At 42.5% G+C, this 71,529-nt stretch overlaps 4 protein-coding genes and 1 non-coding gene across 5 annotated transcripts; 2 read left to right on the forward strand and 3 right to left on the reverse strand.

Annotated features, from left to right (window-relative positions):
* Positions 1-9,672: 9,672 nt before the first annotated feature.
* On the forward strand, positions 9,673-9,828 carry LOC122044539. The gene has a single exon (XR_006129578.1). It is a non-coding gene; the product is annotated as a U4 spliceosomal RNA (small nuclear RNA).
* A 2,598-nt stretch (positions 9,829-12,426) lies between these two features.
* On the forward strand, positions 12,427-14,288 carry LOC122042120 (heat stress transcription factor B-4c-like). Its single transcript, XM_042602072.1, has 2 exons — positions 12,427-13,325; positions 13,401-14,288. Exons 1-2 carry the CDS (start codon positions 13,038-13,040, stop codon positions 14,103-14,105), a joined length of 993 nt encoding a protein of 330 aa, XP_042458006.1. The 5' UTR covers positions 12,427-13,037; the 3' UTR covers positions 14,106-14,288.
* A 457-nt stretch (positions 14,289-14,745) lies between these two features.
* LOC122042119 (aminoacylase-1-like) lies at positions 14,746-34,009 on the reverse strand. The gene is made up of 4 exons (XM_042602071.1): positions 32,729-34,009; positions 15,892-16,029; positions 15,065-15,304; positions 14,746-14,985 (listed from the first exon to the last, which is right to left on the reverse strand). Exons 1-4 carry the CDS (start codon positions 33,851-33,853, stop codon positions 14,896-14,898), a joined length of 1,593 nt encoding a protein of 530 aa, XP_042458005.1. The 5' UTR covers positions 33,854-34,009; the 3' UTR covers positions 14,746-14,895.
* A 2,010-nt stretch (positions 34,010-36,019) lies between these two features.
* LOC122042121 (probable auxin efflux carrier component 1c) lies at positions 36,020-38,499 on the reverse strand. Its single transcript, XM_042602073.1, has 6 exons — positions 37,280-38,499; positions 36,926-37,199; positions 36,736-36,821; positions 36,478-36,635; positions 36,288-36,364; positions 36,020-36,210 (listed from the first exon to the last, which is right to left on the reverse strand). Exons 1-6 carry the CDS (start codon positions 38,418-38,420, stop codon positions 36,144-36,146), a joined length of 1,803 nt encoding a protein of 600 aa, XP_042458007.1. The 5' UTR covers positions 38,421-38,499; the 3' UTR covers positions 36,020-36,143.
* Positions 38,500-46,214: 7,715 nt separating this feature from the next.
* LOC122043944 lies at positions 46,215-47,609 on the reverse strand. Its single transcript, XM_042604501.1, has one exon. It carries the CDS (start codon positions 47,607-47,609, stop codon positions 46,215-46,217), a length of 1,395 nt encoding a protein of 464 aa, XP_042460435.1.
* Positions 47,610-71,529: the final 23,920 nt, after the last annotated feature.

Raw genomic sequence — 71,529 nt, forward strand, 5'->3', positions numbered from 1 at the left:
TATGCCAATTATTAGGTCCTTAGACCTAACTGGGCTTCAGCCTAGTGTTAAGTCCTCTAGACCTGTCAATTCTTGCACACTTGGTAATAAGGTTAAACAATACAACATCTATCTTTAATCCATTTGTCATTCATCAAAACCTAAGTTTGACCATTAGTGCTAACTACACCAACAATCTCCCTCTTTTTGATGTAATGACAACTTGGGTTAAAGTAAAAAAAATTACAAGAATAAAAACAATGCTAGCATGTGTGAAAAAAAATAATTTCAATTATTATTTTATTCCCTTAATATTGTTTTTGGGTTATGATTTTTCTTATCTTAACTCATACTCTCCCCTTTGGTATTCATCAAAAGTAGACGTGCAACCAAGTGATACCAAAAGTATAAGATAAGTAAGTAAATCAAGTGAGCTTGTAAAAAAAATAAAAGTTTCCAAGTCTATTTCAGGGAGAGTCTCAGATATTATAGTACTTAATATAATATGCCAAAATATTTTTAAAGTATTTTTCAAAAAAAAATTCGAGTAGTTTTCAAAAGTTTTCAAGTATTTTCAAAGTAATTTTCAAAATAATTTTTAAAGTATTTTTAAAAAGAAATAAGAAGTTTTCAAAATAGATTTAAAACAATTTTTAAAGTAATGTTCAAGATATTTTTTAAAATATTTTTCAAATAATTTTCAAGGAGTTTTACAAAACTAATTTTTGAAAGGATTTTCAATTTTTCAAAATAGATCCTCCTCCTTAACCTGATATTACTTTTAAAATAATTATCTAAAAATTTATCCTTAAACGTCTAACTTTTAGTTACTAACTAACTATCAAAAGATAGTAGCATTTACTAGGTTAGTCAAGTTAAACAAAAATAATCCAGCTAATTGTTTATTAAGAAGGATTATTTAACTTGATCAATGTGTTATGGTATTTTTCTCCCAAACTTATATTGATGTACATATATAAGCATTTGAAGTCCAAACAAGACCCTATGCATTTCACACATTTCTATGTTTTTGAAGACACAAGTATGATAATCCTAATATTTTTTTTGAGATGTTGGCTTCCTACAACTATAGGTTCATGCTTTATAGGGAGAATACCTACGCTAAGTCCATAACTAATTTTTAAACACTAGGAAAATGAGAATTTTTGGAAAATATAAGTAACAAAGTAGCCTAGAATTTGAAAGTTATTCCGCAATTCTGGGAGGTCAAAGGTTGAGTTAGAAGCGGAGAAGATGCAAAAATATCGAGAAATGTGAACTCTGACATCTCCTCCTTTGCGGCCTCAACTGCCTCTGCTGCCTCGTTGACCTCGGTGGGTGCGACTAGCTAGGGTTTGGATACCTCCTCTCCAAGCTATAGACTTCCTTGAGTAGTGACCTTTATATGAGCTAAGGCTAACTGACAATGAGCCAAAACATCATACTCACTCAGAGGAGTGAGTATGCCCTAGGTGATATCAACCCATATGGCCAAAAAGATAGCAATCAAGACATGGCAATAGGGCATGTGGATACATCTCCGGGTGATTATGCTAGATGCATGTATGATATTATAAAAATATACAGTGAAATATCTAAGTCCAGACACTAACATAATGCGTAAAGAAAGAAAGAATGGGATAGACTCTTCATGGCAACTTCACTAGGTGTGACTAGAAGGATGCAGGTGGTAAGAACTCGATATAAGGCATAGTCCTGCACCTTCAGAGATAAGGACCTAAAGTCAGTGACAGTGGGGACTCTGTCCTCCTCAAAAAAATACAAATGGATGGTATCTAAGGTAATGTGAGAATAGGATGCCACAATGGTGGCTCCCTACTTGGGTAACATAAAAATGGGCATGTAAACTATCGTATCCCTAAGCAGTCAAACAACAGAGTAGGGGAAAAGTTGATATCCCTATCAGCTACCCTGGTAGAGTATGTCAAATCATCTATCTTAACCAAGTTGTTATAGAACTGAGCAAATAGGTCTAGGTCAATCGCTTGGTTACAATAAACTAGGCGGTGTAGGTTATATAGGTAATTATTTCAACTATATTTGGGTAGTGACTTGTAAAAAATGTCCTATTCAGATATCTAGTCTTAAGTGTTATATATGTATGATCTCAGAAATGCAACCTAAGTTGTTCAATAGAAATCTAGGATCAGTAGAAGGGGTAGCAACAGACAGATTAATAGCCCACTTTTTCCTAGAAATAATAAATATACACACAAATTCAAGCAAATATAGTAAATGTGGAAAAATTAGATTGAAAGATTTGACTTAAGGGTTACCTAGGAGACATATCTATAGTTTAGGACTTGAAAAGGGGAGTAAAGGTGGAAATCAGCAGCTGGAGGGAACCTAGAGCACGAACAGAAATGGCAAAAGTCTACTTCTATTCGTTGTTAAAATATCAATTAGAGGCGCCTTCAAAGTGGTTAAAAGTGTTGGTGCAATTTTTCTAGGCCAATGTTAACCAGGTTGACTAAGCTCGAGTTAGCCTGAGCTTAGGTTTCAATGTTTGACAATATGAGAGGAAGTAATCAAATAGGTCAAGGCTGATCGGATATTTGACGATCTGTGTTTTCGGAGATTGTTGGTGTAATTACCCATTTAGAGAAATTGTTGGTGTAATTCTCCTCTTGTTAAGAGTTGACCAGTTTGATGTGTAGAAGAGTCAAGTAGGTGAAGATTGACCGAATACTTGACTGAGAAGTCCTAACTAAAGATTAGGCATGGGCAAGACCAACGGGGAAGTTGACAGAAGAAGAAAATCTAAGTGGATTAGTATTGATCGGACACTTGCTGTGCGAAAGTCTTGGTGAGTGAAGTCAGACAATTGAAAAGTCCTAGTGAGTGAAGTTAGGAAATGGAAAAAGTCCTGGTGAGTGAAGTCAAGTGAAAGGTCCTAGTGAATGAAGCTAGGCAGATGAAAATTCTGGTGAGTCAAGTTAAGTGAAAAAATCCTAGTGAGTGAAGCTTGGTAAATGGAAAGTTATGGTGAGTGAAGTCATGCATGTGGAAGTTCAAGTTGATCAAAAGATTGATCGGATACTTGGTGGAGAAGTCACAGTAAGTCATAGTTGGTCGAATGCTAGGCAATGAAGAGTCCTAATAGGTCATGATTGACCGGATGTTGGGCAAGGAATCCTAGGACTCGAGTTAAGGAGCTAAGGTTTCCAAATCGATTAAGATAATCGATTTGGCAGAACTTAAGCGATCAGGGTGATTGCTTAAGTGTTGGAGCAATCTATGTGCTCTAGGTTTTGATGTTTAGGCAAAGGTTTAAGTTAGATTTAGGTTTTGATGTTGTATTTGATATGCATTGTGGGTGTGCAAGATACAAGTACAACAACGTAAGTCCAAGTACGACTTCGCAATGGATAAAGTCCCGGAGGCGCGACCTCTTGGCAAAAGAAAACCTGACAATAATGACAAGGTCGTTGGAAGCTCCAGAAGACAAGGTGTAAAGGATAGGGAGACATCTGAGGGATGCGAGGCTGATGGAGAAGGCGAGAAGGCTAGGTCTAGGTTGTGCGGACAAGGACGAGTGCATGAAAGACTGTATTCAGGGTAAAATTTCAGTGTTACTGTAGCATTACTATAGTGTTACTATAGCTTACTGTAGCAGTCGACTGGTGTTTTCATCAGTCGACTAGTAGCCGATCGTTGGCTTGTAACGGTCGAATTTCACTTAGGACCAGTCGACTGGTGGTTGTACCAATCGACTGGTGGTGGGAAAATAGCTTGGTATTTTCCTCCCGAACTCTATTTAATAGAGCTCGGGGTACTTGGGCATGATTGATGAAATATATGTGGTTAACCCCTATTAGTAGTCTTCCTAGCTCTTGTGTGTGATCCGTGTGTATGTGATCAAGGTTGTGGTGAGATTTCTCCACCCACAAGGAAATCATGCTAGTCGGAGGTTTTCTGAGGATTGATCCACCGACGGATTGAGGTTTCGTCCACCTTATGAGCATGTCGTGGAGTATGAGCACGTTATCTCCGAACCACGTAACCAAACGTGTTATAGTTTGATTTGTTTTCTTCTTGCTTAGTGCTTAAGGTTTAGCTTTCTATTGTTAGTATTGTTTTTGTATTTCTGCTGCGTATTAACGAGTGTAGGAAGCGACGTTTTGGGTGAGACGCTATTCACTCCCCTCTAGCGGACGTCAAGGTCCTAACATTAAGAACCTTTCTGTGAGGAAACAAAAAGGTTGGTAAGTGATTAAGGAAGGTTACTTAATCACTTACGAGCCTTTAGTGATTGAACAAAGAGGACCGTAATCAATTAGGGTAATCGATTACGGAATTCTTAAGCGATTAGGGTAATCACTTAAGCTCTGTAAGTGATCAAGTTAATCGCTTAAGAGTTGTTCTTCACGAAGCATAATGAGTTGCTGAATCAATCTGGATAATTGTTTTAGCATGACTTAAGTGATTGGGGTAATCGCTTAAGGTTTGAAAACTAGTTGTTTCTGAATCAATCTGGACTTCCTGCCAGATATCATGTCACTCCTTGATCTATCTGGACATCGTGCCAGTTATCAAGTCCTCCAACCTAACTGGGCTTCAGCCTAGTGTTAGGTCCTTTAGACCCATCAATTTCTGCACACTTGATAACAATGTTAGACAACATAACGTTCAACTTTAATTCATTTGTCATTCATCAAAACCTAAGTTTGACCATTAGTGTTAATTGCATCAACATAAGGCATCAAAAAGATATTTGACCTAATTTAGCTCGATTGACCACATCAAAATTAACATGGGATACTTATAGTGGGTGCAACACATGAACATGGTGAACCTCTATGGCTACTGCACCCATGGCGACGACAAGCTCCTCGTCTACGAGTATATCCCTAACGAGAGCCTTGACAAGCTCCTTTTATCCCGTAAGCTCCACCACCATTAATGCCCTTTCTTCCTCACCCTCTTCCCTTAGGATTCCTCTTCCTTTTGTTATTCTTACTTCATCAAATTGAGACTTGGTTATCAAAGATGCAACCCTTCTTCGATCAACAACTCTAAATTGAAGTGTTTTTGTTGTTGATAGAATTGAGCAGGAGGAGAATAGGGAGTCAATCGGAGGAAGAGGAAGGTAGAGCTGGACTGGGTGTAGGTACGTCACTACAAGAAAAATGATTTTTAAGGACACACATAAATGTCCTTATAGTATATTTTTGTGACACTTAAGTATTAATAACATTATTGAAAAACACCCTATATAGTGATATCGTCTTAAACCCTCCTTATATTCATGACATTTTATGATGTTATTATACAATATCAATGCTAACTTCAAAAGCATCACAATAATAGGTATAGACCGATAGTCTAAAATGCCAAAAAAAAAATATATTTTAAGGATGTTTATAAATGTCACATAAACTCATTTATTTTGACATGTATAAGTATCTTATATACTAATTTATAAGTTCATTTAAAAATGTCATCTTAACTTAAGATATATATTATGATATTAATAAATGCCACTATAATAATTTATAAAATCAATGTTACTAATATTTATTTAAAATATATAATCTAAATTTAATATTTATATATCATCATAATTCATCCAACAGTTAGAAAAAAAATATAAAATATAATTTACAGTGCTAGATATTTTTATTCATTTAACAATAATTTGAGTTAAATTTACAAATACAATACTAATGGTAAGTCAAATTTACATCCAAAACTAAATACATACTATACGCAAAATATTAAATTTTAGAACTAGCAAAGTTTTATAAAATAAAAACTCAATTAGATGGACCATCTTCAATCATCATATGGATTCACAAAGTACTTGTCACATACAAATACAATACATATATTTATGTAAGTGAAATAAAACAATTAAAATACAAAGTTAACATGAATAAGAAAAATTACTAATTTGTGTTAGCACCGGTTATCTTATGGACAGTCTGTCAAGATAAGTTTCACGATTCACAAGGAACCACTTAGGGAACTAATCCAGTATCTAAGAAATAGCAAATCATATGTCACATATTACAGATAATAACCACAAAGCATATGCATTACGGATAAGATTTTTGATTCGATAATGAGAACTATAAACCATATCGTAGAAGATGAAATATATATATATCTAGAAAGAGGCTAACGAGCTTCTTCATTTTTGCATTTCAAAATAATAAGAATTTACTGTTAAAATGAGAACTATATAACAAAAGTCATAAGAAAGAGAGAGAACATCTTTGAAGGATTAAAACATTCAAATGGGAAATTTGAAATTCTACATAACTGTCAGCCATGAATGAAATGAAAAGTATCCATTTAGCTTATAAAAAAAATAACAGAGTTAAATTATCCAACTTCAGAGATAAAGATACCCGGTTCTTTCATTTCCAAAGAGCTAGAGACTAATTTCTATAAATGAAGATGATGGAAGGATGAGATAAAAAAAATAGCTCATCTATAGGACTAGAGACTACCATCAAGAGGTCAAAAGAAAAATGCCTTTTAAATTGATTGTAGTTAAACGAATTAAAATATCAAAGAATATAGAAGCTAACTATTTCACCAATGAACAGGGTTATATACAAACTTTAGAGAGGTAAAACGGCCTCACAACTCCAAGTTATCTTGATTATCTAAAAAACTAAACAACCCCCATGGAGAACAATGTTCTGTAAATAAGAAGCTTATCAGGCATAAAAGAGTGCCCTGCTCAAACTAGAACATAGCAAAGTAGTTCCACATGAGGAAAGAAGAAATAGTTCTACAGTTTCATTGCTAAACCTTCCAGTATCATTGGTTAAAAAATATGAAGTAGAACTGCCCATTGAAAGAAAATCAAATAACATACAAGGAATAATGCAGATAAAAATGTAAAGTTATGCATACTTGTTCATAATGGTTGCAAAGAGTGATAATACATCAGATTCCTTAGCATCTGGCAAGTTTCTAGCATAGTCACTAAGGACAAGATCTATCATAGATGGCACAAACTGTTTGCCAATGTGTGGATGATCTTCAGCTTTGTCTATAAATGTCTCAATCAGATTGAGTGTCTCCCGTTTTATATATTGACAGTACATACTCGAAAATGAAGACTATTCTTCGGAATTTGAATGATTAGGAAATCTAACCCAACGAGACAAGCAAACTATTGGCCCATATCATATCATCAAATCTTAACAAAAGATATTTTTGAAGCAAAAGGACCACCTAGCAATACTGTTAAATATTATTTCATTGTACATTCTGTGGAGAAGAGTTAGATATGAACATATTAGTATAGTTTAAGAAGAAAAATGATTATAATACTCATCCCTGTATGGTAAAACACAAAAGACCTCAAAAAATAGAAAAGTGAAAACACTAAAATGCACATGTATATGAGGAAAATTTGTGGGAAGAAATGTGTTCCAAGAGAACTAGCAGCACTAGTATTTGTCTGCTAAGCACCAACAAAAAATAGGATTAGTTTCCATGTGATATGAACATCAATTGTGCAATAACAAAATTTAAAGAGCATCATGAAATTATATATGAATAATTTGTATGCAACTAAAATAGTCATTTTCTACATGTAAAATGCATAAGTACAGTTCTATTATAATACCCAATAGAAAAATACATGTTACTATCAAATAAAATGTCAAGAAATAAGGATTGCCCAAAAAGTTTCTTTATATAGAAAGATCACAAATTTAATGGATATTTAATAGTGGATATCAATGTTGGAATCAAACAGCAATTACTTCTGGCTTGAATTATATGAAAATTGCAAGGTTATACATCATGCAGTACTAGGGATAATTAAAGAAATGCGAACTATGATTGTGTACCTACAAAATGTTAAGAACGGTCCTTATGACATCTTCCTCGTCAAGCGAGAAATGATTTTGTTGCGGAGAGGGAAGGAGCCACAGAGGATATAGGGCAACCGGAGAAGTTAGGAATATTTAGGTTAAACAAATTAAATAACTTTGGTTAATTTATATATATAATGTCATTTATAAAATATGCCATTAAAAGGGGTCTAATTGAATATTTTATTTTTAAAATTAATCAATTGTAATAAGTATTATTATAAAGTTTTTATAAGTACGTTTTTTTTTAATAAGTGTCATAAATAAAATATCGTATAGGTCTTTCTTCTTGTACCGGTGGCGCAAAGACTACTCTATCTTCACGAGTCAGTGCACACCACCATCATCCACCGCGACATCAAGGCTAGCAACATCCTGCTCGACGGCCGACGGACGTCTAAGATCGCTGACTTCGACATTGCGTGTATGTTCTCGGAGGACCAAACCAACATCCACACCCGCATCATCGGCATCAATCGCTACATGGCCCTAAGCACGCCATGCATATTGTCCTCGATATTTTAAACTTTCGCTGCTCCTCCTCTAGTTCATCGTCGGCCGCAAGAACTCTGCCTTCGCCTCCCTCCCCAACCAAGAAGTGAGCGAGCGAGCAAGTTGGGCATTGAAAATGATGGGCACTAAAAATGATCACATGTATCTCACGTGAGAAATTTTATTAGAGAAAACAGAAGAGTTAACGGACATAGATTTGAGATATTTTGTAAAACATGAGGGATATAATTGGCTCCGCAAAAACTTTAGAGATATAATCGAGACTCAATTGAAATATTAGGGATATTTTAATAAATTATCTCCCTCCCTTCATATAAGTTGGAATGGATTGTGAAGAATGCTTAAGCACCTGCAATTAGAAGTTTCTCTTGTAACTACTGATTAAGCAATTAGAGTAATCGATTTCTTCATCCAAAGTTTCTTTTTATAGAAATAGCTACAGTGCATTAGAAGGGTGTCAAGTTTATACCCATACATCCACAATTCGATCTTTAGCTAAGGCACATTAATAAAAAATTTTCTTCAAAATGAAGCCCGTAACTACATGATGCTAGACTTTTAGACTGTCAGTTGTGAACTCTTTTTGATTTATCTTAACGATGAATGAAAAACTTCTGTCGATCCAAATCGATCGCGACAGGTTCATTGTTATCTGATTTGATTTTTTTTTCACGTATCTATCTAGGGATGAATTATAAAAAACGTCCAGACCACAAGCGTCATCACCAGGTGCTAGAAAAGATTAATCGAAACTAGAAAAAACAGAGTGATTTGTTTTTCAATTGTTAAGTCATGCAATTGGTTGAGAGGGAGAAAACCATTGTTGATGCTCGAGTTATCCGAGCCCGTCCTGCTTCTCACTGTGCTCTCGGGCCCATGTTGTTTCGTCTGTTAGTTGGCTCCTCAGAAGCTTCGTCTCTACCTTTTCTCAGATCTCCATTACCATTTTCTTTGGAGTTCTCCGGGAGGTAATCGTGCCCGACGATCAGCAGCGGGTTGTAGAAGAGGCAGCGGAGGAGGGTCAAGGGGAGGACGCTGCAGAAATACAAGACGGTAGCCCATCCTCCAGATCTCGGCGGGGACGAGGAGGGAGTTTCTGGCGGTCTTAGTGAAGTCGATGGGAAAGGTGGATGTCTCCGCCACTGGGGCAGAGATCGAGGTAGGATGCGGTTCGGAGCTTCTTTATGGCCGTCTCCCGCGCCTCCGTCCATCTTGGCCGCCGCGGTCTCTTCTTGGTTGAAGTTTAGTCCCACATCGACAGAATTAGAGTGGGCACGAAACATTGCGTATATAAAATGAAAGCAGCTTGATTATATTAAACATCTTTGCGCTTGGGGCAATGTCGCAGCTAGTGAGGTTATAACCGAGGCGCGACAATTGCTGGTTGAAAACTATTTCCAAACCCCCTCTTTGGCCTGGGTTTGGCCCAGCGCCATTGAGAATTTCTGGAAGGGTTCCCTTTAACAAAAGGAAAGCCCTACAATTTAAATAATAAATATTTTTTAAAGTTAATTTAACGGTAAATTAGAGAATTTCAATGTTAATTTTGTATGTAATTTTTATGTTTAAAAAATTTTATTTTCATTTGTTTCAATTTTTTCATAAATTATTTTTAAAATTGAATATAAAAAGTATAAAATCGAGTATAATTTTTTTTTAAAGTCTGAATTTTATATTAAAAATTGAGTATATTTTTTATTAAAATTATTCTTTTTATTTTTTAGGTATAAAAATATTAAAAATAAGTATAATTCTGCTTAAATTTAACACTTTACATTATAATCTAGTATTCTATATTATGATCTAGTATATTTTCTATCGAAATTAATTCTCATATTTTTCGGTACAATAGTCTAAAAAAATATAATTCCTATTAAATTCAACACATTAAATTAAAATTGAGTATATTTTGAGGTGAAAAAAAAACGTACTCAATTTGATAGAAAATATATTAGATTCTAATTTAATATACTGAATTTAAGAGGATTTATACTGATTTTTGGATTTTTTACTTAAAAATATCATGGATAATTAGGTAAATATGTTTGACTGGGGAGTGAAAATAAATATTTTCATGGATGAACACTACATGTAAAGATTTATTTACCAATGGAGACTGCATACAAATTTTCCCATAATTTAATGCTTAGCAGGTCATTTAAATTATCTTACGTATAAGGTATTTTCTTAATGATTGTAAATTATACCAAGTTCTGCGCTGGAGAGAAGAAACGGCGTTGGAGGGTAGAGGCAGAAACACGAAGAGTGTCTGGCGGTCTTCATTATTGTAAGCATTATAATAAATTTGTTAGCGTTAGAAATATTTTTAAGGCTTGTTCTTCATGGGAAACAGGCGGAATTCATGGTCAGTATCTTAAAAAAAAACTGTAATGGGTCAGTCCCATACAATCCATAAAGAGTTAGATTGAAAAATTGTAATGCGTCAGAGGAGGCTTGTTCTTGTGTATCATAATATCAGTAAAGAATAATTTATAATTTATTAACAAACAGTTATTTGAAAATTTTACAGTAATTGATTAGAGTTGACTTTGTTTAAAATTTATTAACAAATTCGCATTAATACGTACTTTTCTAGATATTTCGATTGACTTTGAGTAAAAATTTTATAGTAGTTTATTAGAGTTGACGTTGCTTAAAAATTTTACAGTAATTGATTAGAGTTGACTTTGTTTAAAAATTTTAGAGCATGCGCTTCTTTTCTAAATATTGTTCTTACTTTGCTTGAGACATACGTAAAGATATAAATTTTTTAAAGATGCATCTAACTTTAGATCTCTTTTGCCAATATTTTAAATCCGATTATTGATCGATTGTAGAAAAATTTATATATTGGAAATATTTTCCCTGCAAATTTGTTTCAACTCAAGAAAAAATAGTCACCAAATGCATATTACAACAATGGGCCATTTTGACCCGCAACAAATTGAATTGGGCCAGGTCTGATCCTAAACGTCTTAATTAATGGCCCAAGTTTAGTGGCCACCAATCTAGGTCAGGTTTGATTTGGGGTTTAGAATTGGGTTTAGGGTTGGTGTTGGTCGCCAGGATTTGCCATGTATGATGGTCAACACCCTGTACACCTGCACTGTTGTCTCCAGTGCAGATGCGTGGCAGAATAAAATAAATGACGGGGAAGCGGAAATAGGAAGAAGGTGATGAACATGTGATGGCAACAGCCTTTGCCCCTCTTCTCGGCTACCGAGCCATGCACACTCCCATCTTTATCACTGCCCTCTCACGTGATAGTAATTCTCCCAGGTAACTTGCTTCAGTGCACTACAATTTTACACATAAATATAATTTAAAAATATATATTATCATGATTATATAATTTAATAAAATTTAAAAATGAGAGCGCGGGAAAAAGAGATGATGTTGGATTTCTAGAATTTAGAATCAAATCTTCTTCTCGCCTCACGTGGACGACAACGCTACGGACGCCGGCTCTGGGAACATGCTGCCCGTGGGGCCCTTCTTCCTGCTCTTTCTTTGCCACTGCTGCGTTCGTCTTCTACGCACTGGAGACAAGGCGAAATTATTCACTCCGTCCGCATACTGCCAATTGCACCATCCATCGTCCTGCTACCTGCCATCCTACACGAGATTCCTTCTTAGGAATTCAACTTCCATGCCCTTTGATCATGAACGTGAATGCTGCATGTCTGTGGAATTAATATCTGGGAGGAGAAAAAGATCAAAAGATTTTTTTTATATCCGTTCATCATATGATTCTGGTTAGTCAAATACTGAACAGGGATGTCAGATTCTTAAATGCGCGAGCTCTGCTTCTGCCACTGTCACAATGGAGGAGGAGGAGGACGAAGCTGAACGGAAGAAGGAAAAAAGTAGGCCTTGGAAAAGCAACTCTTCTTTATATACGTATATCTCTCTCTCAAATCTTCAGAATATAAACAAACATCTCATCGATTGGGTACTGAAAAGGAATCAATAGCAAGCATCCCTCGGGACCTGGAGTCCTATTACATGCTCTGCGACCATCTCGCTCGTTAATTTCTTAATCAACTTCCATTCGCTAGCTACCATCCAGAGAGGTTTAAGAAATTGAAACCGGCGTTAAAATGGCATGCAGAGGCAGAGCTCCATCAAAATCCGTGCTGCTTTTTGCTGGCCATGGTGGCCATGGATGCAGCAAAAGGTTCGTGGGATTAGAGCTCCATTTCAAAGGTCAAGACTCAAGAGCCCTTCTCGGGGAAAAAGGTTGCTTTGCAGGGTCGACATAATACATACACACTGCGCTGCAGGTACGGGAGAAAATACGAAAGGAGATGGGGGAATTAGGTCAGCACATTAGATTCTATGGCTGACGTGTCTCTGCCTCATCGCAGCCTTTAAGCATGCAGTGAATCTAAAGACCAATCATAATTGGGGTACAAATTTATGAGCTTCGGTAAGCAGTACAGAGCAGAGGTCGAGCTATTTTGTGTGTTTGTGTGGAAAGGAAAGCAGGAAGGGAAGCGCACGTCACGGGATCATCTCGAAAGCTGAAGCTAAAACCTCCATGAAAACCCCGCCCCTTTCCTCAACTTTCCCCTTCTCCACTTTCCTTGAGGCCGACCGACACATATTCCTCCCGTCTTCTTCTTTCCTCGTCTCGAACTTCGAGGCGCCTCGAAGCCGCGTTATTAATAATTAGACGGCGGAGCTATGGCGCACTACTCTGTTGTGTCCGCCAAAGTCATGGAGAGGAGTTGGGAACGTGGTTGTGAGTCGGGAGGGGAAGTGGCGGAGGCGCACAAGCCTGTGCCGGCCCCGTTCCTGACGAAGACGTATCAGCTGGTGGACGACTCGGAGACGGATCACATCGTTTCGTGGGGCGACGACAGGGTTTCTACTTTCGTGGTGTGGCGGCCGCCGGAGTTCGCTCGCGATGTTCTTCCGAACTATTTCAAGCACAATAACTTTTCCAGCTTCGTCCGCCAGCTCAATACTTACGTATGTGATCGCATTGCTCGGCTGATGTTAAATTTTATGCGTGTTTGATCGGGGGTGGGATTGTTTATATGGCAGGGATTTCGTAAGGTGGTGCCGGAGAGATGGGAGTTTGCGAATGAGTTCTTTAGGAAGGGGGAGAAGCACTTGCTCTGTGAAATCCACCGCCGCAAGTCCTCCGCTTCGCCTTCTCTGTTTCCTCCGCTCTACGGCCACCATTTCGATGACTACAGCCTCGCCGGCTCATCGGTGTGGCAGCAGGACGCCGCCGTCGCCGCTCCGCCGTCGCGTGTCCTCCTCCTAGGAGGCAACGACTTCGGCGCCGGCGCCGGCGCCGGCGGCGGGCAGCAGGCTGCGGTCGTGTTGGCGGAGGAGAACGAGAGATTACGGCGGAGCAACGTGACGCTGCTGTCGGAGCTAGCGCACATGCAGAAGCTCTACAACGACATCATCTACTTCCTGCAGAACCACGTGCGGCCCGTCGCGCCCAGCTTCGCCCGACGGCCGATGGCAGCCCCTCTCCACGGCTGCGGCAGCCCCACGTCGAGCAGCTCCCTCACGATCGCGGAGGAGCTCTCTCCTCCTCCCCCGCCGCCGCCACCGTTCCAACTCGACGAACACTGCGCCGGGGAGCCCAAGCTCTTCGGAGTCAAGCTCGGTGGACCATATTCTACTAATAAGAGAATGTTCCATCTCCATGATCCACCGCCGCCAACTTCGCCCTCCACAAGACCGCGATTGGTCGACTTAAGCCTCAACCTGACGTCGACATCTTCTCGTTGAACACCACGACCATTAATCTCCGATCCCGTAGGAGATTTTCTTGCATTGATCTCAATCTCAAGCTCGGTTCTGTTCTTGTTATGTCTTCAGTTTTCCCCTCTATCATTTGCTTTTTAGAACTGATGTAAATTAAATACTCCAACCTAGTCGATCTCCGATCCTAATAAATGGTCGCTTCCCTGATCTCGAACTCGCCGGAACGTGATAGTTCTCAGAGATTTCTCCGTGCTGCTGCCTCTCTGCTCGCGCTGGTCCACATGACATGAGATGACAAGAAACGACAGCCAGCTACAGGCTCTCCTCTGCGCTGCATGTGTTGCAGCAGGGAGAACCATATTTGTTGCCGCTGCGTGGGAGAACAATCAGCGTAACAGCCATTAATCCGAGGACAGATATGGCTATAGCTCTCGTTCCCTTTCTTTCTTCCCCTACTTTAAGTCGAAAGCTCTTTCCTTTCCTCTGCGATGTAAATGCACTGCTCGTTGCGTGCATGAACGTGGCTTCTGATGACGGCAAAGATCCCCGGTGGAAGGCTGCTGCGTTGCATTGCATGCGTGCCTTTCTGAAGCGTGAGTTCAGGTATTGGAAGTTATGATGGAGCTGTAAAAGAGAAAGAAAGTGTAATGATTAGCGTAATCTATAAAAAAAACGCAGGATCCATCTTAATTAGAGTTGACCAAATCTTTTCAGATATCTACTCATGAGAATGGTCAAAGTGGTCGTCTTTAAATACATAACCATTCATTATCTGAACAATCCTTTTCATGATATTTGAACATAACCGACTAGCTCATACTGAAGTTTCTGGTAAGGAGCTCAAAGCACTGATGACTTGCTCGTACACCTTGATCCCGTTGAGAAACACAGAATCCATCAAAAACTGTATGTAAAGTCGATGAATCATCAGAAGGGACAACAAAATGAGCAGGGAAATTGAAAATGGACAATGAAATCTGGACCTCGTTGTGATCATGAAGTAATATTGGAGTATTCTTCATCGGCGAAAATCCCAGGGTGGGAATTCCCATCTGTCTCATGAATCTAGCATCAGTCGTCGAAGACAAAATTTCTGGTCTAGCAAGTTTCCCTCCCGACGCCAAAATAGCTTGTTTGAATGCAGACCACCATGGGTTGGACTCGTCGGTTGGTGTTGCTAGGGGCCGCCCTTTATTATCCCTTATCGGTCCTTTTTGTATCAGCTATAACAATATGGAAGACAAAAACACATCTGATCATTTTCAAATGTAGTCGAACATGTATATTACATGAAGTTCTTGAAAAAAAGCTGCCCAAAGTTATATGGTTTGTCATCCTGGAGGTATTGTTAAGTCAGAAAAGGTGATAAAACTTTCATTTGAATTAGAGATCAATGACGATCTTACATATATACATCTACCCCCTTGGCTGAAGGAAAGACGATTCCAGATATATATATAAAAAAAAAGCAATACAGGTTTTGGAAAGTAAGGTTGGCTGTCCTTATTCTATCACAACAAAAATCGTGTTCTAAAACATGAAGCATTGCATCAACATTACTGCTACTACAGCAAATTATCTATCTCAATTGTTTAGGGTTAGTTGCAAATTGGCCATGAGTTTTCGATAGACCTTGTTGCAAATATAAACTGTATCTATGATCATTGAATAGCCTAACTAGTCATTCATAGGCACCTCTAACCTCAGACAAAGCATTGCACCAAAACTATAGTTCATTAGGCAAACAAAATACTCAATTAGATTGAATTTGCACCAAATGACTTCTCAAATAGTCGAGCATTTTTCTAACCTTGTATGTCAAATTCTTTATAGAGGGTGCCCATTCCTCCTCGATCCTTTTCTTTAGAAGATCTATATCGGCTGTTGGCGGCAAACGAAGATCAAAGCCCACCTCTGCTTCTGAAGGCTGCATATTCATTACAAAACCCTGCAGCAAGTATTTTCTATATGTTACACTACATGATGCATGATTACGTAAGAAGTATATTCTCGTATTAAATTCAAAGTGCGAACAGTTTGATGAATAAATCAACAAGATGAGAAACATATGTATAGTTTACACATGTGCCACCCTTAGATAGGAGACTTCCAAGGTAGAATACAAGAAACAGAAAAGGAAACTTACAAAATTGTTTTCGGTGAATAGTTACTCAAACCACGTTAAGAAATATGCAAAAACTCGTGAAATTTCAACACTCCAAGTCAGTGTAAAGCACATGAACTTTCAACGTTGAAACTGATTGTTCACATATAAAAGATTTGGTAACATCTGTGTTACAGATTCATATCGGTGTCAAATACTCTACCTGAGTCCACAAATCATAACCATAAAGCAAAACAATAACGTCCCTACAAGTACAGTTATTAACAAAAGCATCACGAGTAGAGAAAACTGTATGTATATGTGTGTGTATTCTCAAACCGCAACATTTTCAAATTTTGTCGACTTGAATTGCATCAAAATTAACAAAGCTGATTATTCACATTTATGTCTACAGAACCATAGTTTCTGGTGTCAATCAACCGCAAACTGATATTGGTATTTGTTCTGGCCAAATACCGAGGCTTCTGCCACATCAATATCGATGACAAAGGAAAATAAGCCACTCGTGCCAACAAAGTTTTGGTGGCACCGACCAAGATATGGTTTGTCTTGGTTGGTATCATTAGGAAGCGCCCAAGACAAGAATTTTATCTTCCTGTAAGAGAAGAGGAGAAGAGAGGAAGTACCAAGTGAAGCAGCAAATTATAATACAGAGAGTAATGTCAGAGTTGAATACACCAAGATATGCCCATATTTTATTTTTGTACCAATTCCTGATGCCTATTCTAATCTTTGTTGTGCCAATTCAAATCCAAATTCTAGGGACTATTCGTGTATATTTATTGGTGCGTGGAGAAATCAATTCTAACACTCTTGAGAAACTGTAATTTAATTTAGATGTTGAAAAATCATTAGGTTCATTCTACTAAAATGCAAAAGAACTAATGTTCTCATGTAATGCATGACATTCACAAAAAATTATCAATCAAGATGCTTATTATATATTTATAACTTATTGTCTTAAAATTTTAATTTAATTACCTTTTTAATTGTTATAAACTTTATTAATCGGTAAATTGGAGAAAAATTCCCAAACACAACTAAAACTTTACCCTAAGTCCTCGTGCCAGAAAATATTTATTCTCATTCCCTAACCAAACATAATGGATATCAACTTACCTAATTGCCCTCATTTTCTATAGGTTCAAAAAGTCTAAAAGAAGGTATAGTTTTTCCTAAATTTAGCAACATTTAAAGAAAATATAATATATTTTCTATCCAATTGAGCACAACTCTTTTTTCGCCTGACAAATCGATTCAGCCTAAGTCAATCGATTGATATGAGCTCTCAAACGATTGGTCAGGCGAAAAAAAATCATGCTTAATTTGATAGAAAATATACTAGATTTTAGTTTAAATATGCTGAATTTAAGAAAAATTATACCTCCTTTTGGATTTTTTTGTACCTATAAAAAAATGAAGGGTAATTAGGTAAATCAGTATGGATTAGGGAGTTGCATGCAAGAAAAGTTTACATCCAGGGAGTGGGAGCAAACTTTTTCTGACGTAGGGACTAAGAAGGAAGAATAATTTTTTTTTTTTTTTTTTTTTTTTTTTTTTTTTTTTATAAGGAAGAATAATTTGTTAGTAAAGAGTTTTGAGCAATTTCCCCTAATTAATTTCTATAACCTTATATTTGATGGTAAATATATTAAGTGCAAGAGGATCATTAATGATATCGTGAATAAAAGGGTTGGACCAAAGGACAAGGGGTCAATGAGCTTTCATAGGCGGCGATCAAAGTCCACAGTGGGTCAAAAAGTCGAATAGCTGGCCTAGTAGGGCCCCACACATCTGATCGCCCTGCCGATCGAATAGGTTCCTTGTTGGCTCCACTCCTAGAGCGGACCAGACTCACTTGAGTCTCAGCTCCCCGCACTCCCAATTGACCTATCGATTGGACACGATCCCAGTGGGCCCCACTCCCGACGCAGACCGGGCTCACTCAGGACTCAGTTCCTCGCACTTCCGATTGGCCCTACCGAACGGACAAGATCCACATAGGCCCCACTCCTGGCACGGACCGGGCTCACAGAGGACTGAGCTCCTGATCGGTCCTGTCGATCGGACATGTTCCCTGTGATCCCCACTCTCAACGCAGACCGAGCTCACTCTGGACTTAGCTCCCCTCTCCCCGAGGTCGATCGGGCAAGCTCTCTGTGAGCCCTCCTCCTGGCTCGAAGCGGATGCACTCAGGGGTCTCCTCCTCTTTTTCTCCCCCGATCAGTCATGCCGATCGGACGAGCCATAAAAGAGTCAATGTTGACTTGTTAGACTATGCTCCCTTTGAGGATGTCACTATGGCCCAGTTAGGCCATATACATAAATGGGCCATCTGCGAAGCCTAGGGAAAGGGCCGACCCGAAGGACAAGGGGTCAATGAGCTTGCATAGGCGGCGATCAAAGTCCACAGTGGGTCAAAAAGTCAAATAGGTGGCCTAGTAGAGCCCTACACATCCAATCGGCCCTACCGATCAGATAGGTTCCGTGTTGGCTCCACTCCCAGAGCGGACCAGGCTCACTCAAGTCTCAGCTCCCCACTCTCCCAATAAACCTGTCGATTGGACACGATCCCCGTGGGGCCCACTCCCGACGCAAACCGGGCTCACTCAGGACTCAGTTCCTCGCACTTTCGATTGGCCCTACCGAACGGACAAGATCCACATAGGCCCCACTCACAGCACGGACCGAGCTCACTCAGGACTGAGCTCCCTGCACTCCTGATCGGCCCTGTCGATCGGACATGTTGCCTGTGAGCCCCACTCTCGATGCAAACCGAGCTCACTTTGGACTTAGCTCCCCTGTCCCCGAGAGCCCTACTCCCGGCTCGAATCGGATGCACTCAGGGGTCTGCTCCTCTTTTTCTCCCTCGATCGGTCCTGCCGATCAGACGAGCCATAAAAGAGTCAATGTTGACTTGCTAGACTCTGCTCCCTTTAAGGATGTCACTATGGCCCAATTAGGCCATATACATAAATGGATCATCTGCGAAGCCTATCTTCTAGCTAGCAGCCCAAGAGGCCTCCCGACCCAAAAGTCCAGTTATTGCCATTAATACAGCACCTAAGTTTGTTAGAGGATTGTATCAATGTACAGATACTTACACCTTCTCCATACCGATGGATTGCAGGATAATGTCTCATTAATGCGGAGATTGTGAGAGACATTATAAAAGGGGTCCTTCTCCATTGGCATAGGAGTTCTTAGAGCCACGCCACATCACCGACGATACATCCCCATCACTTCCCAACAATATCAAATTTGACACCGTTTGTAGGAACCTCTCTGTCGAAATGTGAAGATGAACGACACCATAAAACTAACTATCACTTTGCCACAAGAAGATTTCGACCAGCTTGTGATAGAAAAAGCATAAGCACTTATGCAAAAGTAGCAAGCGACAAATCCTGCCCCTTCAAAAGCACACATTGCACCTATCACGTCATCTGAAGGACCACGTGTTGCTAAGTGAGAATCCAAGTCCAAAGAGCAAATGGAGTTCCCTCGGGCATTTGTTCAGATGCCCACCGAAGGCTACCTTGGAGCTGAGCAATCCCATGGATCTTCAACTAGAGATTCACCTAGGGATCCGAAACAGAGTGCAGCCCTAGCTGGTGCCAACTCGCCCGAGCGACTGGGAACACCCTTCTTACAAGAGATCCTAGAAGATAAACTATCCGAGCGCTTTCGGCCTTTGCTGATCGACAAATATGGAGGCTCTATTGATCCCGAGGATCATCTCCGCAATTTTGAGAATACCCCCCTAATACATCAATACACTAATGACGTCAAGTGCCGAGTATTCCTAACAACTCTCTTCGGATCGGTATAAAGGTGGTTCGACCGGCTCCCTACTGGTTTGATCACCAACTTCAAGGACTTCAAGAAGACTTTCCTCCAACACTTTGCTTGCAACCGAATGTACCATAAGACCAACTTAAGTTTATTCGCACTCAAGCAGGGAGCAAAGGAGTTCTTGAAGGTCTATATAAAGAGATTTAACCAAGTGGCTATGGATGTTCCCTTTACCACATCTGGAATTCTGGTAAGCACTTTCTCACAAGGGCTCCTGGACGGGAATTTCTTTCGCTCTCTAGCGAGAAAGCCCTGAAAGACTTCGACGATTTATTGGGCTGGACGGGTAAATACATCAATATGGAAGAGGTTTAAGCCGCAAAGAAAGGGTCAATCAAGTTCCTCTTCAAACTGAACGGAAAGCTCATCCGGCTCCTTTGCAGTGTAATGAGCGCCGACAAACTCCCATGCCCTCGGTTCAACCGCCTCCAGCTCAACGAGGAAGAGTTGTGCAGCACGTGGAGGTAGCTCGAACATCCTTTACCGAGTCACACCAGTGGATCCATACTTTCTTTACTTACCACCGGACTAGGACGCACAACACCCAAAAGTGTCAACAGTATGCTCGAGATAGTTGTTGAGCCGCTGCACCTCCCCAAATTGCTTCGCAATTGCTTAGGCCGCCAACACCAGGCCCTAGTGTAGCTAGTAGACCAGCCAGTCGACTAGCTAGCATATTGCCACCCTCTGGTAATACTTCTACCTCGTATGAAGGAAGGACGTCTACGCCGACCAGACAGGAGGAAGATCAAAGTAACGCAACAGTGAGAAGAGTGAGTATGATTTTATGAGGATCCACTGATGGAGACTCCAACAGAACACGAAAAGCCCATGGAAGATGACTGAAAATCCATGTGGTCGACTCTAGCCGGGAGAAAGTGGAGGGCCCACAAATTAGCTTTATTAGGATCTTTAAGGAGTGGAGCTTCCCCATGATGACGCTCTGATCATCAAAGTCATTATTACAAATTTTGAAGTAGCGCGCATCTTCGTGGACACGGGAAGTTCCGTCAATATTCTCTTCAAGGCAGCCTTTGACAAAATGCAAATTTGACCAAGGTGAGCTCCAACCTATGACTACTGCCTTGTATGAATTTACAGGTAACGAGGTACGATCGGTAGATTTAATTATTGATATAGAAGAAACCTTCAACACTGCGAAAATACGGGCTCAAGTTGAATTTGAACAAGTGCTTATTTGGGGCTCGTCGAGGTCGTTTCCTTGGATATATTATTACAGAGTGGGGAACCGAAGTCAATCTAGAAAAGATCCAAGCACATAAAAGTATGGGCGCACAGCAAAATCTCAAGGAGGCCCAAAGGCTTGTTGGACAGATCACCGCACTATCCAGATACAATGAAGTTGTCCATCCCGCAAAATATAAGGGCGTCCAATAATGAAACAAAATATTAAGTTTTACTCGATGGACTCCAAGTAGCCAAACATGTAGGAGCAAACCAAGTCGTTATCGATTCGGATTCGCAGCTAACCGCCCACGGCTAAGAATATACAAAAAAACTTACGAAAAATTAAAGGCTAATTTCTTAGATGTTACCCTTTGCAAAATCTCCCGAGCAGACAATCAGAAGGCAGACGGGCTAGCCAAGATGTCTAGTTCACTATCTACCTGGGAATTAGATAAGTCCGTCGCACAAACATTGTTGATAGCTCAGATAGACTTATAGGACAATGTGGAAGAACCTATCGATTAGAGAGCTCCATTAATTTCTTATCTGCAGTAGGGAATTCTACCGATCGGCGTTGAATGGGCTCAAGATGTCAAAAGAAGAGTCACTCGGTTCACTACCCTGATAGGTGACCATCTTTATAAATGGGCTTTCTCTCAGCCGTTGTTAAAATGCGTCGGGCCCGATGAAGTTAACTACATCCTTCAAGAGGTTTGTCAAGGTTACTGTGGTAGTCATGTCGGTAATTGGACACTGGCCCAAAAAGTAATATTGGCAGGGTAATTTTTGCCCACCCTGCAGGCCGATGTCGTTCGACTAGTGGTCATCTATACTTCTTGTCAAAAACATTAAACTATACCGGATTCCTCTAGTCTCCTGTTCCTTTGATCAATGAGGAATAGACATCGTGAGTCTTTTCCCGACTACCCCTGCTCAGAAGAAATTCATATTTGTAGTAGTAGATTATTTCTTCAAGTGGATGGAGGCAAAAGCCCCAGCTAGGATCACAGAGCAAGCGGTCAATAAATTTTTGTGGGTCGACATCTTGTGTCGATTCGGAATTCCTCACAAGCTGGTCTTAAATAATGGCCAGCAGTTCCAAGGACGCAAAATCAAAGGGTGGTGGAAGGATTCGATATTCTCCAAGTCATCGCTTCTGTGCATACCCACAAAGCAATGGTCAGGCAAAAGTCGCTAATCGTGAAATTATTAGGGGACTCAACCAAACTTGATCATGTGGGTGGGAATTGGGTAGAACTCCCCGACATATTATGGGTCAATCGAACCACTCCTCAAGAAAGCACGGGAATGACGCCTTTCATTTAGTCTATGGCAGTGAAGCAATGGTCCCGATCAAAGTCGATGAAGAGTCCACTCGGCGGCTGCTCTATGATCAAAATAATGTTGATCAGCGTGTCCTAGAGCTGGATTTCATCAACGACACCCGTGATCTGATAGCCGCTCGGCTAACTGCATACAGATAAAGGATGCGACAAAACTATGATCGACGAGTCATCCCCCATTCCTTTCAAGAAGACGATCTTGTTTGGAAGAGGATCAAGTTAGTTGGAGATATCAACAAATTAGAGCCCCAATGGGGTCCCTTCACAGTAGACCTGACCACAGTTCGGAACCGACGATTCGACGGTTCGGAACCACCGGTTCGACGGTTCCAGGCAAGTCAACCCTTAACCTTAACCACGCAAGACGGTTACGGTTCACGGTTCAGAACTGCCGGTTCACGGTTCGTCACGATTCGCCACGGTTCAAGATTAATATGTTAAAAAAAATTAAAAATTAAAAATTAAACATTAAACATTAAACATTAAAAATTAGAAATTAAAATTTATTGAAAAAAGGGCTTGCACTTATTTAAGTTGTCTACGTATCCTTTTAGGGGAATCAAAGCTCACGTAGTTCTTTTACATTTTCATTCACTTCCATTTCCTGTTCCTGTTGTATTTGTTCCTTCAGTATCAAAATCTTCAACTTTGTCATCTGAAAGTTGCATTCTTTGGATTCTTTTCTCCGCTCTGGTCCAATCGTCCAGTAATGCTTGGGCTTCCAATGAGTCGGGAGACAAAGTTGATCGTCGTTCATCTAATATGTTGCCGCCGACACTAAACGTCTGCTCCACAACAACAGTTGACACTGGACAAGCTAAAATTTCTTTTGCGATCACGGAGAGAACGGGAAAGCTTTGAGCCTTCTGTGACCACCACTTTAAGATATCAAAGTTTTCGCTATCTGCTTCATTAAAATCAAAAGAAGTCGTGTGGAACTTGAGGATCCTCATGGACGTTTTCTCTTCTTTTAATAAGAGTTGTGCTTTTGTAAGTTTTAAATTACTACTAGTAGTTTGTTGAATTTCGAAATATTAATTTGTGTTCCATATTTTACATAATATTGATTATAAATATCATATAAATAAATTCTAACATTATATATAATATTAACTGGATCAGGGGAAAAAGAATCTTTAATTGGAATTAAAGCGTCATAATATAAAGTTAACATTTCTTGTAAAACTTCTAATTTAAATCTAGGATCTAAAGCAAATGCAATTAAATAAATTTCAGGAATTAAATAAAAATATTTTTCCCATTTAGTTTTCATAGCTAAGATGCAAGGAGATAAAGATTCATTATTAATATGTTCATTTAAAACTAATACTATATTAGAAAATTTTTCTAAAACTAATTGAGCAGTGGGATAATAAACATCGGAAAGTTGTTCGATTGCATCATTAAATACTTTTAAAATTTCACAAATACTACTACAAATATTCCATTGTTGTGAAAATAAATATATATTAGTATTAGTGTTTTGTGCAAAAAATGAACATAATAATTCTTTATATTGAAATGAATCTTGTAATAATTGGTATGTTGAATTCCAACGTGTTAGTACATCACGTGGAAATTTTTTAGGTCTCATTCCATTAATTTTACAAAACCTACCCCATTGTTTCATTATAGATGGATGAGACCATAAATAAGAAATTACAATTCTAATTGGTTTAATATAACTTTCTAAAATTTTTAAACCATCTTGAACACATAAATTTAAAACATGACATACACAACGAATATGAAAAAATAAACCTCCAATAATAGGTTGACAAACAAATTTTAGATCATCTATACAAGCGGTATTAGAACTAGCATTATATAATGATATTGAAAATATTTTATGAGTTAAACCATATTCTTCTAAAATTAAACATAATAATTGTGCGATATTATGAGTATTATGTGATTCATCAAAAACTCTATAAGCTAATAATCTTTTTTGGAGGTTCCAAGAGTTATCGATCCAATGGCAAGTCACACCCATATACGAATGTGTTTGCTAATGATCACTCCAAATATCGGAACATAAAGAAACTTTATTATCTAATTTACTAAATTCATCAATTAAATTCTTTTTTCCTTGTTTTACTAATTTTTTAATTGTACGAGTAAGTGTAGTCCTAGGAACACGTTTAGCACATGGATTAAGAGATTCTTTACAAAAATCTTCAAATATGCATTTAGATCCAAAACTAAAAGAAAGATGTTCTACGGAAACAAATTTAGCTAATGATTCTCTTAATTTATTATCCGAATATAAAAATAAACTAGAATCGGTACTACCGCTAGTTGAAGAAAATCTTGATAATTGTGTTTGAGAACGGTCGAGTCCATAATCCGTCGGGTGCTTCGTTTCTACATGTCGTTTCAACGACCCATAGCCGCCTCCGACTTGGAATTTGTAGAAAGCATTGCAGTGCTTACATTTTGCACGCATTTCTCCCGACGGAAGAGTGACATTCTCAAAATGTTTAGTAAAAATAGAAGACTTTAGAGGAGGAAGTTCCCGAACCTTAGAAGTAATTGTATTGGTACTTCCTTGTGTTTCGGGTGTCGGATTCGGAAGATGCTCGATCTCATTATCGGTGGATTGAATGTTGGGGTCCTCCTCCCGCGGATTCATTATTTGCTTTCCCTTCTGAGCTTGAGATGATGCACCTCCGCGGCCTCCTTCTATTGTAATTGAAAATTGAAAACGAAAGCGTGTAGAGATTAGAGAATATGAAAATGAGATTAAAAGTAGAGAAGATGTGTGAAAAATGATGAAATGAGCTCTCTATTTATAGAGTTTCGATAGTAACGGACACTAAATCATAGTCATTGATCAAAAAACGGTCAAATGATCCTAACCGTTGAAAAAAATACCCAAAAACCCTCCCAACGGCTACGAACCGCCGGTTAAACGGCTATGAACCGTCGGTTAACCGGTTCAGCCGTTAAAAAAATTTACGGATGAGCCGATTCAACTCGCGGTTAATCGCCGGTTTCTGATCAATGAACGAACCGGCCGTGACTTGGCCCGTTGACCCGGTTACGGGCCGGGGCCGGGTCCGGGCCAGACCCGGGCCGGGTCCGGGCCAGACCCGGCCCGGGTCTACTTCACAGTGGTGCAAAAGATGGCTTCAGAGGCATATTATTTACAAGATGCAAATGGTAAACGGCTGAGTAGACCCTGGAGTGCAAGTTATTTGCAGCCTTATAGAACCTAAAAATACTTTTAACAATTGCTCGAGAGGATGTGAGTTGTAAAATATACTTTTTCCATCTCTTAGTGAACAGTGCAAAAATATGCCTGCTCAGCCTTGTAAGTGTGGTTCCCCATACGCCCCAACGACCCTCCGATCAGATAAAAACTCCAGACTCTTGGTCCCTGACCGAGTTATAAGTGTATTCCCACATGCCCAACGACCATCCAGTAAAAATCTCCAGACTCTCGCATCTCTAAGACTGAGTTATAAGTATGATTCCCTACATGCTCTAGTAAAATATCCAGACTCTTGGTCCTTGACCAAGTTATAAGCGTGTTTCCACATGCCCAACGACCCTTCGGTCAGATAAAAACTCCAGACTCTTAGTCCCTGACTAAGTTATAAGCGTGTTCCCACGTGTCTAATGACAATCCGGTTAGATAAAAATCCAAACTTTTGGTCATTAACTAAGTTATAAGTGTGTTCCCACATGCCCAACGACAAAAAAATTCCTAGACTCTCGCATATATTGTGAGTTATAAGTGTAGTTCCCCATATGCTCCAACGACTATCCGGTCGACAAAAATCCCCAGACTCTCGCGTCTTTAAGACCGAGGTATAAGTATGGTGCCTCACACGCCCCAGTGAAATCTCCATACTCGTCCCTGACCAAGTTATAAGCATGTTTCCACGTGCCCAACGACCCTCTATTCAGATGAAAACTACAGACTCTTAGTCCTAACTAAGTTATAAGCATGTTCCCACGTGTCCTGTCGGCACCCATTGCATTATCGCCTTCTTGCAAGTTTATACTTAGTCAAAGTAGAAAGAAAATTAAAACGCTTGGGCTTTGGAAATAATAGTCAAAACGCCTTACAAAAGGAAAAGAGTACAAAAAGCGGCCTATGATTGATCTAGAAAGGCATCATCGGGAATATCATCGAGAATTTTCTAGTGGTCGATGAATCGTTCAGGAAGTTCTGTCGTCAGAAAACCTGTTTCCCTTAATTGCTTGATGGCCCCATCAACTCCATAGGAAAACACTTTTATAATCCTCCTACCAAAGTCAAGAGAAGGGAAGTAATTAGGTTTATGGGCCTCCAACTGTCATGCTTCCCTAGCCTTATGAGATGTTAGTTCGGTTTTTATGGTTTCCAGCTCAGCCCTTGCTGCCTCCAGCTCGGCCTTATGAGCATCCAGGTCCTTCTGTTGATTTTCAATTAATACATCCTTAGTCATCAGCTCAGCTGCCTTCTCTGCCAACTCGGAGATTTGGATGTTGGCCTCTTTTAACTTTAGAGTGAGGGCCGTGACTTGGCTTCATCTATTTTTTTGTCCAGATCGGACATAGTTCTCTACCTCCTCGTGCTTTCAAATTTGAGCCAAAATTAGCAAGTTTTCAAGGTGGTTTGTAATTTTTGCATGGCTGCAAACTAGCAGGCCATTTTCTCTCTCCTCCAAAAGGGCCTTCTCAACCTGCAACAGAAGTTCTAACTGGGCCACCGCTTCCGCCTTCAGCTTGGCCACCTCCGCTTGAACCTCCCATGATTGAGGTGCTTATGTTAGAGTAGGTGCCTTGCAAGCCAATTGTTGGCTAGGGCTTTATTGACTCATATAAATAAACATCATTTATTTTAATATAATTCAATTTAGTATGACATTACTTTATCTTTATACTCATGCTAGATGCATAACTAAAGTACTTGAATATACTATAGTGAGATTGGGTGGTACATATGATGAACATCATGAAATATATCAATATTCACTGGATATTCTAAACATATTCCTAGTCAATTGGGCTACCTAATAAATAACGATAAAATGTCGCTCGAGTTAGAGACTAGCATCTGTGATGTAGTGGTAAGGATAGATGCTCAAGTATACAAATGGATGATTATACGATGAGTTTGTCGAACAACCCTCACAGAGACTTTCCAAATGGTTATTATTTATTGAGTGGATAAGTCTTTAGTTGTGGTTGTATACTAATAGTTCTTATGACCCAAGACAATACTGATACTCTAAGGCTATACTTTAACTCATTTACTAACTCCATTAAGGTCATCAAGTGATGAGATTGAGTGTAGTAACAAAACATATAAGAGTTAGTGTATTGTAGTCTGGGATTCACCACACACTCATGGGTGTGGATATCCTATATAATGTATTGTTCTATAGTGTATAAAGTCTGATCAGACTGTAAGATGTGCTTTAGGAAATGAGTTTCCTAGTTGCACATGCGATGCCACTATAAGATACATCATATGATTGTCGAATCAATATACAACCCTCGATGTATCAATGGTTGTAAATACGACCCGGAATATATGAGATGAAGGGACCAAATTGTACATTAACCATAATCGACCGGTTCTTACAGGCACTATTTAGTGATACCTAGGGAGTCATAGGGCAGTGCTGCTAGACGCTCTTACCATGATTTGTTGGGTACTAATCAGAATTAATTCTGACATCCTATAATTAAGTAGTTGATCATAGAATGAGGCTATTAAGGGTATACTTGTATAAAGGACGAGTACCATCCTGAATCATAAAGAGTTGTGAACCCACGGTTAGCTGTATCCTGAACCGGTCACACAAGTAGTTGAATTTGACGAATAAAGTTTGATGTGATCGAATAGTGAATTGACAACTAAAGTTTGATGTGATCGAATAGTGAATTGACAACTAAAGTTTGATATGATCAAATGTTATCATGATTATGATGGAATCACATTATTGGATTTTAGAAATGTTCTAATATCCAATGAACCAAGATGGAAGAAAGAAAAATTGCTAGGTTTAATTTGTTATCTACACATGTCTCTTAATATTCCATGAAGAGGTGAAGAGACACATGTCTATTTATCTTCCTTGGATAGATGAAAAGACACTCATTTCTTCCTATTCATTGGAGAGGTGAAGAGACACATGTTTCTTCATCTTCTTTCGATAGATGAAGAGACACTCATCTCTTTATCTTCCATAAAGAGTTGATGAACTATATAAAGAGATGTGGTTATCCTAGGAAAGTGTGACCAAGAGTGTAGAAGTGAGAGAGAAGTGAGGTGGGTGAAGATATAAATATTTTCTTTCAAGTCGCCGCCCCCTCTCAAGGAGATAGAGATCTTCTTATTTCTTCCATCAAGAGAAACTCATCTCTTTGTCAATTGTTCGTTACGACCGTCTTGACGAAAAAACGACACTTGATCTCTAGTGCAATCAAGCGTTGGAAAGGGGACTCCAATCATGGACCGGATTAGACGGAGGAAGCACAAGTTCAAGACAAACAAAGAAAAACTATTTTGCTAAACCCGAAATAGTTGGAGACATCCCCAAACAAAGGTTGTTCAAAAGGTATGTTTTCACTTATGTTTTGATTCATTTATTTAATGATGCATGTGTTACTGCTATTAGTTAGATTTTGCTAAAAGATCTAGTATATTTAAATTAGATAGTTTTGCATGTCTAAATAAAAAGATTAAATTAATATTAGATGAATCATTTGATAGTTTATCTTTGTTGTGCTTTAAGGATCTTACTTGAATGGTTAGATTGTAATGCATACTTAGATTAAAGATCATGCTCATGTTTGTTTTTAAAATTCATATGAACACTCCTTTGATATAATTGTTAAATCATAAAATAAATTTTAAACTTCCGTTGCGCATAGTGGTGTAGAAACATAATACACGAATTTCGAATCACGATTGAACACATAAGCAGACTCTAACTCCTTAACCTTTTTCATCAAGGCCTGGTTCATGTAATCCATGTCCGATAGAATCTAGCAGAGGGATAACCCCGAAGACCAAAACTAGAAAAATTGGTAAAAAGACACGACGTCAAAATCTCTTTAAGAAGTGCAAAAAGTTACAAAAACACTTACTGCAGTTATGTCCTAGGCGAATATATCAGTGAATCCAGTTAATGGGCCGATCCATGCATTGCTCCTAAGCCTTGGCCAATTTTCCCTTCAGTCGCACAATATGGTTGAGCGAGGGTGGATATAAAAGGGAGTGGACCAATCCCCTCTGGGAGAGAATTGCAAAAGTAACACTAATTTTGAAGGGAGTTCCTGTCGCCCGAGAGGAATTGGGCCTGGAAGAGGACTACCCGTGTACTATCGGTTGGAGGGAGTGGAAGAGTAGAAATCGACCGCGCGACTATAGGGTCAATCGGCTAAGGAGGGTCAGTTATAAGTTGGTCGTTGGGGGATCCACCGGAGTCAGATTTGACTCATCCACCAGTTGTTTGCCTCGGAACAGCCACAAAGGATTCTCCCCGAACGAACGGGGGACGCATCAAAGAGGTCCAGTCGGTCGAAGTCGCCGGTCGACGTCTTTTACGATGAATCCTCAGCAGCTCGTCGAATTCTGTGGACTCGGAGGAGTCTCTAACAAGCACCATGGAAGGTCGGGGTCGCAACATTTTCCCTAGACTGGCGGCTGCATCACTTGTCGCCCTGCTACCCGCAACCTCGCCACTGGCTCCAGAGCCGATCGGTTGGATTTCTCGCTCATCCAAGATGGCTTCGCAATGTCCATTCAACTTGACTTTGTCAAGCCTAATTGTGCTACTTACGATCTCCTTTCACATGATTCTACCTGCAAAATAAAAAGAGAACTTCAACTAACAATAATAACGAGGATAGGGCCTCTAAAGCAAGTAGATAATTGCTCCCAGTGAAAAACATCCAATTCCGGAGAAGGCGGAAGTTTCATCTGCCAATCGATCGGCTATTGAAAGGGATAGTCCGGTAGGACAAAGAAATAATAAGATTTTCATCCTTTATAAGAAGAAGGCATCTTGTCAAAAAAGACTGCCTTCAGTCGGACTTAGAAAATAAAAACTCCTGCCTTTGCTTTTTTAGGGATAATAAAAATAATAAAAGATACAAAGAAACAAAGGGACTCGACACAACTTAAACAAAATAACTACCCCACACAATAATCAAATTGAGTTCGGAGCCAACTGTTGAAGGGAAATGTGAAAATATTGAGAAATCCTATGAACATGGCAATGTAACAGAGGGAGGGGAGAAATCCCTAAAGAACATGACATATCCTGGAGGAAGACGGGGATGATTGAGTGTGTTGGGAATAATGATATGAAGTTAGCCTGAGCTGAGTCACCTCCCCGTCGTTGATATCTGAGAGCATGGCAATGTAACAGAGGGAGGGGATATGAAGCGGAATTTCAAGGACCATAGAATCGGAGCAAGGAGACAGAAAAAAGGCTAAAAACTTACAAGGAGAGAGAGAACGGAAGGAGAAACGAAAATGAAGAGAAAGTAGCCGGTGAAAGACAGCAAGAGCAACCGGAGAAGATGAACGCGTGAGCATTTACTCAAGCCTCCACGATTTATAAAACCCTTAGGGTTTTCTAAACTCACAGTCTGATTGCTGGGACAAAAAAGCATACTAAAAGATCACCATCGTTTGATCAGAGAGACAACAGAATTCAAACAGTCAAATGTCTCTGCAACAAACCTATCATGACTAGCTGCGTGGGTGAGCCACGTGGCTGCACTAAAGAAATTGACATTTATGATAGATGTAACAGACAAATCATGACCATGATACACCATCATGAATATCGTCGCACTTTACCGTGCATTTATGACACTTACAAAGTATATCATTTCCCATTATCAAAGCATTTATGAGGTATGACATCTCGTTTTTCAAGGAAGATAATTGCAAAAGTAAGTTTGATGGAAAAGTATCAAATTGTCGATCGGATAGACACAATTAAGATAATGCCCAGTTAGTCGGCATGAACCTCCTACACTTGAAAGGGAGGCTTGTGATACAATAAATAAGGAAAGGGTCGACCTGAAGGAAAAGGGGTCAATGAGCTTGCATAGGTGGCGGTCAAAGCCTACGATGGCAGAAAGTCGAATAGCTAGCCTAGTAGGGCCCCACACGCCCGATTGATCCTGCCGATCGGATAGGCCCCGATGGGTTCCACTCCTAGCGGACCTAGCTCACTCGGGACTCAGCTCCCAGCATTGTCGATCAGCCCTGTCGATCGAACATGATCCCTATAGGTCGCACTCCCGACACGAACCGAGCTCACTCGGGACTCAGCTCCCCGTATTCCCGATCGACAGGGTCAATCAAATATGTTCCCCGTGGGAACCACTCCCAGCACAGACCAGGCTCACTCTGGACTCAACTCCCCTCTCTCCAATCGGCCTTGCCGATCGGACAGGATCTCTATGGGCCCACTCCCGGCTTGAACCGGATGCACTCGGGGCTCTGCTCCCCTTTTTCTCCCCCAATTGGTCCTACCGATCGGACGGGCCATAAAAGAGTCCATGTTAAGTTGCTAGGCTCTCCATTTGAGGATGTCACTATGGCCCAGTTAGGCCATATATATATAAATGGGTCCTCTGAAAATCCCATCTTCTAGCTAACAGCCCAAGAGGCCTCCCGGCCCAAAAGCCTAGTCCTTAATAGCACGTGGGTTTGTCTGAGGATCATATCTATGTCAAATGGAGCTAACAAAAGTGGGTATCAATGACAACCTGGCCTACTAGAAGTAGTTCAAGAAGTGCCAATCTCAAGTTGGAATGCTTCAGGTGGCGATCAAGATATGCATCTTTGAACTAAAGCTGAACTCATGACACTACTGTAACTAAATTTACAGTGCCCGAATCAATTACAATGTTAAGTATCTGATACCCAAGGCAATATTGATCATAAAACATGGCTTTTTTTGCAAGGAGGTTTGAGAATTCAGAGACACGGCTGAAATTTTCATGATCATCATGAAGGTAAGAAAACAAGAAGAAAGTTCCCCATATATGACCACAAATAGGATTTCAGTCCTAGATTTTGTAAGGACAAATAACGTAACCAATCAAGAACAAAATTTGGAGGAGAAGATCATGCAAAATTCAAGAGGAAAAATGTATACAGAGTGGCTTACCGTGGAGCTTGGAGTGCCGGCCTTCATGTAGACGGGATTCACCGAGATGACTTCCGAATTGGCTTTAGATCCATACTTCACTTGATCGAACTGACTTGCCCTGAATTTTGCAGCAGCTTCCACGCAGTCCATCAGATTCTCCATCGCCCCGCCGTCATACATCCTCGATCCGTGCCCCGGAGCCCCGACTGCTGTGACGATCAAAGAGAGCGGCGACCGGTCAGCGTAGAACACCCTAAATTCGTCCTTGGGAGAGGCCTGTCCTTCGTCCAGCATGAAACCGACGTTGAGCTCCCGGAACTGCTCCGAAGCGGAGAACTTGGCGGCCCCATCATCGCCTCCGATCTCCTCATCGGGAACCAGCGAGACATGGATGGACCGGAGCGGAGCGAAGCCGGAGGCTTTGAGGTTGCGGATGGCCTCGAGATATTGTACAGCGATGCACTTGTCGTCCTGAGCACCGCGGGCGAAGATGCGGCCTTCCGCGTCGCGTACGGCAGCGAAGGGCGGGTGGAGCCAGCGCGAGGGCTCGGCGGGGACGCTGTCCATGTGGGAGTTCAGGAGTAGGGAAGGGAGGGAGGGGTCAGAACCGATCCAAGACAGGAGGACGAGGGGCTTCCCAGCAGCGAATTCGAGGGAAACATCTCGGAGGCCGATAGAGCGGGCCTCGGCGAGGAGAAAGGCGGCAGCGGCGGCGTAGTCAGGGTTAGGGTGGGCGGTGCGGATGCGGAGGTAGCGCTGGAAGCGCTCAATCTGCTCCTCCTCCCGCTGGCTGAAGGAGGCGGCGCCGGCGGAAGGAGAATGAAAGGAGAGGAGCATGAGGAAGAGAGTGAAAACGGTGACCGGGAGGTGGAGCATCGTTGGTGGATCCCCTCCGACGAGATCAGGCGTGTCAATTTGACCAAACAAATAGATATTACCACTTTTGTTTTTCGCCCCTTTTCCATTAAGTAGGAAGAAAAAAATACAAATCTTTCCGTCTTCACCCCCCGACTCCTCGTGCTCTGCCTCCTCCTCGGCGTCAACAATTTCTTCATCGCGTCGGGCGTCTCCTACCACCATGTTTCCGCCTCCTCTCCGCCCTTCTCGCCGCCAACTCATCCGTGTCACCAACGTCACCTGCATCCTCTGCTCCAGAAGCGACGTGCCTCCGGGATCCTCACACTCCTATTTCACCCTCGATTTCCTCGCCACGCTCGGCGCCTCCGTGCTCTTCGCCATCTACCTTCCTCCGGCGCAGTGGACGTACCGCGGCCGCCAGTGGCGGAGCCATATGTTCCGGATGGTGATGGAGGCAGCGGCGATGGTTTGCGCGGGTGAGAATGGCGGCCGGAGGGGGGTTCGGCAGATGAGGAGGGAGACGGCGAGGGAACTCGACAAGGTGTGGCGTGGTTCTGTGTGACGATCGCCGCGACCATGGTAAACTGAAAGCTATGCTTCATGGGGACGGCGCAGTTGGTGTTGTTGACATCGTCGACGAACAGCGGAATATGCACGACGGAGACTCGTTCGGTAGGCACAAGGCGGTGGCCTTGGCGCTGTGCACGAGGGGGTTCGTTTCCTATATGTATCGAGAGGAGTAGTGCCGCAGGGCCACGGCAGCGGAGGCACAAGCGGAGCAACCGACGAGGACCGGCCGCAACCGAACTGTGGTTTTCACGTGGGATCGCCCCTCCCGACGAGATTGGGCTTTTCATGGGCTCGCAATAGGATGTCTCGCAACATATTGGGCCGTCCAGCCACACTTTATAGACTAATTTCAAATATATATTAGAAAAATAGATTAAAACAAAGAAAAATTATTTTCTACCAATAAAAATTAGGAAAATTAATGTCATTTTCCATCAAGAGCTCGACTCATTGAGTTGTTGATTCCGACACAAAAGAATCTACTTGCGGATCCGTTGACCTCATCAAGAGTATTTTCTAGCGGTGTGAATTTTCATAATCTATGAGCTATTTTAGTCAATCTAATCAATCGGTATGAAAATGTTGGTGTTAAGGAAGATCAAAAGATTCCCCCTTACACAGAATCTTCAGAGAAAATCTCTCGCCGGACTACTGTGGCGGCGGTAGTGGCAGTGGTAGTGCCAGTGAGCCACCGAGCGGAGCAGCTAGGCTCCGATGCTCTCCCTGTTCTTGTTCTGATCCGCTGTCGGCCACCTGTTGTTGTCGGGTCGGCCGCGACGCCGACAAAGGTGCCCCGCCACCCCTCCCCGTTTCTTATTCCCCACTTCCTCCTCTAATCTCACGACTTTTTACCGGTTGCAACTCCCCCACCACCCACGCCATGATTAGACCACCGCTGCAACCTCACCTCGCGCAGCTCATTCTTCCTTTTTATATACACTCCGGAGGCCCATCGCCATGCCTCATTTCTCTGCCTCCTGCTCTCTACCTGTTTGCTTAAATGTCCTGAGATTTCCAGTCTCCTCAGAAACTCATCGCTACTGGAACTCGACCGTTTTAACAGCTTGTATAGATTAGACAAAAGTAACAACCATCGGTCGGTACCTTCTTCACTTTCTAATTGCAATTATATGAAAATCAGCTAAAAAGTAGGAACTGATCTGATCTTTCCAGCTCTGTTTCAGAAAAGGATAGTACTGATTGCGCCAACTTATGGTCACGCAAGATTCTTGTGAGATCTTTTGGGGAAAGAAATTAAAGGAGTGGTGTAACTCGTATACAATGATTTTTGTACACGTATTAAGGTATTCTACTAGGCTTATCTTGAATTTCAATGAGGGATTGGTGGCCAAGGAGGCATTTTTTCATCACTGTCTCCCTTTGTTGCCGGGACCTCAACGATGGGGAATGAACAGAAGCCGACGCCACAAGTTTCTGCAAATTTCAAGCTTCATTCAAGTAATTACCAACTCCTCACCAAACAAAATGTGGCCCAGCCTCCATCAATTTGTCCTTGCATAATGTGCATTTTGCTATCATTGTCGTCGTCATATTTAATGCTGATTAGCACTGCGACCCCAGCGCGGGCCTGCTCCTCACCTTATCCTCTCGCTGGAGAAATTATTCGTGGTGCGCAATGAATTAGTTTCGGTAACTGATTGCGAAGCGGTGGTTTAGTGAATCCTGCGACAAAATCCCACATTCCACGCTGATTTAGCCGTGCAAGGAAATCGGAATTAGCGTTTGACAGGCGCGTCAATGGAGATGAGCTTTGTCGCTGGAGATGCCAAAGCGGTCCGTGTCAAAGCACGCCACTAACGGATGGTTAATAATTGAGCCGCACGCCATCGTCTCCAACCATCTCATCACAAGACCCACACAGAGAGGAATTGGGAAGTCCATTCCACTACTCTTTACATTCAATGTCAAAAAAAGGAGACAGCGTAGGATTCATAGTTAAACATTTAACGACGACAGAAACGAAAAAAAAAACAATTCTTCATAGTTAAATTCCCAGGAGGATGTAGTAGACCAGAGTTATGGGGAGAGCGATCAGCATCCCGAATATGACTCTGCAGCAGGAAGGAGACAATGGATTAGTTGACAAGAAAGAAGAGGGGCGGAAGGATGGCAACAAGGGTGTACTCACGCTGTGCTGAGAATGTCCGGGTGGACGTTGTACTCTTTCGCGAACACAAAGGGAACAATGCCTTGTGGCAGGGCTGCCTGTCCATTGGAAAGAAAGAAAGAAAGAGAGAGAGGAGAGAAGTTAGAGATAAAGTTGGTGTTGGGTGGAAAAGCGTGCAGGCATGTGGGAGGAAGCATGGGGAGGAGAGGACCTGGACAATGGCGATGTGCAAGAGGACACCGCGTAGGCCAATGATCAAGGAAGCCACGGCCATGACAGACGGCCCTACCAGGAACCTCACGGCCATGGCGTAAGTCGCCACCTTGTTCCCGCACGCGATGATTCTCGGCTGCAGCGCCATGAACAGGCCTGCAGTCATCCAACATCGATCGGTAAATAATGGAGAAGATACAAGAAACGGAGCGTTTAAAAAGGGATTAAATTAGTCTTGAGGCACGTGGACGCTGACCGAGGCTGAACATGGCCATGCCGAGGCCGGCGTCGGAGAGTATGGAGATCGAATTAAGTACGATCTTCGGCATCGTGAAATTCCACCTGCAGCAGAGAAAAAAAAATCGACAATTGTCTTCGAGCGTTTGCGAGATTGCTGGATGATTTGATTTGATTTAATGGCGAAGCTGCTGGATAAATTTGGTTACCGGAAGCAGATGAGAGACCAGATGATGCCGATCAAGCTGGAGTAGGTGTTGGGGTTGCGGATAAGCTTGCGCCACACCATGATCAGGATCAGCCTCGTCATGACGCTCGTCGGCGGCATGGCAGTCACTTCCCGTAGGCCACCTTTGCCGGCGGCCGCCTCCTTTTTAGCCTTCTCCTCGCCTCCCTCGTGAGGCTGAGCTGTTCCGTCTTTGTCCAGAATTGTCGTCTTGTTGGCGAAGCTGAACTCCTCTCGCTCTGCATACGGGCCGTCCACTAGATTTTCAAACCAAATCGAGTTAACTGATAATGAATAATATGAGAAAAGGGGCAGTAATTGAGATTAGTTGGCATACATTTGGCCGGAGAAACTCCTACGGTGACCTGGTGCTCTGCCGCCGCCGGCAAACCGTAGTCCTTGCCGTTTCCGAACACTTCGGAGACTGGCGACGCGCTGGAGCTCCACACGAACATGTGAAGGTCCTTATTACCGGCCTCCTCTGTTCTAAGGACGTTAGGCTGTCCGTTGGCCGCCCTTTTGGGAGCTGGTGCGAAGACGGCAGGATTCGGCGTCGGGTAGGGGGCAGTCACCGGCAATTGGTACTGGAGCCGGGTCGGAGGTTTGGTCGCTATCTCAGACTCGTCGTAATTCGACGGCCGAGGCGTCACCGCACCGAAGTTGGAGCTCCGGCCGCCCACCATGGCGTAGAAATCGTTGTGGTTGAAGCTGGAGCCGCGGGGCGTGGGGTTGCGCGATGACTGGAGGGAGTAGATCTCGGCGTTAGTGAGGTTGGAGGGGCGCGGAGTGGCGGCGGAGAATCCCCCGACGGAGCGGCGCGGGTAGTTGAGGTCGGAGCGGGAGGCGTTGGAGCGGCGGACGGTGACGTGGAGCTTTCCGTCCTCCTTGAGTCGGGTTTCAGTCTCGATGGGGACCTCACGGCCGTCGAGGGAGACGACGTCGGAGTCGACGCTGATGGAGGCGATGGCGCCGGCGGTGTCGGGGAACTGGTCGGCGATCAGAGCCTTGGCGGCGCGGTACTCAAAGAGGAAGAGCATGAGGGTGTACCAGATGATGCACTGCAGGACGACGATCTGGACCATGAGCGAACCGGCGTCCTTTCCGTACATGCCGATGAGCAGGGGTATGCCCATGACGAGGGTGTTGGGGAGGGTGGAGAGGGAGAAAATGGTGATGGTCCAGTCAAGGCGGCCGCGGCTGCTGAAGCGGCCCCACATGGCCAGCGCCGCCAGGACCAGCAACTTCTGGAGCGTATCTGCGGCGATGAAGCGGAGGTTCATGGCGTAGATGTTGTTGGTGGAGATGAAGTGGAAGGAGAGGAGCGGCACCGCGAAGAGCGCCACGAAGCGGTTGATGCCGGAGCACTGCACCGGCGTGAAGATGCCCCACCACTTCACCGATCCGTAAGCCAGGATCATGGCCACGTAAAGCGGAACAACCGCCGTCATCACGTTGTAGAAATCGGTCGAAGTTATCATCTTCTCTTCTTCTTCTTCTTCTTCCGCTTCCGCCGCTTCCTCCTCCACTTCCTTCACTGAAGAAGCCACTCCCCCCCCTCCTCTGCTATCATAAATACACCCTTCATTTAAGCATTTTGCAAATAAGCCCTAACGGTATTGACGACTGACTCTAATTTTTCATAACAGCCCTTTATTAAATTCGTCGTAAATTAGAGGTTAAAACCATAAAAGCGTTAGACAATCTAGCGAAGTAACCGCCGAATCCATTGATTTCTATCTATTTCCCAAATTGCATATCTTAACCATTCTAATTGCCAACAATTTAACGACAATTATTTGATCGAAAAGGCAATGATCCAAAATGCATACCTTAATCTTTTAATTGCCATCAATTTACCAACAATTATTATGTGAGAGATTACATGAATGTTGAACCTATCCTCCTAAAGCTGAGTAGATGACAATCGAAAAGTAATGCTGAGGTGGTTTGCTCTTCGTCTTCGCTGGTGCTCCTCCGTTCCTGTAACCACAAGTCGTTAGCACCAAGCCGAGAAGGGGTTCCCGGTGACAGTCCTTCGACGATCAAGTACCACACCGGCGAGCGAGGAAAATAGAGTAAAGAAGAAGTAGCGAATAGTGACTCCCAAAGACGTATATGCGTACCTCCGCGGGGGGCTGCTCCTCTCCTTATATAGGGCTTCGACGAGTAGACTACACGCTTCCCAGGCGGATGCGTATTCCCAAACTTTCCCCAAAAGCTAATATTGAGGAAGGATCCCTGACCTCTTACCATAACAGGGCAAGCATATCTCTGCCACGGCGGCGGGATCTTCTTCCGTACGATTCTCTGTCCTTCCTCGCCGTCAGTCGACGAAACTGACTTTCAAAAGGATATTCTATCCATACGCACCATTAATCGACGACACTGACTCCCAGAAGGATGTTGGCATGTATCTCCCGTCTTATTTGTCGGTTGTCCGTCTGGGCGGCTTCCCCTTGATCGGGCCGACCGACCTCTTCTTTGGCCTCATGCGCCTATGTCTTGGCGGATCGACGTAAATGTCTTTTGCCTTGGTGTGTTGTAGGCTTGGGCAACCCCTTCCGAACCCTTCTGATCGGACGGGGGCGAGGCTCCTTCTGACCGGCTAGTCTCTCGGTTGACCACCCCTTGACTTTGACGTCTACCAAAGCGCTGAACTTCCTTGGAGGTGGGTCCTTCTGGGTCATCATCGGATCACATGCCTCCCCTTTAAGTCTAGTCGAAGGAGGCTATAAGTCCGACTGACTAGACAAAATGGTGCGAAAATATTATTTCTTGTTTAGCGCTTCAGTCGGCTATGCTTCTTAGTGGGAGACCCACCGTTTGGCCTAAGTTTTCTTCACGAGGTGAGACCTTCAGCGGGCCGACTGCCCAGTGTGAGGGATCGCCTGACCATGTGTCGGCAACTCTTGTGTGCTCAGACCTCGAAGTCATTGCCTTGACCCTTCCTCTTCCCTAAGAATCTCTTGAAAACTGCATCATTCTGAGGCGTTAATGCAAAGCATGCCTCCTTAATTCTTCTGACAACCGACCTATGAGCGCGCACCGCGTGTCAAGCACCTGCCAATGCACACTTGAGGTGACAGGAGGGGATGTGACCTCCAGCGATTTGACTTTTAATGGTCAGATTTGTCACTAGGTATTCGTGAGACTGACCAGACAGCTTAGCTTCTCCTTTTGGTATTTATAAGCTTGCGGCCGCCGCCTTCCTCCTTCATCATTTTTGTTTCCAACGACTTCCTCCGTGTTCTTCGGTAAATTCTTCTGCTTCTCTTGCTGCTTCCGACTCCGGTGAGTCCAGTATTTTCTTCTGTAGCTCTTCTTTATTTTGCCCTTTCCGACACTCCTCCGGTGAACTCCTTCATCTACCTTTTGCTCCTTTTTTCTTCTGCACTTCTTCTTGACTCTCCTCGGTTTATTCCTTCGACTATGGCCGGTACATCGTAGCCTTCATCTTCTGCGTCGGGTCCCTAGTACGACATTATGGAGTCCCGATTTGACGAGGATAATGCTCGAACCTTAGCCAATACCTTTGAACTTCCTCCTGGCTACGAGATCCACGTTCCGTTGGCCACCGATTGGCCGTCTAATCCGCCGAGCGGCTTTGCTTGCTTCTTCCGAGATCAGTTTGGTGTCGGTCTGCGGATGCCCCTTCATCCCTTTATTATAGCTGTTTGTAAATATTTCAGTTTATCCATTTCCCAGTTACTCCCGAACTCTTTTTGGCTTTTGTGTGGGGTAATTATCTTGTTCCGCCTACATCGCATCCCTCTGACCCCTTCTGTTTTCCACTACTTTTATTATCCAAAGCTTTCCGATCAGCCGGACACCTTCCTCTTGCAAGCTCGCCATGGCCTAGTCTTTTTTGACAAGGTGCCCTCCTCCAATAAGCATTGGAGAGAGTATTTCTTTTTTTGTTCGCTTTCTTGATCGGCCACTGTTCCAAATCACTTGGCAATTTTCGTTGGGGCCTCAACCTTCATTGCCCCGATATAAGAGCACTCCAGCCTACTTACAAGCCACCTCCATGTTGGCCGGTCAGAAGTTCAACATTCATAAGTTGTCGGAGGAAGGAGTCTTGGCGCTTTTCAGCCTTAGCCCGATCAGCCCGTCCGAACCAGTCAACTTAGGTAAACTGCTAACTCGCCTTTTTTTTTCTTTTTGTCTAACTGATTTCTTTTTTTATTTTGCAGCCGACATCATGATGAGGGCACGCTTGGTTGGGCAATCGAAGCTTGCTGCTGCTGACATCGACAAAGTAGTGGTCGAAGTTTTGGCCGAGCGAGGGTTCCAACTAGACGATCTTCCAGAGGGATCACCTACCGATCGCGGGCTCGAAGGCATTCAAGAGGCTGGCAGGGAATCGGGTCAAGTGTCGATCGAAGGAGCTGCGACTGATGCGCTGATCGCCGAGTTTCCTGCCGATGAGCTAGCTCCAGAAGAGGGCTCGCAATCAGAAGCACCACTTGAGAATACGCGCAAGAGGCGTCGAGCGGAGAAAGCTGCTCGCTCCGCGTCTTCAGCAGTGAGGATCGTCGATCGGCCTGGTGCTTCCGGACCGATATTGCCGGAGACCGCCAATATCTCCTTCGACCGGACACCCTCCGACCCTCTTGTCGCCTCTCCAATCGCCAACCTGCCGCCCCTATCGGGTCAGGGTCGCATTCTGAGATCAAGCATCAACCTTGCGCCCTCTTCCTCCCGCACGGGCCGGTCGGCTTCTTCCCATTCGGCCCCGATCGGCCGGAGACGCGTCACCGCAACCCTCCACCTTCATACCAAAGAGCTTTCAGCACCAGGGGGCTCGACAGGTCAGACTGAACCGGATCATCATTCGAGGTCACTTGGCCGAGGTGTGGGAAGACGCACGCGCCTAAGCGGCGGGCACTTCTCCCGGTGTGCTGGCGGATAGCCATACTAGGCAACTTACTGGCGTAAGTTTTTCCTTAAGCTCTCACACCAACTAGTTTGGCCTTGTCTCTGATCTACTGCGGGTTTTGGTTTTTGCAGTTTTGGGTGGACGGCTTGGCAATGTGCCAGAGACTAGCCTTTGTGGAGGATGAGCTGAGGCGGCTGAAGGAAGTTCCCGGCCTGTGGGGTACCACTCATGATCTAAACGGCACTCAGGTGACTCAACTGCAGGCCGACTTGGCCAAGAGTGAAGAGCTGCTTGCTGCCGAGCGGGGGAAGAGTACTGAGCAAGCCGGGTACATCGACCGACTCAAAAAGGAGATTACCACCTTTGAGAGCAAGATCATGCTCGCCACTAACCGCAAGCAAAGGGTCGTTGATGACCTAGAAAAGAAGAATGTGGAAGCCCGGGCTCTCGAGCAGAAGTTAAAGCAGACAGAAGATAAGTTGAAAAATGCAGAGGACCAGCTGGCGTTCGAGCGGCAAGCCAGCGAGTCTGAAGAAGCCACTTTAAGGAGCCAGCTGTCCGACAAGGATGCCGATCTGGCGGTGGTGAAGGCAAACCTGGAGAGCGTCTGGTCGGCCCTAGAGATGCACAAAGAAAGCGAGCCCAGCCGATTCGAGGAGATGAAGGTGACCTACATCCAGTCTGACACCTTCGTTAACAAGTTCGTAGACCGGATTCTTCGACTTTTCGGATTTGCCATTGACAACGTTTTTGACCAACTCAAGAAGAAGGGGCATCTGCTCGCCGATCTGGCTGGCACTATCATTGATCGTGACCAGCTCAACGACTCTATTCCGAACGATGCTCTGGATTACTTGGAATGAGTGTTGAAGTCTTCTTATATGTCTTGTTTGGGGATCTTTTGGTTGTACTTTCTGTTTGCCTTCATCCGATCGGCCTAAACTTTTTGGGCAAAGTTGGGACACGTCTTCTTTTTAACATTCTTCTTTTTTGCCATTTTTACGTTTGTCTTCCAAATGTGACAGAGCGATCGCCTTGATACCTGCTTATCTAGTCGAGATTTGGGGGTGATTCAGGTGATGCGAGGGTTTAAGGTCGCCACTTGACCATCGATGATGCGAGGGTTTAAGGTCACCCCTCGACCGCCGATGACGCGAGGGTTTAAGGTCGTCGCTCGACCGCCGATGACGTGAGGGTTTAAGGTCACCGCTCGACCACCGACGACGCGTGGTTTAGAGGGGGAATTGATGAGATTCTAAACTGTTTTCTTCCTGCATTAACAAGGATATACAAGCGAAAGGATACATGAATTCACTCGCGCACCTCTTCACCCGGCTCTATAGGGTTGGAGGTGGTTCACGCTCCATGGTCAATTCAGCTTTCTTCCCTCCGCATCCTCCAAATAGTAGGCGCCTAATCGTAGCCTTTCCAACACTTTGAATGGGCCTACCCATGGCGCTTCCAACTTCTTGACATCGCCGACCGACTTGACCCTCTTCCAGACTAGGTCGCCCACTTGAAAAGATCTAGGGATTACTCGCTGGTTGTAGTTTTGTCGCATCCTGTGCCTATATGTTGTTAGCTGGGCGATTTCTTTGTCGCGAGTCTCATCGATCATGTCGAGTTTCATCTGCCTCCTTTCGTCATTTCCCTCGCCTTAGTGCAATACTCGATCGGACTCAACGCCAATCTCCACAAGGACGACAGCTTCCCCTCCATACACCAGATGGAAAAGAGTAAGGTCGATTCCTTCTTTGGGGGTCGTTCGTAGCGCCCATAATACGCTAGGCAGCTCGTCTACCCAACTGCCTCCCAGATGGTCGAGCCGTACACGCAGTATTTGGAGGATTTCCCGGTTGGTGACCTCAGCCTGTCCATTGCTCTAGGGATAGGCCACGGAGGTAAAAGCTTGTTGTATACCGTAACCATCACATCATTCCTTTAGCTCTTGGCCTGTGAACTATCTCCCATTGTCCGAGACGAGCTGGCGAGGAATACCGAATCGACATATGATGTTCTGCCATATGAACTTCTTGACCATACTCTCCGTTATCCTTGCTAGCGGCTCGACTTTCACCTATTTTGAGAAATAATCCACAGCTACGAGCAGGAACTTTCTTTGACCGGTCGCCATAGGAAAAGGGCCGACTATGTTCATTCCCCATTGGTCGAACGGGCATGCGACAGTGGACGCTTTCATTTCGACGGTCGATTGATGTGTCAAATTGTGGTGCCTTTGACAGGACAAGCAAGTGGCCACCACCCGGCTCGCATCTTCCTAAAGTGTTGGCCAGAAGTATCCGACCAGAATAACTTTCCGTACCAGTGACCGGCCATCCGGATGTCCTCCACAAGAACCTTGATGTACCTCTTGAAGAATATATTCAGCATCCTCAGTACCCACACACTTGAGCAGAGGGTGTGAAAATACCTTTTTATATAATTGCTCGCCCACTAATGTGAATCGAGCGACTCTCTTCCTCAGAGTTCGCTCGACTTCATGGTTTCCTGGTTGACCCCCTAATTGGAGGAACTCAATGATGGGTGTCCTCCAATCCTCCGAAAATGGTATCCCTCCCGATCGGTCAACGTGCGCCACTAGGGAGATCTACTCGACGGGGCAACTGGAGACGATTGACGTCATTGCACTGGCCAGCTTTGCCAGTTCATCTGTTGTTTGGTTCTTCGATCGGGGGAATCTTGTGTATGACAACTTCTTGAAAGTTCACCTTGAGCTTGTCAAAGGCCTCCGCATATAGTCTGAGTCACGCGCTATTGATCTCGAACGTTCCGTTCAGCTGTTGGGCTGCCGACTGTGAGTCTGAGTATAGGAGTACCTTGGTGGCACCGACATGTCGAGTAGCTTGTAGGCCGGCTATGAGCGCCTCGTACTCAGCTTCGTTGTTGGTGGCTCGGTAGTCCAACCGAATGGATAACTGCATCCGGTCTTCTCTTGGAGATATGAGTAAGATGCCAATTCCGCTTCCATGACAAGCGACCGACCCATCCACGTATACCTTCCATGCGGATTTCGGCTCTGAATTTTGCACTTCCATGATGAAGTCTGCCAATGCTTATGCTTTTATGGCTGACCGGGGTTGGTATTGGATATCAAACTCACTGAGCTCAGTGGTCTACTTGATTAGCCGACCAGATGCCTCGGGGTTGAGCAATACTCGACCTAAGGCGCTGTTGGTCATCACGATTATGGAGTGCACTAGAAAATAGGGTCGGAGCCTTCGCGCGGCGAGAATTAATGCGTAAGCGAGCTTTTCGAGACCGGTGTAGCGAGACTTAGCATATTTCAATATGTGACTCAAAAAATACACTAGTTGTTGTATTCCCCCTTCTTGCTTGACTAATGTCGATCCAATAGCATACTCGGTAGATGATAGATAAATCCACAGCGGCTCCCCTACGATCGGCTTAGCCAAGATGGACAGGGAGCTGAGATATAACTTGAGCTCCTTGAAGGCCTGGTCGCACTCGTCATCCCACTGGAACTTGGTTGCTCGCCGTAAAATCTTGAAGAACATCAGACTCCCGTTGGATGACTTGGAGATGAATCTTGATAAAGCTGTGATCCTCCCGGTAAGCCTCTGCACCTCTTTTAAATTGCGGGGTGGTGGCATGTCTTGGATCGCCTTCACTTTGCCAGGGTTCACCTCAATCCCCCGCTCGGTCACGATGTAGCCTAGAAAACGTCCCCTCTTAGCGCCGAACAAGCACTTGATCAGGTTGAGTTTGATCCCGTACTTTCTCAGTGTCTTGCAAGTTTCTTCTACGTCCGCACATAGGTCAACAGATCGGATAGACTTTATGAGGATGTCGTCTACATATACCTCCAAGTTCCGCCCGATCTGAATCCGGAACACCTTGTTCATCATCCGCTGATAGGTGGCACCAGCGTTCTTTAACCCGAACAGCATGACGTTATAATAGAACGTCCTATCAGCCGTGACGAAGCTGACTTTTCCTGATCTTCACGCGCAAGGGGCACCTGGTGGTAGCCCTGATAGACATCGAGCATGCATATCAGCTTGCACCCGGCCGTCGAGTCCACCATCTGGTCGATCCGCGGTAATGGGTAGGAATCCTTAGGGCACGCCTTGTTCAAATCCCTGAAATCAATGCACACTCGCCATTTATTACCTGGCTTGGAGACCAATACCACGTTGGTGAGCCATGTTGGAAATTAAATTTCCCTGATGTGCCCGGTCTCCAGGAGCTTGTCGACCTCAGACCGGATGATCAAATCTTGCTCGGTGCTGAAATCTCGCTTCCTCTGCTTGACTGGTCGAGCGTTTGGCCGGACGTGCAACTCATGCTGTGCCACGCTCGGATCGACTCCGGGCAACTCGTGCGTCGACTAGGCGAACACATCGTGATTCCTTCAAAGGCAGGCGATTAGCTCCTCCTTTTGTTGGTCCGGCAGATCGAATGCTATGAAAGTATTAGCCTTCGGCCGGCTCGAGTGTATTTGCACCTCCTCCATGTTGTCGTACACCAGCATGGGAGGCTTCTCTCTGATGGCGTTCACCTCCAACCGAGGGCATTTGCTGGCCAGTTTAGCTTCTGACTTGACCATTTCAACATAACAATACCAGGCTGCCACCTGATCTCCTCGAACCTCGCCCACCAGGTTCCCCACAGGGAATTTGATCTTTTGGAAATATGTTGACACTTCAGCCCGAAACTCATTGAGGGTCGGGCGACCCAAGATTACGTTGTACGCCGAGGGCGCATCCACCACAATGAAGTTCATGGTGCGCGTCCTAACCAATGGTTCTTCTCCGAGCGAGATGGCTAACCTCGCTTGCCCGATCGGCAATACCTCATTATCGGTGAAACCGTATAGCGGAGTTACTATGGGGTGGAGCTCGGCTCGATCAATTTGCAACAAATCAAATGCTTGCTTAAAAATAATATTTACCAAACTTCCCGTGTCGACAAAGGTCTGACGGACGGTGTAGTTGGCGATCACCGCCTTGATGATTAGCGCGCCATCATGAGGGACCTCTACTCCCTCCAAGTCCTTTGGGTCGAAACTGATCTCTGACCCTTCCACTCTCTCCTTGCTGCACCCCACCGCGTGAATAGATAACTGCCGAGCATGGCTCTTTCTGGCTCGGTTGGAATCTCCTCTAGTCGGGCCGCCTGAGATCATTCCAATTTCTCCGGGGGAAGCGTTCCTTCTGTTTTCTTCTTCTTGCGTAGAGTGTCTGTTCCGTTCGATGGAAACTCGAGCGGGGTTCCGATCTCGCGAGTGATGCTCCTGCCGCTCGCGCGTCCTCTGACCACCGATTCTTTGTTCGGCTTTGCGTTTGGGATGCCGATTCGGAGTGAGTGACCGGTGTCGGTATTCCCTGGGCTTGGGCTGGTGAACTATGGGGTCGCCATGACATTCCCATGTGTTGTGTGTTCCTGACTGGTGGAACTTACAGAACATCGGCGTCCATTTTTTGCCCTTCTTTTGTCGATTGGTCTCCACATGCACCGCATGCGTTCTTGGCTCGGGGTATTGTGGCGCTCTTGCGGCTCGGGGCCCTTTTGGGGGTTGATGACTGCTTGGTACTTTCCGATCGGACGACACGTGGGGCTCAGCAGGCGCTTCTTTTCTGTGGACCGCCTGTGCTTCCTCCACATTGATATACTTCGTGGCCTTCTTCTGTAGATGAGCGAAATCTCTTGGTGGCCTGCGGATGAGTGACCTAAAGAACTCGCCTTCCACGAGTCCCTGGGTGAAAGCATTTACCAGTACGTCCGAAGAGACTGCGGGTATATCCATCGCGACTTGGTTAAAGCGCTGGATATAGGCCCTGAGTGTTTCTCGTGGACCTTGCTTTAACGAGAACAAGTTGACACTTGTCTTCTGATGTCGGCGGCTGCTCACAAAATGGTGCAGGAAGGCCGCTCAGAAATCTTTGATCCTGCCCTGAAGCTGAGTAGATGGCAACCGGGAAACAACGCTAAGGTGGCTTGCTCTTCATCTTCACTGGTGCTCCTCCGTTCCTGCAACCACAAGTCGTTAGCGCCAAGCCGGGAAGAGGTTCCCGACGACGACCCTCCGATGATCAAGTCACACACTGGCGAGCGAGGAAAATAGAGTAAAGAAGAAGTAGCGAATAGTGACTCCCAAAGACGTATATGCGCACCTCCGCCGCTGCTCCTCTCCTTATATACGGCTTCGACGAGTAGACTGCACGCTTCCCGGGCGGATGCACATTCCCAAACTTTCCCCAAAAGCTAACATTGAGAAAGGATCCCTGACCTCTTACCATAACGGGGCAAGCGTATTTCTGCCACGGCGGCGGGATCTTCTTCCGTATGATCCTCTGTCCTTTCTCACCGTCAGTCGGCGAAACTGACTCCCAAAAGGATATTTTATCCATACACATCATTAATAGGCGACACTGACTCCCAGAAGGATGTTGGCATGTATCCCCCGTCTTATTTGTTGGCTGTCCGTCTGGCCGGCTTCGCCTTGATCGGGCTCACCGACCTCTTCTTTGGCCTCATGCGCCTATGTCTTGGCCGATTGACATGAATGTCTTTTGCCTTGGTGTGTTGTAGGCTTGGGCAACCCCTTCCGAACTCTTCTGATCAGACAGGGACAAGGGTCCTTCTGACCGGCTAGTCTCTCGATTGACCACCCCTTGATTTTGAAGTCTACCAAAGCACTAAACTTCCTTGGAGGTGGGCCCTTCTGCATCATCACTAGATCAAATGTATTATTTAGTGCATGAACTTGATTTCAAAAAGCAATATGAGTTTCAAAAGTAAAACTAGTAAATATTTGAAAAATAGTATGATATAATAAACTTAGTAAAACTTAGAAACCCCTCTTATTGATTTTAACTATCTTTCATATTTATTTTATACTTCTCAGACTCTATAATAATCTGCGATGGACTGATCAGGTTGAGCTTGTAAGAAAAGAGAAAGTCAGTCTCGGGAAGAAACTAAGCCCAAGACGCTTAAACTGCTTAAGCTCTAAGGAGATACAAAGGAGTCGTTTCGGAGTCATTAGGCGCTTGAGAGTTGGATGTGAAGGTAGGGCTATAAATGAATTGTGTTGAGCTGGATTTTAGGATATTTAAGTTTATTTGATAAGATAATCAAGATAAGCCGAGTCAAACTTAAAATAAATCAAGCATTTAAAATGATTGTTCAAGTTTGACTTCATTTATTTTATGAGTTTAAACTATTTTGAAGTTTGGCTTGAGTTTAGTTCGTTTAAATATTATCGATCTCTCAATTCAAGCTTGCTTTGAGCTTGGTTTGAGCTTGGTTCATTTAGATGTCAAAGAACTTTCAATTTAAGTTTGTTTTATTGTTTAAATTTTTAATTGTTTGATTAGTTAGTGAGCTTGATAATTCAAATTTATTTATTTAATTTTATTATTTATTTATTATATTGATAAAAATTTTATTAATAAATATGATTCGTGAATATTATTCACAAATATTGTTCATGAACGTTATAAGCTGAATACATGTGTTCAAACTTATTTGTTAATTTAATGAACCGTTTAAACTTATTTGTTTAATTGATTGGGTGTATATTGAATGAACATGAATAAAATATATAATTGAATGAACATAAATAAATTTTTATCAAATCGAACATCAAATTTAATTCATTTACAATCATATTCGAAGGTCATCGGGAATTTGATTCGCAGGTGCTTTGACTAGGTTCGGTGTAATAGGATACCCAGGGATAGGAGGCAGAATCAAAAGGTGCTCGGGGATTGAGTTAGGTGTGCCAAATACTTTGCTTGAGAGACTAGTACTCGAAAAATAGCCCGAGTCAAACGGTTATCAGAAAGATGAATTCGGGGAGAGGAACGAAGTTTTGGAAGGAGACTGTATATAATGGCAAGTGTTAATAATCATTAACAACGGAGTTATTATCATGAGAGGGGGTCGATGAATGATTGTTCAACAAAAAATAATAATGATGATGGACGATCATTGCGACACGAGATAAAACTCTAAAAGAGATAATTATTCAGAAAAGGATTTGCTCATCATATATACAATCATCTTTCAGCTGGTAAGTGACTGGGATGTTGTAGCATGACGCAACGGGTTCGAGTGTCGCCGGTTGCAATGCGGGATAATATCCCCGTCTGCTGGCTTAAAGCCTCGAACCCCCAGCCACTTGTCAGCCCAGCATTCACCCTGATTAACCCTCCTCCTACATCACCATGGGGCAGGCGTAGGGGGCCGTCGGGGCGGCGGATTCCGCCTTTTGTAGCATCTTTTTTCACTTAGTTATTTCCTGCTCTCAAAATCTTACTTAAGCTCGCCGGTACAAGACCGACACCCCTTTGACTCTGTGTTGACCTTGATCTAGCTTACTTTAGTGGAAAAAAGAAACAAACAAAAGCTACTCAAACAAGGGAAGGAGTAAGAGGTCCTTTTACTCCGATTTGATATCCAAGTTTATTAGCCTAAAATCTTCCGAAATTCCTTCCATGGAAGACACGTAATCCCCTAATACAAGTTGTTAAGCTTGTAAGCATCAAGAAAACACATGAGAAACAGTAAACAAACAATATCCGATAACCCCAAAGTCCTCTGGTCTCCTGCAACTGCTACAAACTCGCATCAAACCAATCAGCATCGGCAAGCACACTTCATATATGGCTGCTCCGAGTTTTATGATTAATATATATATATATATATATATATATATATATATATATATATATATATAAACTTAGCAACTCATGCCTGATTGCATGAACATTAATGATTAATTAGCAAGAGGACACCGAGTTTACGTGATAATTATTGTTAATTACCCGCATCACGATCTAATTAACAATTGTTGTTCGTTCTTCATGAACAATCAGAATCCCTGAAACCAGGGATTGTGAGGGCACAACTACCCTCCAACTTCCAGGATATTCGTCTTCTTTCTTTAAATGCCATTTGAGAGTGGACCCTAAACTCCAACGTAGGCCAATTATTTTATAATACATGCAACTTAGCTGTTCGATGCTGTAGAAATCTATCTCGCATTATAGAGCAGAGATAACGTCGAAACTTTCTCCTCATGATGACATGGCTGACTATGCAAGGAATAACACGCATCAGAGGACTCGTCCGGAATTACCCCGGCGAGACCTCTCCTCTGCTTAAGTTAAATCTGATAGAAAAAGATAGAGTCAAGAAGATCCCGTTGAAAATAACATCACCTCTCTGTTGTGGAGAGAAGAGGTGCTAGGGATGGTACTTTCTCAAGAGTCATAATAAATATTTTTATATAAAAGTAATAAAACAATGACAAAAATTATTTAAAATCTTTGAAAAGATTTTGAATAATATTTTTAAATATAAAATTGGACTACACCAAATAATGAATTATAAATTTATAAACGAACTTGAATTGATATATTAAAGGTCATGTGATATAATCTGGATTAAAAATTACAACTTCTGAAAGGTTTGATCCTCCATCGCTAGGTAGCGAGCACTCGGAATAAATTAAAGATCCACACTCAGCTGCTTCTGGGTGGCCGAGCGATTAGACACTCGGACTCGAGTTCTTGAGTACTTTTGGGTCCTCAGGCACTCTGCGCCGGATCGGCTCAGCTTATAAGTTCAGCTTAGCTCAGCCAAATGTAATCCGGACAATGATGACTTAGTATGGTGATTGGACTAGTTCGGGGTGGGATCAGATAGACACGTCCTGCTGACCTCCAGAAGACGGAATACAGACCATATCAATACAGATATTATCTTTCTTGTTAATAGAAAGGCACGAGAGAAAAGGAAAAGGAAGCAGGAGGGTTCGCTAGATACTCCAAGGATTCTTCCAAGTGAACTGAACTCTGCGCGAGGAATAAAGTGGAAAAGTGTTTGCTTGTGAAGTCCAAATCCAATTCCTACCATCTAGAAAAAGTGCTGGGCGATCTGTGCATCAGGAAGTGGACTCGGCACCGAAAGTAATTTGACCCGCCAACCTTTCTCATTATTCGATCGATTAATCAGAAAAGTTTGTGCACAAAGGCCATGAATATAATGGCAGTGATTATGACACTGATATGGGGCATGCATTTCACAATGTCTGGTTTTTGACTGGAATAGTGAGCAGAAGGCAGCTTTTTAGGCTGCAAAGATAATAGATATTATTCTCGCTGTTTAGTGTCTTCATACGATAAAGGTGTGAAAGAATAATTGAAGAAGACTTTTAGAATCAAGCAAGAAAGGCTAGCTGTTGATGATGTCCAAGTACAGAATGAAAAAGCATTGTCGACTTAGATCCATTAGTAATATTAATTGATTTCTAATTTAATTGACTGAAGTCGCTGTTGTTCTTGAAGTCATCGGTCTACATCATCACTCAGCCTCGACGCTTGTCGGCAGGATGGCCGCCGGGGCCGCGCATTGAAACTTCTGCTCATCTTGTTGGCGAAGTTGAGCCACAGTTGCACTGCACACTAGCTGATCAGCCGCTGACTGAATGCATGTACAGATTAGATAAGTCGATCACCACTTGGTCTCGAGCCCGATTAATTCTCGGACGCCTAGCATCGTTCATTCTTGAGTCCGAGTGCGAAATGTCCTACACTCCTGAGCCCTCCTCCGCCCAGGGCTCCAATACCGAACCCAGTAACTTTCTTCAATATCTTTCCTTTCAGGTCCAACCCGGCCTGAGTCGGTCTAGCCCACGTATCTCGACTTCTTGGGCTATCATCACTCCTTAATTGCTGACTTAGCTTGATTAACTTTGGCTTAAACAACAACGTAAAGTCATGGCAATAATTTCATTGTTGATATATCAACAAGTATGCAATTTATACCAAACGAATTAGATCTACAGGGCCTTTCTCATATGAGGGCACCATTGAGATTTAACATTTTGTTATTCAATACTCTGAATCTAATGGAAGCTTCATCCTGTATTCTTAAATGACATGAAAGAAGTGATTAATTTGACTTCTGCAGGGGAGTTTTACTTTAACACTCAATTGCGGGATCCTATTGGTACGGTGACCAAAAGCGGCCGGCCGAATATTGCGAACTGTGAACCAGGCAGGGTTAGTCGAGTGAGCTCTAAGCGCCGGCCGGATGTGAAAAGCCATCCAAACGGTTGTTCTCCATAATTTGCACATGAGATTAAGAACTAAATAATAAGTTATCCGGTCCACCGTTCTTGTTGATCGAACCTAAGGACCGATCAGATATAGTGTGTCTCTCCAACAATATAAAAATCGAGTGAAGAATAGGTCAGTAGTTGCATTCTATATGGCCGAGCTGGTGATATACCTGTCAAGTGCCACCAGTCGGCCTATAGCAGAATTTAGATACCTGTCATATCGTACTCTTTTGGAAGTTTATGCTGGCGATGACAGAGAATATTCAGCCTACAAATCGTCTTTTAGAAACTTTCAGTCTGTCAAGTCACAGTGATTTGCGGGCTCGTTTAAGGAAAGGGGTCGAGGGCATTTTATGGTCTATCATTTCTTAGAAAAGCTTTGGAAAACGTGTTAATGCTTTGAGATGTGTGTATAATGCAACAATGACACTATAAAAAGGGTCTTCATCTACATGCGGAGGTATAGGATGCTTCTTATTTGCATACGTCGTTTGCTACAGTTCACTACTTTCTTCTCTGAGATATAGCACTGATTTGAACATCGGAGGGCCAACGCCGGGAATCCCTTTCTTGGTCCGGCACTAACGCTCCTTGTGTGTAGGATAACACAAAGTCTTCATCGAGTCAATAGTAGAACCACGTCCCAGCTCACTGTCTTCACCAATTTCAAACAGGATCATATTTGATGTTGTCTGTGGGAACTTTACTTGCATCCGAGACATGAAAGATGGAGAACACTAGACTACTCACCAAAGTGACAATAACCCCAGAAGAATTAGAGATACCGATAAACGCCCAAGCTACAAAGATGGTGCAGCAACAACAGGAAATAACTGCCGAGTGCCGAACGCTGAATAACCCGGCTATGTCTGCTACTAGCCAGTATGCTGAACGTAGGACCCGAGTCGAGGGTCACGCCTGGCGCCAATCGAATCACCAGCCCCAGTGGAATCTGGACCGACTATGGAGCGCAAACCATCTATAGCCCTATCAGGTTAAGTAGTAAGTTTGCATTGAACTTATGTAAATTATAAAAATATTTGTTCCATGAATGCAGGAATATTTAAGTGAAAAATAATTAAGTATCCCAGACTCTCGCGCCATTCGGTCGAATTACAAGCGAGTTAAGCTCTTACTCTAAGTGTCCCAAAATCTCACGTCATTTAGTTGAGTTATAAGTGAACATGTTCTCACGACCAAGTATCCAGACTCTTACATTGTTCGGCAGAGTTATAAGCGAGATAAGCTCTCGCACCAAGTGTCTTAGACTCTTGCACCGTTCGACTGAGTTATATAAGCGAGCCAAGCTCTTGCGCCAAGTGTCCCAGACTCTCGCGTTGTTTGGCCGAGTTATAAGTGAGCATGCACTCATGCCCAAGTATCCAGATTCTCGTGTCATTCGGCCAAGTTATAAGCGAGCTACGCTCTCGCGCCAAGTATCCAGACTCTTGCACCGTTCAGCCGAGTAATAAGCGAGCTAAACTCTCACGCCAAATGTCCCAGACTCTCTCGCTGTTTTGCCGAGTCATAAGCGAGCTAAGCTCTCGCGCCAAGTACCCTAGACTCTCACGTCGTTCGACCGGGTTATAAGTGAGCTAAACTCTCTCACTAAGTGTCCCAGACTCTCATGTCGTTTGGCCAAGTTATAAGTGAACTAAGCTCTCGTGCCAAGTGTTCCAGACTCTCGCGTCGTTTGGCCGAGTTATAAATGAGCATGCTCTCACGCCCAAGTATCAAGACTCTCACACCGTTTGGCCAAGTTATTAGCGAGCTAAGCTCTCGCGCCAAGTGTCCCAGACTCTTGCGCCGTTTGGCCGAGTTATAAGCAAGCTAAGCTCTCGTGCTAAGTGTTCCAGACTCTCGTGTTGTTCGACTAAGTTATAAGTGTGCTAAACTCTAGCGCCAAGTGCCCTAGACTCTCACCCCATTCGGCTAAGTCATAAGAAAGTTAAGCTCTCGTGCCAAGTGTCCCAGACTCTCGCATTGTTTGGACGAGTTATAATTGAGCATGCTCTCGTGCCTAATTCTCTTTGTCCGGCCAAGTTATATGTGAGCTAAGCTCTCGGGCTAAATGTCCTAGACTGTCGCACCGTTTGGCCAAGTTATAAGCTAGTTAATCTCTCATGCCAAGTGTCCCAAACTCTTGCACCGTTTGACCAAGTTATAAGTGAGCATGCTCTCATGCCTAAGTATCCAGATTCTCACGTCATTCAGCCGATTTATAAGCAAGCTAAGCTCTTACGCCAAGTATCTAAACTCTCACACAGTTCAACTGAGTTATAAGCGATCTAAGATCTTGTCCCAAGTGTCCTAGACTCATGTGCCATTTTGGCGAGTTATAAATGAGCATGCTTTCACACCCAAGTATCCAGACTCTCGCATCATTCGATCGAGTTATAAGTGAGCTAAGCTCTCGCGCTAAGTATCCAAACTCTTGCGCCATTCAGCTGAGTTATAAGCGAACTAAACTCTCACGCTAAGTGTCCTAGACTCTCATGCCGTTTGGCCGAGTTATAAGAGAGCTAAGCTCTCACGCCAAGTGTCCCAGACTCTCATGTCATCTGGTCAAGTTATAAGCGAGCTAAGATCTCATGCCAAGTGTCCTAGACTCTTGTGCCGTTTGTCCTAGTTATAAGCAAGCTAAGCTCTCGCGTTAAGTATTTCAGACTCTCATGTCGTTCGACTGAGTTATAAGTGAGTTAAGATCTCGTGCCAAGTGTCTTAAACTCTCACACTGTTTGACCGAGTTATGAGTGACCATGCTATCACGCCTAAGTATCCAGATGTTTGGTCGAGTTATAAGCGATCTAATTGTTGGATCGCGTTGGCCGGCTAGAAGGAGGTTGAATAGCCCTGAAAAGATAAAAGAAAACTACCCTTCTCGAACTCTCAGAATAACACTTGCATAAAATAAAGTAAAAGCAAATAAAACAGAAAGAAGAGGCAAAGAGATTTTTACTTGGTTACAACTGAGGATGTTGTTAATCCAAGGAAAGTATCACACTAGTATTTCCTTTAGGCGGAGAAGCCTCTTACAGCAATGACACACAAAAGAATAGAAGCTAAAACTAAAAGAAAGTGTACAAGTGTTAGAAATGTTAATTGCTTGAGTTGATTAAAGCTTCTGGACCAAGACTGTATTTATAGCCTTGGTTGGGGCGCTTGGAAGGGTTCCAGGCGCCTGAGAGGGGATAAAGTTTTATCCCCGACGCAACGGTCAACGTCCACATCGAACTTGATAATTTTTCAATTTCAAGCGCACGGAAGGGTTTCGGGCGCACGGAGCCAGGGCGCCCCGGAGCTTCCAGGCGCCCTCAGTCCGGGCACCCCGGAAGGGGAAAGTCAACATAGTTGACTTTTTCCACCCGGGTCTTCTCCTCCGCTTCTGTTCGCCTCGGTTCGGGTCTTCCGCTCAGGCTCCGCTCGCTTGATTGATCTCGATCATCCAGAATAGGGCTCACCCGAACCCAACTTCCGACCTTCTCGAGCAACCTTCCGCTCCGGCTTCTCATCCCTCGGAAACGCCGCGCACCTCCTTCTCGTCCGCCCGTGTACTCTTTTGCAACACCTCGTCCCTCGGACGCACCAAGCCCGTCGACTCTCTTCTGTATCGTCTTTCTCGCTAGCTACGTCTTTTGCTCGACTCCCTGTGCTCCTAAGCTCCTGCACACTTAGACACAAGGTTAAAACACCACGGGACCTGACTTAACTTGTTGACCACATCAAAACAACCTCGGAGTTCCAACAATCTCCCCCTTTTTGATGTGAGCAACCCAAATTAAGCTAGGGTAAATAGACATAAAAATGAAATAACCAATATTGCAATAAAGTGCAAAAAGATAGAAAAATTGTAGTAAAAATTTGTCTACTACCTCCCCCTAGACTTATACTTTTCCTTCTCTTTCTTTGATCACATAAAAAATGGGATTCTAAGAAAACTCTAAGGGTAAAACCTTTGAAAACTTTGAAAATTATTTCAATTTTTTAAAAATTTTCTAAGTGAAAGAGAAAAAATTTCTAAGTAAAAAAAAAAAAATCTAAGTTAGATAATTTTGCAAGAAAAAACTATTTTTGAGAAATTTCTAAGTTTTTGAAATCAAAATTATTTTTGAGAATTTTCTAAGCAGAAACCTTAAGTAAGAAAATTTTTCTAAGCAGAAAAATAATATTTTTGAGATTTTTTTTAAAAAAATATTTGAAGGACTTTCTAAAGCATTATTTAATTTTAACTTTAATGCTTTATCAGAAAGTTAATTAAACATTTCATTTCAATATTTTGGCTTCCAGGCAGTGGCGAGACACTAGGTCTTCTTAGTTATCGGAGCAACAACTACTTTTTTAGACAAAGTCTCATAAAGAAATTAACTGTTTAATTTTCTCACTGAAAGCGCTAAATCTAATTAATAGTTCAAGTTAAACAAGACTTTGGAATACAATATAGGTTACATCCTACTAGATTAACTAAAAATTTCATAGGGACATACCTTTTTGAGATATTCCTAATTTATCTCTTGTGATATCTAAAATATCAATTTAAATTGTTGTATTTTCTAAAACGTGTTTTATTTGAACAAGCATGATTTTTTAGAATCTCTATTTGCATTTTCAAAATTATCATTTTATGATTTAACTTTATCTAACTCTTCTAAAGGGCAAGATTTAGCTAGAATTACTTTCAAATTTTTTTTATTTCTTTTTCTAATTTACAACAATCCTTAGTTAATAATTTAACAAAATTAAATAGCTTATCGGGAGGAAGAGATCATACCTGACTTAGCTTGTCGATCACGTTATCCGTGTCTTCCCCTGAATCGTTGCTTTCTTCCGACGTAGCTCCCCCTTCATCGATGCTCTCGATGCTTATTTCGGACGAGCTTGAATCGTAGTCCTCGTCTTGATGACTTGCCGTTAGTGCAAGTCTAGAGAAGACCTCAACTTCCGACTCGGACGACGTATCATCCCACGTCACCTTTAAGACCTTGCACTTATTTGTTTGGACATACTTCTTGCCTTTGTCTTTGCCCTTGTTCCTTAGTTTGAGGCAGTTGTCATTGACGTGCCCTTCTTCATTGTAGTGGTAGCTGTAACAACCCAACTTTCCCTATTTCGAGTTCTAAATGTCCTTAAAAATATTTGGAAATGCTTTAAAACTATTCTAGAGATTGTTAGGAATTTTTAGAGTATTTTTACGTAATTTTTGGAGGTCGTTTGGTATTTTTACTAAACGAAAGAAGTTTTGACAAAAAACATCCAAGCCAAGATTTGAACCATTGACCTCGGACCTGAACCGAGCCTTAACCGAATCCAGCCAGCCAACTGTTCTGCAAACGTTTTATGAATAAATATGGAATGAAATACATTTAAGTAGTAGTTAGGAATATTTTAAATAAAAGGGGAATAAAACGTTCGGCTGAGGATTCGAAACCACGACCTTTGACTTGCAAAATCATGGTTGACCAAGTGTGCAAGCGGATTATGTTAATTAAGGAAAGAACGGATTATATTTAAGGTATAGTTAATAATAAAAAAAAACCTAGTTATAAAGGGATTAGGTTTTCCCTTCCTCGCCGAAAACCCGATCCTTCCTTCCCCTTCCTCGCGACGACACTGTTCCCCTTCTTCGAGCGATCCTTCTCGGGCGAAAAGGGGCGACGGCGCTAGGTCTTCACTCCGGCAGTCGGCGAGAGATTCTTTCTGAAGGAGCTTCATGAAATCGGGATCACCTCAACATAGAGCGCCGTGAGCACGAAGGAGAAACCGAGATCTTCATCTCTCCGAAACCCTAGAACCTCCTTCTCGATTGTAAGTCTAAGAACAACGATGTAAGTACTACTCACCTGTGGTAGGAGTTGCTCCGATTTTTTTTGGATTTCGTCTCCTTGCTCCCGGATCTTGCTGTGCCGAGAAGAAGTATATGCTAGGGTTTTTCTTCCTTGCTTTGTTGAGATGCCATTCTCGGATTTCGCTATTGAACAGAATCATATGCTAAGTTTCCTTTAAGATTTGTTGTGCCGAATTTGTTAAGGTAGGGCTGCTGTGCCAAATTGCTATGATCTGGGTTTTTACTAAGAATGTAGTTAGGTTCTTTATTTAAATTGCTAGAGGAACTTGGGAGATGTATATGCTATTCCTGGTTGCTAGGGGGTAGTAGATAGATTAATTGCTATAGTTGTTATTGCTGGAATTAACTCTTACAATGCTGTTGAAGAGTGTTTCCATGTACTGCTGGGCTGTTCGGACTTGTCATAGCTGAAGTTAGTCTTCTTGGAACCCTTTTATAGTACTTGCCGTGCATGTTAGTTCAGTTTTTATTGAACTATTTCTTTAGCATTCGGTTGGAATTGTATGTGCTGCTAGAATCCGGAAATTTGCTGCTATGTAAGCATCCCTTTATGTATGGCATATTACTGATCCGTATTGGTAGTGCATTATTGTTAGATTTGTTTCCAAACTTGATTAGATGGATTAGTTGATTCTTTGTTGATTAAGTCATGTTTCAGACTTCATGTGCAGTAAACAAACCGTAGCTATATTTTCCAGTTGCTCTAAAATTGAGAATTCTATGAAGAATAGAAATTTTCAGTTTTATTATTATTTTAGCAAGCATGAACTAGACAACTTGTATGAAAGTAAGCAGTGTAGGCTTCTTTAAGTTCCAGCAAGTTAAATCTTTCGTTACCATGCTAGTATTCAGTTTTAAGATCTTATTTCTAGCCATTTAATTTTAAGCATGCAGAATTAGATTTTTCTTGCTACTACACAAGCATGTTAAACTCTTCTAGAAGATTATGAGAAGTGATAAGTAAGAAAAGACCAAGTCTTAAGTTGATTCCAAATTCTAGAAATTAGGATCAAAAAACACACCAAGTGGTTAAACAAATGCCAAGGCATTTTAATATAAGAGTATTAAAGATAACAAGAAATTTAAAGTAAGAGGCTAGTACCCGACTTCCAAGGTTGTCGTTAAACAAATCCAGGTGACCAATTCCGAGGTCTTGGCCCTGGTAAGACCAAAGTCTTTATCCTCATAGGACTGGAGGCTAGCTACCTCAGTCACTATTAGAGAGCGCGCATAAGATGGTACTAAGCCTGGGCCCAAGAAAGAGAAGAAGAAAGTTAAGAATTAATTTCAAGTATAAAGCTATAAGTAAATGAAACAAGTATCACCTATGTTTAGAACTAGCCAAGATTAGCTTTTTTAATTCTAAGCATACCGTATTAGTTTTCATTTGCTTTCCTTATGAGTTTATTGAGCATGATTAGCTTTATTTTTAGCATGCAGATTTATGCTTGTATATCATGAGTATGCAGATTTATTCTTATATCATGAGTATGCAGATTTATTCTTATATCATGAGTATGCAGATTATTTTAGTGCTTTGCTATAGATGAGCATGTGTAGCTTTTCTTTTTAGCATTTTAGTTTTAGCATCCTTTGCATCTTATGCACTTCGAGTTTTTGTGAGATAGTTTAGTACTTACTAAGCGTTTCGCTTATAGATTTATTTTCCTCCTACTATAGATAAAGGTAAAGGGAAGCTATAGTCAGAAGGAAGGCGACAAGGAGATGTGTGGTGGATGTGCGATGCCTGGACTATGGAAGCCTTGGGACTAGAAAGAAGTTTCTTTTAATTTTCTTTTCCTTTTGCTATGTTAGAAGTATTCGGGATGGTGTATGTTATCTTGATGTTATTAGGACTTAGTAGATGAATTGTGATCTTGTGTGATGATTTCTGGTATAGTTCTCTTTTGTTTTGGATTATTTACTGCGTGAGTTGTTTGATATATGTTCCAGCCGCCTGTGGTTGTGTATACTGTGTCTGTATTGATGTTTATGGTCACCGGTACAGGGGAGACTCTGTCAAAATTTTTCGGTAGGGATTCCTCGTGGGTTCGATCACACCGGTTAAGTAGAGTTAATAGTTAAGTAACAGTCACTTTAGAGAGTAGTAGAGTAGTAAGAAGGGTAGTCGTTACAGTTGGTATCAGAGCAGTTCCCATTCTCCAGCATCTCACTCATCAGCATCATCCTTGCCGTCTTCAAGTAAGAAAGTATTTAAGTTTTTCCTTTTATGCTTTCTTTATTATTTGCAGTATGGAGTAATAGCTTATATATATGCACTTTAGTAAGATAGAAGTTTGTTTCTTTATTTATACATATATTTGTTTAGAAAGGATAGAGAAGATATCAAGCCTTTTTCCTTGCATAATTAGATGGCAAGAAGAGGACACCCCCGTACTGAGGAACCAACTCAGGAGAACGAAGTGCCCAGAGCAACTGAGCCCAATCTCTTTAAAGTTGTTGCTCAACTCCAGAAACAGGTAGCAGAGCAGCAACAAGTGATTGCCAATCTGATGGCAAATCAGCAACTAGTTACTCCCACTCCTCCAACAGTAACTGTGGAGACTCCAGGGGTAACCGAGGTTCCAGCAGCTACCCTGGGAGTTGTCACAGCACCTCAGAGACAAGAAGCTTACCTCATACAGTGGCTGAAACTGAAACCAGAGAGCTTCTCAGGCACTACTGAGCCCTGGGATGCCCAGGCTTAGTTCAAAACACTGGAGAGCACAATGGAGTTTCTTGACTGGCCAGAAGTCGAGAAGGTCAAGTGCGTCTCTTTCTGCTTGTCAGGAGATGCTCGTATGTGGTGGGAGAGGATAAAGACCAAGAGGGCAGCCAATCAGATGAGCTGGGCTGATTTCCGGTCAGAGTTTTATGAAGAGTACTTCCACCTACAGATCACCAACAAGCACTATGAGGAATTTATAGAGTTCAAAAAAGGTAACCTAACAGTGGAAGAAGCAGTCAAGAAGTTCAACAGACTAGCTCGTCTCTGCTCAGAGCTGGTAAGTACAGAGAAGGAGCGAGTTAGACTGATGCTCAGAATGCTGAGACCACAGATAGCACTGAATGTGAGCAGTGGAGCTCACCGGCCCCAGACTGGTGAAGAGTTGATCAGTAGGGCATTAATTACTGAGCACTACCTGAACGACATCAAGGCACAACGAGCGCAACACAAGCCAGTGAAGATAGAGCACAAGACAGCGAGGAGCCAGAAATCCCAGTCAAGTAAACAGAACTGGAAAGGCAAGGGTAGTAAAAGAAAGCAGTGGAACTCAGGAAGTAACCAGAAGGGAGGACCAGCAAACAAGCAGACCAAGTTCCCTCCCTGTCCTAAATGTGGGAGAACACATCCAGGAGCATGTCTTTTGGGTAAGACTGGATGTTATTCCTGTGGTCAGGAAGGACATATGATTAAAGCATGTCCTAACAAGCTCAAAGCACCTCAACCATAGCCAGTGCAATATGGAGGCAAGCCTGCACAGTTATATCACATGGAAGCAGCACTAGAGGGATCCTATATCAGTCAGGGAAGGTTGGAAGCTCCACCAGTTCCAGCCTTTGATAGTGCCAGAGTATTCTCCCTCACTAAAGAAGAAGCTGCTAGTGCTTCCACGGTCGTAACAGGTCAAGTAGTTATTTTTCAGCATTTAGCTACTGCACTATTTGATACTGGAGCGACCCATTCTTTTGTATCAGTACCCTTTGCCAAAGAATTACAGGTACCTACAAAAAGCATGAACTCCAAGTTCCTGACGACCCTACCTTCTGGGGAAGTCATGGAATCCAGCCAGTGGCTTCGGTCTGTACTAGTCAGAATTGCAGACCGAGAGCTATATGTTAATCTGGTAGTCCTCGCCATGCAGGATTTTGATATCATTTTGGGTATGGATTTCCTCAGCAAGTACAGTGCCTCAGTGGACTGCCGCAGAAGAAAAGTGATCTTTAGTCCAGAGGGTGAACCACCTTTTGAATTCACGGGAGTGCCAAGGAAGAAGACCCAGAAACTTCTCTCTTCTCTAGCAGCTCACTAGATGTTAGCTAAAGGGTGTGCTGTTTTTCTTGCATATATAGTAAATGCAAAAGAACAGAAAGGACCCAAGCAGGAGGATGTTCGGGTAGTATGTGAGTATCCAGAAGTATTTCCAGAAGAGCTACCTGGACTGCCTCCCAACAGAGAAGTGGAGTTTGAGATTGAATTGGTTCCTGGTACCGGTCCAATTTCAAAAGCTCCATACCGCATGTCTCCAGCAGAGCTAAAAGAGTTACAAGAGCAACTTCAGGATCTACTTGATAAAGGCTTCATCCGCCCTAGTCACTCACCTTGGGGAGCTCCTGTGTTGTTCGTCAAGAAGAAGGACAGATCTATGCGGATGTGCATAGATTATAGAGCTCTGAATCAAGTGACAATAAAAAATAAGTACCCCCTTCCCAGGATCGATGACTTATTTGATCAGTTGAGAGGGGCGACAGTATTCTCAAAGATAGACCTGCGCTCTGGGTACCATCAGCTAAAAGTGAAAGAAAGGGGCATATCCAGAACGACTTTCAGGACCAGATACGGACACTACGAGTTTGTAGTCATGCCTTTTGGTGTGACTAATGCACCAGCGGTCTTCATGCACTTGATGAACAGGGTGTTCAGAGAATACCTTGACAAATTTGTCATCGTATTCATTGACGACATTCTAGTCTATTCAAGGACCCCAGAGGAACATGACACACACTTGAGGATAGTATTGCAGACCCTTTAGCAAAAGCAGTTGTATGCTAAATTCTCAAAGTATGAATTCTGGTTAGATCAGGTGGCGTTTCTAGGCCACATAATTTCTAAAGAAGGTATCCAAGTGGATCCAGCCAAAATAGAAGTGGTCAACAACTGGAGTAGACCCAAGAACGCCAGGGAGATCAGAAGCTTTCTTGGTTTAGCTGGGTACTACAGGAAATTCGTGGAGGACTTTTCCCGGATAGCTTCTCCACTAACGGCCTTAACCAGGAAGAACAAGAAGTTTGAATGGTCAGATCAATGTGAGCAGAGTTTCCAAGAGCTCAAGAAAAGACTGACCAGTGCTCCCATTATGACTGTTCCAGCTAGTGACAAGAGTTTTGACATCTACAGTGATGCCTCCAAGATGGGTCTAGGAGCTGTTCTCATGCAAGAAGGAAAAGTTATAGCTTATGCTTCCAGACAACTCAAAGATTATGAGAAGAATTACCCACTCATGATTTTGAGCTGGCAGCTGTGGTCTTTGCGCTAAAACTCTGGCGACATTATTTGTACGGAGTTCAGTGCCGAATCTTCACAGACCATCAGAGTTTAAAGTATTTCTTCACCTAGAAAGACTTAAACATGAGACAGCGCAGGTGGCTAGAGTTAGTCAAAGACTATGACTGTGAAATCCTCTACCACTCAAGCAAAGCTAACAAAGTGGCAGATGCACTAAGCAGAAAATCCAGTGCATCCCTGATGTCCTTGTCATCATTAGCCCTGCCACTGCAGAAAGTGTTGTCAGACTTTGGAGTTGAAATTATTTATGGGCAAATTTTTGCATTGACCTTAGAGTCAACCCTGCTTGAGGATATACAGAGAAAGCAAAGTGAAGATCCAGATATCCAAAAGATCAAGCAAGGGATACAAGAAGAAGAAAATTCAGAGTTTCGAATATCAAATAGTGAAATCCTCTATCAGGGGAACCACCTTTGTGTCCCCAATGATGAAGAACTGAGAAAGAAAATCCTGGAGGAAGCTCATAGTACTCCTTACTCCATGCATCCTGGTTCCACCAAGATGTGAAACAGAGGTTCTGGTGGTCTGGACTCAAAAGAGATGTAGCTAAATATGTCAGTACCTGTCTGATATATCAGAGAGTCAAAGCAGAACACCAGAGACCAGGAGGAATGTTACAACCTCTTCCTATACCAGAGTGGAAGTGGGAAGACATATCCATGGATTTCATAACAGGTCTCCCAAGAACCACAAATGGATATGATGCGACATGGGTGATAGTGGACAGATTGACCAAGTCTGCTCATTTTCTAGCCATCAAGGTGTCCCACTCTATAGAGCAGTTGGCACAGTTATATATTAAGGAGGTGATCAGACTTCACAGAGTTCCTAAATCTATTGTGTCTGATAAAGATGGGTGCTTCACCTCACACTTTTGGGAGTGTGTTCAGACTGCACTAGGCACTAAACTCAAGTTCAGCACAGCCTTCCATCCTCAGATTGATGGACAGACAGAGCGAGTAAATTAGATTTTAGAAGATATGCTCAGAGCTTGTGCGCTAGATTTAAAGGGAAGTTGATGCAAGTATCTATGCTTAGCTGAGTTTGCCTACAACAATAGCTATCAGGCCACCATCAAGATGACACCTTATGAGGCGTTGTATGGAAGGAAGTGCAGATCACCCATTTGCTGGCAAGAAGCAAGTGAGAGAAAAGAAATGGAGGTAGAGTTGGGCATCCAGACAGAGCTGATAGAAGAAACCACACAGGCTATCCAGAAGATCAGACAGAGGATTGAGACTGCCCAGAGTAGACAGAAGAGTTATGCTGACACACGCTGTAGGCCACTTGAATTCCAAGTAGGGGATTCAGTCTTTCTCAAGGTTACTTCTATGAAGGGAGTGATGAGATTTGGCAAGAAGGGAAAATTAAGTCCCCGCTATGTAGGGCCCTACCCGATCACAGAAAGGATTGGGAAAGTAGCTTACAAGCTGGACTTACCACAAGACATGTCAGCGATACATAACGTATTTCATGTCTCCATGCTAAAGAAGTGTCTCCACGACCCTAGCCAAGTGATTGAGCCTCAGTCAGTGCCGATTCAGGAGGATCTTAGCTATCAGAGCAGACCTACACAAATAGTGGACAAAGCAATCAAGAGACTAAGAAACAAAGAAGTGCCACTAGTGAAGGTCATCTGGCAGAACCAGAAGCACGAGGAAGTCACTTGGGAACGTGAGGACAGTATGAGACAGAAATATCCAGAACTATTCTAAGTTCGAGGATGAACTTTTTATAAGGTATGGGGAATTGTAACAACCCAACTTTACCTATTTCAAGTTCTAAATGTCCTTAAAAATATTTGGAAATGATTTAAAAATATTAGAGATTTTTAGGAATTTTTAGAGTATTTTTACGTAATTTTTGGAGGTCGTTTGGTATTTTTACTAAACGAAAGAAGTTTTGACAAAAAAACGTCCAAGCTGAGATTTGAACCATGGACCTCGGACCTGAACCGAGCCTTAACCGAATCCAGCCAGCCAACTGTTCTGCAAACGTTTTGTGAATGAATATGGAACGAAATACATTTAAGCAGTAGTTAGGAACATTTTAAATAAAAGGGGAATAAAACGCTCGGTTGAGGATTCGAAACCACGACCTTTGACTTGGCCAAATCGTGGTTGACCAAGTGTGCAAGCGGGTTATGTTAATTAAGGAAAGAACGGATTATATTTAAGGTATAATTAATAATAAAAAAAACCTAGTTATAAAGGGATTAGGTTTTCCCTTCCTCGCCGAAAACCCGATCCTTCCTTCCCCTTCCTCACGACGGCACTATTCCCCTTCTTCGAGCGATCCTTCTCGGGCAAAAAGGGGCGATGGCGCTAGGTCTTCACTCCGGCGGTTGGTGAGAGATTCTTTCCGAAGGAGCTTCACGAAATCGGGGTCACCTCAGCATAGAGCGCCGTGAGCACGAAGGAGAAACCGAGATCTTCATCTCTCCGAAACCCTAGAACCTCCTTCTCGGTTGTAAGTCTAAGAACAGCGATGTAAGTACTACTCACCTGTGGTAGGAGTTGCTCCGAATTTTTTTTGGATTTCGTCTCCTTGCTCCCGGATCTTGCTGTGCCGAGAAGAAGTATATGCTAGGGTTTTTCTTCCTTGCTTTGTTGAGATGCCATTCTCGGATTTCGCTGTTGAACAGAATCATATGCTAAGTTTCCTTTAAGATTTCCTGTGTCGAATTTGATAAGCTAGGGCTGCTGTGCCAAATTGCTATGATATGGGTTTTTGCTAAGAATGTAGTTAGGTTCTTTATTTACATTGCTAGAGGAACTTGGGAGATGCATATGCTATTCCTGGTTGCTAGGGGGTAGTAGATAGATTAATTGCTATAGTTGTTATTGCTAGAATTAACTCTTACAATGCTGTTGAAGAGTGTTTCCATGTACTGCTGGGTTGTTCGGACTTGTCATAGCTAAAGTCAGTCTTCTTGGAACCCTTTTATAGTACTTTCCGTGCATGTTAGTTCAGTTTTTATTGAACTGTTTCTTTAGCATTCGGCTGGAATTGTATGTGCTGCTAGAATTCGGAAATTTGCTGCTATGTAAGCATCCCTTTATGTATGGCATATTACTGATCCGTATTGGTAGTGCATTATTGTTAGAATTGTTTCCAAACTTGATTAGATGGATTAGTCGATTCTCTGTTGATTAAGTCATGTTTCAGACTTCATGTGCAGTAAACAAACCGTAGCTATATTTTCCAGTTGCTCTAAGATTGAGAATTCTATGAAGAATAGAAATTTTCAGTTTTCTTATTATTTTAGCAAGCATGAACTAGACAACTTGTATGAAAGTAAGCAATGTAGGCTTCTTTAAGTTCCAGCAAGTTAAATCTTTCGTTACCATGCTAGTATTCAGTTTTAAGGTCTTATTTCTAGCCATTTAATTTTAAGCATGCAGAATTAGATTTTTCTTGCTACTACACAAGCATGTTAAACTCTTCTAGAAGATTATGAGAAGTGATAAGTAAGAAAAGACCAAGTCTTAAGTTGATTCCAAATTCTAGAAATTAGGATCAAAAAACACACCAAGTGGTTAAACAAATGCCAAGGCATTTTAATATAAGAGTATTAAAGATAACAAGAAATTTAAAGTAAGAGGCTAGTACCCGACTTCCAAGGTTGTCGTTAAACAAATCCAGGTGACTAATTCCGAGGTCTTGGCCCTGGTAAGATCAAGGTCTTTATCCTCATAGGACTGGAGGCTAGCTACCTCAGTCACTATTAGAGAGCGCGCATAAGATGGTACTAAGCCTGGACCCAAGAAAGAGAAGAAGAAAGTTAAGAATTAATTTCAAGTATAAAGCTATAAGTAGATGAAATAAGTATCACCTATGTTTAGAACTAGCCAAGATTAGCTCTTTTAATTCTAAGCATACCATATTAGTTTTCATTTGCTTTCCTTATGAGTTTATTGAGCATGATTAGCTTTATTTTTAGCATGCAGATTTATGCTTGTATATCATGAGTATGCAGATTTATTCTTATATCATAAGTATGCAGATTATTTTAGTGCTTTGCTATAGATGAGCTTGTGTAGCTTTTCTTTTTAGCATCCTTTGCATCTTATGCACTTCGAGTTTTTGTGAGATAGTTTAGTACTTACTAAGCGTTTCGCTTATAGATTTATTTTCCTCCTACTGCAGATAAAGGTAAAGGGAGGCTATAGTCAGAAGGAAGGTGACAAGGAGATGTGTGGTGGATGTGCGATGCCTAGACTATGGAAGCCTTGGGACTAGAAATAAGTTTCTTTTAGTTTTCTTTTCCTTTTGCTATGTTAGAAGTATTCGGGATGGTGTATGTTATCTTGATGTTATTAGGACTTAGTAGATGAATTGTGATCTTGTGTGATGATTTCTGGTATAGTTCTCTTTTGTTTTGGATTATTTACTGCGTGAGTTGTTTGATATATGTTCCAGCCGCCTGTGGCTGTGTATACTGTGTCTGTATTGATGTTTATGGTCACCGGTACAGGGGAGACTCTGCCAAAATTTTTCGGTAGGGATTCCTCGTGGTTTCGATCACACCGGTTAAGTAGAGTTAATAGTTAAGTAACAGTCACCTTAGAGAGTAGTAGAGTAGTAAGAAGGGTGGTCGTTACAGTAGCTGTTGGATCGAGATGCGCTAGAGGGGGGGCTGAATAGCACTCGTGGCTTTCACTTTTCGTATTTGAAAAAATGTAACGAGTAAAGCAGCATAATAAGAAATCACACACACAAAAGACACCAAGTATTTACATGGTTCGGAGCCTAGGTTAACTCCTACTCTAAGGCCTACACTCGTTGAGAATTTACTTTGGACAACAAATATAATAGTGCAAATATAGTACAATAAATGATTACAATTAAATGCACTAGAAACTTATACCGACAACAATAAATCGTAAAATCGCAGCTCAAGGTCGTCGGGGACTTATCGTAACTTAGCCGGAACGTCTCGCTAGCAACGTGCTGAAGAAAGATGGCCTTGGAATTATTGATCAGAACTACTGGTCGAGTTCTCCTTCTAAAGTCCATTGAGGGTGCCCTCAATCCCCTTGAGGGCACCCTCATCCGCGTCGAATTCGCCGCGTGGATGAGTTCTGAAGAAGTCGTCGCTGATCCTCTTGAAGGTGCCTCCATACTCCTTGAGGGCGCCCTCAAGGCTGTTCGAGGCACCTCAAGCCACCATGAGGGCGCCTCCAGCTGCGTAGCGTGCATACTCCAACCTTTGAACCCGAGGCGCCTCCAAGCTCTATGAGGGTGCCTCAGGTATTGTTCATCCGAGGCAAATCGTGCTCTTTTATCCCTGCAAAATGTGTTAGTCCACAAAAAATCAACATACCCTACAAAACAAAGTTAGCACATAATAATAACATAAATAAGAATATCTAACAGTCATCGGACTGTCCGGTTCTGACTTCAGATTTTTGACTGAAAACCCTAGGTCGAACCGACACCTACTATTCCCTCAGCGGGGAACACGTTCTCAACTACTCCACTCAGGAGAGTATACCTATTGCCAGTCCAGTCCTCCAGACCGACTAGACTTTCTGCCTAGGGTTACCACCCCCTAGGGTTTTCTTCCATCTAGGGTTACCACCCCTAGGACCTAAGGTCCCCCCCCCCCCTTAGGATTTTCCACCACCTAGGGTTACCACCCTCTAGGACCTAAGGTTGCCGCCCCTTAGGGTTTTCCCTCCACCTAGAGTTACCACCCCCTAGGACCTAAGGTTACCACCCCTTAGGATTTTCCACCTGCCTAACCGCAGTTATGACTTTCCTGCAAACTCATTCGCACATGTTAGATAACAAATAATCTTAACTTTGAATCAGTTGTCATTATCAAAACTTGGGTTCGATCGTCGGATGCTTCTCGCACCAACAATCTCCCCCTTTTTGATTATGGCAACTGAAATTCAAAGTTAAGCAAAAAGATACAATAAAGAAATGCTATAAAGACAATAATGGAAGCATAACTGAATAATAATTGCACAAGCATAAATTTTGTACAAAGCTCCCCCTTAATAGAAGTTTCCTTGAATTTTCTTTAAATTTTCAAATTTGCTTCTTTGAATTTGCTTATACTCTCCCCCTTTGTCATATATCAAAATAAACAAGAAAGTAAAGACAAGATAAGTATAGGCCTTAGCTTGTTTTGAGAAATAATTTTGAAAACTTAACTTTTCAGTAAAGTTTTGAGAAATAATTTTTTATCTATCTTAGCTTTAAAAAGATAGATGAAAATTTTAGAAAAATAAAAACTTTTAAATAGAGGGTTTAAAAATACTTTGATAAACACTTAGCTTTTTAGAATAAATTTTCTTGTAAAACTTTTAGCTAAGTGAAATCAAAATATTTGTCATAAATTTGGAAAAATCTTTTTTCCTTTAGAAATTGATTAAAAACTAAGTTTGGAAAATACTTTAGCTAAGAGAAAGTTATTTTGACCTGAAAAATAATTTAGCTAATTTTAAAATTAGAAAAATATGAAGACTTTTTTAAAACAGTTTTTCAGAGGGAAACATTTATGTTAAATTTTTAGTTTTAAAGAAGGGGGTTTGATAAAACAATGTTTCTTATAAGAATTTTTAGCTAACTGAAAAATGGTTATCAAAAGTAATCAGAGTTTGAGAAAGTGCTTAAAAACTTTGAAAAATCACTTAGCCAATTTTAAGATGATTTTGAAAAATACTTAGCTAAGTTTGAAAAGCTTTTGAAACAAAAATACTTAGCTAAATTTGAAAAGTTTTAGAAAAATACTTAACTTGAAAATAGTATCAACTTGTAAAATTTTAACTAAGGTCATTTTCACTTAGAGTAAGAAAAGTTAGTTCTCTTTCAAGAAGTCTTAAAGTCCAAGCATGAGTAACTCAAAAATTTAAAATTAAATACTTAATTTTCTTGGCCAAATGTCTAACCATTAGCTACTAGCTATTTGCCTAGAGAGCAATAGTTTTCACTTGGTTAGTCAAGTTAAGTCAATGATCTAGTTAGATTTGACTAAGATAGGATAACTTAAATTAATTAATGTAAATTAGGTGTTTATTGCCCAGACTTGTGTTGATGCACAAACATAAGCATACTGAAGTCTAGGCAGTACCCTATACATCTCACACCATTCTAAGTGTTTTCAAGCACAAGCAAGTTAACCCTAGGGTGCTTATGAGATGCTCTGGCTAAAACTAGGGGTACATGATTTCTAGGAGGTAAATTCCTAGGCTAAACCAAATTTTTAAAAAACTAACAAAAGTTAGAATTTTGAAAAATATTTTTCCTAGGATTTAAAACCAAATTTAAAAATGAGCTGAAAGGAAAAAAAACTTAGTATAAGTAGAAATGAGTGCTAATCTACTAAGCATAAAAGCAAACCAGAAGACAGTGATCCATACATGAAGTGAGTATAAGTCCAATAGATACAACGCAAATATCATCAAATCGGAGGGTTGTCAGCTGGAGGAGGTGATGGAGGTCGCTCGGGTATA

Source organism: Zingiber officinale, chromosome 2A (genome assembly GCF_018446385.1).
Source record: "Zingiber officinale cultivar Zhangliang chromosome 2A, Zo_v1.1, whole genome shotgun sequence".
In the NCBI taxonomy this organism is placed as follows: domain Eukaryota; kingdom Viridiplantae; phylum Streptophyta; class Magnoliopsida; order Zingiberales; family Zingiberaceae; genus Zingiber; species Zingiber officinale.

Bases quoted from the DNA above. Each gene is read 5' to 3' on its own strand.
- LOC122042120 (XM_042602072.1), top strand. From the start codon at position 13,038: ATGGCGCACTACTCTGTTGTGTCCGCCAAAGTCATGGAGAGGAGTTGG. The intron at 13,326-13,400 runs GTATGTGATCGC...TTTATATGGCAG, and splicing joins TCCGCCAGCTCAATACTTAC to GGATTTCGTAAGGTGGTGCC.
- LOC122042119 (XM_042602071.1), bottom strand. From the start codon at position 33,853: ATGCAGGTGACGTTGGTGACACGGATGAGTTGGCGGCGAGAAGGGCGG. The intron at 16,030-32,728 runs GTAAGCCACTCT...TACTTGCTGCAG, and splicing joins CCGGCACTCCAAGCTCCACG to GGTTTTGTAATGAATATGCA. The intron at 14,986-15,064 runs GTCCAGATTTCA...CTTTACATACAG, and splicing joins TACTTCATGATCACAACGAG to TTTTTGATGGATTCTGTGTT.
- LOC122042121 (XM_042602073.1), bottom strand. From the start codon at position 38,420: ATGATAACTTCGACCGATTTCTACAACGTGATGACGGCGGTTGTTCCG. The intron at 37,200-37,279 runs GTATGCCAACTA...TTGAAAATCTAG, and splicing joins AGGAGTTTCTCCGGCCAAAT to TGGACGGCCCGTATGCAGAG. The intron at 36,636-36,735 runs GTCAGCGTCCAC...GGATGACTGCAG, and splicing joins CATGGCCATGTTCAGCCTCG to GCCTGTTCATGGCGCTGCAG.
- LOC122043944 (XM_042604501.1), bottom strand. From the start codon at position 47,609: ATGGATATACCCGCAGTCTCTTCGGACGTACTGGTAAATGCTTTCACC.